General features: G+C 34.6%; 1 pseudogene; it reads right to left on the bottom strand.

The window, feature by feature from the left end:
- Nucleotides 1-21,798: 21,798 nt before the first annotated feature.
- On the bottom strand, nt 21,799-42,792 carry LOC141494218 (receptor expression-enhancing protein 6 pseudogene; annotated as a pseudogene).
- Nucleotides 42,793-72,089: the final 29,297 nt, after the last annotated feature.

Raw genomic sequence — 72,089 nt, 5'->3', positions numbered from 1 at the left:
CTTATATAATATTGAATAACAGAGGTGATAATGGGCATCCTTATTTTACTCCTGATCTTACTGGAATTGTTCCTAGTTCATTCCCATTCCATTTAATGCTTGCTGATGGTTTTAGATACTGGAAATTATTTTATGGTGAACTCCATTTATTCCTATGCTTTCCAGTGTTTTTAATAGGAATTGGTGCTCTATTTTGTCAAAGGCTTTTTCAGAAACTATTGAGTTAATCGTATCATTTCTATTGATTTTGTTATTGATATGGTCAATATTGAATCAGCTCTGTTATAACTCCTACCTGATCATGGTAACTTGTAATCTCTTTGTTAAAATATAATGTATAATTTTGCATCAATGTCCATTAGGGATATTGATCTTTGTCTGCTTTGGCTCTTCCTCATTTAGGTATTAGTATCATATTGGTGTCATAAAAGGAATTTGGCAGAACTCCTTCTTCACCTATTTTTTAAAAACTTTATTTAGAACTGGAATTAATTGTTCCTTAAATCTTTAGTAGAATTCACTTATAAATCCATTTGGCCCTGATTTTTTTTTTCCTTAGGGAGTTTATTGGTGGTTTCTTCAATTTCTTTTTTTCTAAAATGAAGTTAGTTATTTAAGTATTTTATTTCCTCTTCTGTTAAACCGAAGTTTACATTTTTGCATATATTCATCCATTTCACTTATTCTTCTTGTAGGAAGATTACAAAGAAGGCAAATTCAAATAACATTATTTTTATCACCTGCAGTCATGGCATTAAAAAAAACTACTGATGTCAAAGTTGTGCTAATTTCTGTAAAATAAATATCTTCATGATAATTAATTATGAATTTACTGGTTATCCCTACCTATTTGAAAAAGAAATATTTTAATTAATATTAATAGTCCTCATTTCTTGGAAAGTTATATACTTTCCTGGATTCTTTCAATATAGATAGATGGATGCCTCACTTTACTTGGAATTTTCTTCATCCATCATAGATCTTTTTTTGGCAACAGATTTTATCTTTATTGGTATTTTATTGGTAATCTAATTATAAATAAATAGAATTAATAAAATTCATTGTAATATAATTCTTTGTTTTAGTCCAATAATTGTTAATAGCTATCCAGGAAGATAAAATTAGCAAGCACTTAACCTGATCCCATTTTTCTGAATTTCTAATCGATGAATTAATAATAATAATAATAAAACAACTAGTATTTATGCAGGATTTTAAAGTTAATAATACATTTTGAAAATATTTTATCATTTTATCCCCAAATTAATACTAGGTAATATCCTCACTCCAATGTTAAGAAAATTGAGGCAGTGGGGAAGTGACTTATCCAGTGTCACATAGCTGAATTTTAACTCATCTTTCTAAAGATATCAGCTGCCTGAAACAAATGGCCACCAAAAACAGTTCCTTTAAGATAAAATAGACACCTACATGGTAAAGTGGATAGAATACAAGACCTGGAGTCAGAAAGACCTGAGTTCAAATTCATCCTTAAATGATGTGATACTGCAAAGCTTTGTGATAGCTTTGTGATACTGGCAAATTCATTTTACCTCTACTTCTCTCAGTTTCCAAAACTACAAAACAGGAATAATATCACCTATCTCCCGGGGCGGGGGGGGTTAAGAGAAAAAAATAATATTACTTTGTGAGAAAAAAATAATATATTTTACAAAATTTAAAGCACTATATATATATATATGCATATTATATTATATTTTAGTCAATGGTCACCTAGCTTCTCTAGTACTCAATTTCATCATTTGTAAAATGTGAAGTTTTAATTAGATGACCAACTCTAAACCCTTTCAACTCCAAAGTTCCCTAACCCAAATAATGGATACTTAGATTTTGTGCAGTATGGATAAGGTATAGCATTTCAAGTTTTTAAAAGATAATTTTAAAAATTAGATGTGGCAATATGTAATTAGGGGGAAAATAAAATGTTATATTAAAATTTTTTAAATCCACATGGGACCAAATGAGTTTGACTGTATGGTACATATAATTTGGTTATGGGAAGGTTAGGAAGAGGACATCAGAACTGGATTATTTGGAAACATCCAACTTTTAAACTAGTTCAGTTTAATTCAACCTTAGTATAGTAACTGACCATAGCTACAAATAATTATAAAAATAAGCTTAAAATTTAAAATAATTGTTTATTTTTGCTTTAAGAGAGATTAGTTATCAAAAATTCCCTGTCCTTTTTGATTTGATGTATTCCAATTCTGAAGATCATTCCAAAGAATCAGCTTTTCTTTTTTAAAATAATAGGTAATATTAAATATAATGACTATTGCTCATACCCTTTTCATATTATAGTCTATTCATATCCTTTGACCATTGATCAATCAGTGAATGACTTGGTTTTTTATAAATTTGCCTCTGTCTCCTATATATTTGAGAAATGAGACCTTTATCATAGAAATTTGCCTTTAATTATTTTTTCTAGTTTTTTGTTTTCCTTCTAATTTTGGCTGCACTGATTTTGTTTGTGCAAAAGATTTTTAATGTGGTAATCAAAATTATTCATTCTCCTTATGACAGGTAAGTTTTTCCATGTTCCCCTGATATACTTATGATATCAATCTTTGTGTGTATACTATTTATCAATTTTGACCTTATTTTGGTATCTACATTGTAATATTTTGATCTATAAATAGTTTCTGTGAATCTGTTTTCCAGTGTTCCCAGAAATGTTTTTTTCACATGGTAAGTTTTTTACCCAAAAGCTAGGATTTTGGGGGTTTTCAAACTGTAGATCAGGGATATCCAATGTTACTTTTTAAAGTTTTTATTGAAACAACGGACAATATATTTTGATTTATCATTTTACTGAGAATTCTGCTGCAGCTCAGCTTCATTTACTAAATGATCTATTAAACCCACAGGTGGTTCACATGCAGCCTATGGGCCACATTTTGGACAGCTCTTAGGTTATTGTAAGCATTTATCACTGTGTATTGTAGACTTTATACATTATACTGATTTATCAATTTATTTGACAGTACAAGATAGTTTTGAAGATTAAAACTTCATAATATAGTTTGTAATCCCATACTATTAGCTCTTTAAAAATATCCTTTTGTAGTTTAATTGATACGACACTTAATAAGCAGAGGAATTTAGGTAGAATTGTCATTTTTATTTGAATGTATTGTCTTTCCCTTAAGTAATTAATATTTTTCCAATTTTTTAGCTCTGTCTTCTCATAAATTGTAAGAAGAATGTTTTGAAACTATGCTTATATAGTTTCCAAGTTTCTCTTGACACACAAATTCCCTAGAATTTTATACTGTCTGCATATATTTTTTAGGCTTTTATTAAAGATTTTATTTATTTTGAGTTTTACAGTTTGTCCCCCAATCTTATTTCCTCTCCCAACCACCCCCCAGAAAGCAATTTGTTAGTCTTTACATTGTTTCCAGGTTGTGCATTGATCCAAATTGAGTATGAGAGAGAAATCATATCCTTAAGGAAGAAACAAAAAGAATAAGAGATAACAAGATCAGACAATAAGATATCAGTTTTCTTTTTTCAAAATTAAAGGGAATAGTCCTTGAACTTTGTTCAAACTCCATGGTTCTTTATCTGGATACAGATGGTATTCTCCATTGCAGACAGCCCTAAATTGTCCCTGATTGTTGTACTGATGGAATGAGCAAGTCCATAAAGGTTGATCATCACCCCCATGTTGCTGTTAGGGTATACAATGTTTTTCTGGATCTGCTCATCTTGCTCAGCATCAGTTCATGCAAATCCCTCCAGGCTTCACTGAATTCCCATCCCTCCTGGTTTCTAATAGAATAATCGTGTTCCATGACATACATATAACACAGTTTGCTTAATAAAATTTTTCTTGTCATCTCTTTCTGTTGGATTTTGTTGATAGTCTATAATAATGCTGATGATTTATATGGATTTATTTTATATTTTAAACTTTGCTTTCATTGGTACATGATTCAACAACTTTTTTAGTTGATCCTTCATTATTTTCTAAGTACACAATTATATCATATCACCTACAAAGAGTGACAGGTTTGTTTTCTCATTGACTTTTTATTCTTTTAATTTCTTTTTCTTGTTTTCATACTATAGTTGGTGTTTCTAATATAGTATTAAATAATAGTGGTGATAATGGGCTTCTTTCATCCCTGATCTTACGGGGAATGCTTTAAGTTTATCCCCATTATAGATAATAATTGCTCTTTGTCTAAGATTGAAAGTGAAAAATACTCATTGACATAATAATTATTTAAAAAGTAAAACCTTGAAGTGGTTTATGGAAGGAAAAAAGCAATAAAAAGATAAACCATTGGTCAATTTGATTCCAAAAAATAAAGAAAAAAAAGTTACCAGTATCAAAAATGTAAAGGATGATCATACAACCGATGAAGTTGAAATTAATGTAATTATTAGGAGCTATTTTTTAAGATTATAATTTGTCTTAACAATGGCTTAATATTTACAAAAATGTAAATTTCCCAGACTAAAAGAAGAAACAGAATACTTAAATAACATTATTTTAGAAAAAAGAAATTGAACAATTCATAAATAAGTTCTCAAAGAAAAAGATCCCTAGAATTAGATGGATTCACAAGTGAACTTTACCAAACATTTAAGGAAAAAGTAAACTATTTGGGAAAAAATTGGTTAAACTAAAGGATTTCTACCACATTCCTTTATGACACAAATATCATTTTGATACCTAAATCATTTAGAACAAAAACAAAGAAAACTATAGACTAATTTTCTTACTGGTTATTGATGCAAAAAAATTAAAATATTAGGAATAGATTCAAGCAATACATTGCAAAGAACATACTTGGACCAGGTGGGATTTTTACCAGGAATAAAGGACTGACTCATTATGAGGAAAACTATCAGCATATTAGACCATATCAATAATAAAAAGAATATGATATAGATACAGAAACTTTTTTTGAAAAAAATAGAATACTCATTCCTATTAGAAACACTAGAAAACATAGTAATCAATGGAACTAGTTTCAATTAATTTTTAATCTATGCTTCCATTGCTCTTTATTAAATATAATTTTGTTACATTATGATATGAAAAGATGGTATTTAGTATTTAATATTCCTGTTTTTGATATTAGTATTTAGTATTTAGTATTCCTGTTTTTGTTAAGTTTTGTAGGGAGGCAGGATATATCATAATACATGGTCAATTTTTGTAAAGGTACCAGGTACAGCGAAGAAAAAGGTATATACTCTTTTCTGTGCCCATTCAATTTTCCCCCAGAGGTTTATCATATCTAACTTTTCTTAGATTCTATTAAACTTCCTTAATTTCTTTCTTACTTTTTGGTTAGATTAGATCTGAGAAGGGAAAATCAAGGTCCCCCCACTAATATAGTTTTAATGTCTATTTCTTCCTGCAATTAATTTAAATTTTCCTTTAAGAATTGCATGCTATGCCATTTGATCTCTATATGCTTAGCATTTAGATTGCTTCATTGTCTGAAGCCTTTTATCAAAATGTAGTTTTTCTGCTTATCTCTTAAGTGTGTTTTGTTTTTGATTGTTCCACCTGCCTTTTTTCCTTCAGATAAAGATAATAATTTCTGCCCCAATCTCCTTGTAATTCAGTATATATTTCTCTATTTCAATTTTGTTTCTTATGCACAATATATTGTTGGAGCCTGCTTTCTAATTCATTATCCACTTACATTTTATGAGTGAGTTCATTCCATTGATGTTCATAGTTTTGATTGCTAATTGTGTATTTCTCTTCATCCTTTTTTCGTCTGCTAATCTTTCTCTCTCTTTTAAAACTGAAGTTCCTCTAAAGTATGTTTTCCTTCTGAAAGCATTGCCTTTCTTTATCCGAGCATCCTTTTATCATTCCCCCTCCCTTTTCTTATGTCCTTTCCCTCCTACTTCCCATTGGGGTAAGATATATTCTTATAAGCAATTAAATGTGTGTATGTGTTTGTATTATGTATTGCCTCTGTGAATTAATTTAGAAGAGAGTAAGGGGGCGGCTAGGTGGTGTAGTGGATAAAGCACCTGCCCTGGAGTCAGGAGTACCTGGGTTCAAATCCGGTCTCAGACACTTAATAATTACCTAGCTGTGTGGCCTTGGGCAAGCCACTTAACCCCATTTTCCTTGCAAAAAAAAATAAGAGAGTAAGGTTCAAGCATTGTCTGCCCCTGCATATTTCTCTTCACAGTAAGAGTTCTTCCTTTCACATCTCTTTTATGTGAGATAATTTCCCCTTTGTTGCTTTCTCCTTCTCCTAGGGCATTCTTTCTCATCCAACCAGTTTTTAACATAATCTCAATCTAATCAATTTACTTTTATTCCCTCTGCTTATGTAGAATGCTTCAAATTACTCTAATTTTGTTAAAGTTCTTAGAAGTTACATATAACAGATTCCCATATAATACTGTGAACACTTTAAGATTATTGAGTCCTGGGGTGGCTAGGTGGTACAGTGGATAGAGCACCTGCCCTGGAGTCAGGAGTACCTGAGTTCAAATCTGACCTAGATACTTAATAATTACCTAGCTGTGTGGCCTTGGGCAAGCCACTTAACCCCATTGCCTTGGGAAAAAAAAACCTAAAAAAAAGATAATTGAGTCCCCTATGATTTTTGCTTTCATAATTACCTTCTTATCATTTCCTGAGTCTTATAATTGAAAGTCATATTTTCTATTCAACTCTGATCTATTCCATAGGAATATATGAAAATCCTTTATTTCATGAAAAATTCACTTTTTATATCCCTGAAGGTTTCTCTGGATAGGTTATTTTTTCTTATATTCCTAGGTCTTTTGCCTTCCTGAAATACTGTAATACAAGTAATACACTCTTTTAATTTTTAAGTTTCTAAATCTTGTGTGATTCCAATTGTGGCTCCACAATATTTGAATGATTTCTTTCTGATCATTTGAAATATTTTCTCTTTAAACTGGGAACTGTGGATTTGGCTATAATATGACTAGAAGCTTTCATTTTGGGATCTCTTTCATTGGTAGATTGGTAGATTATTTTCTTCTCTTTTTATATATAGGCAAATTATTTTGATTTCTATTTTACCATCTTATTCTAGGACAATATCATGTTTTTCTTGATAATATCTTGAAATATACTCTCTAGACTCTTTTAATGCCTTTCAGGCAGTTTAATAATTCTTAAATTATCTCACTCAATCTATTTTCTACATCAGTTTTTGTACTGATAATATATTTCACATTTTTTTCTATTTTTATTCTTTAGATATTGTTGTATTGTTTTTAATGTCTCATGAAATCACTAAATTTCACTTACTTGATTATAATTTTTAAGTGATTATTTTCTTCAGTGAACTTTTGTATCTCTTTTTTCCATTTAGCCAATTCTAGTTTTTTAAGGTGTTATTCTCTTCAGTATTTTTTGGGACTTGTTTACCAAACTATTAATAGCCTTTCCATAGTTTTCTCTGCTCACTTTCATTTTTTAACCTAATTTCCCCTCTATTACTGTTGTATGATATTAGAAATAATTTTTAGCTCCTACATCAGGAATTTTTGTTGGTCTTGTGTCCAATCCATATTTTTTCTTTGAAGCTTTGCTTGTAACTATTTTGACTTTATTATCTTATTCTGAGTTTGTGTTTTGCTCTTCATTGTCTCTACAGTAGCTTCATTTTGTATTTTTACCCATTTTTCTAGCTTTTTTCTTGACTTTAAATTTATATTAAAGTTGGAATCTGTTCCTGGAATGAGGGACAGGTGTAGATTATTGTCCTGGACTTCAACACTTTTTTGAATCACTATTATTAAAGTTAATAATGGAATTTTGGAAGTTTTCAATGTTTCCAAGCTGATATGCTATGGGTTAGGCTATAGTCACTGCCTTCCTTGTCTGTACTTTGATCCTTACCTATGGATGGCCCTTGATCTCTTGGGATTGTGAAACCATTTCTCAGAATTCCTGCTCCCTCTTGCCTGAAGGTGCTCCTCTCCACCCTTGAATTCTGACAGAATAGATTATACAGTTACTGAATAATTTCAAGTTCTGTGTCCATTGCTAAGACAAAGGTCCATTGTAATCTCCTTTTGACCATTTACTAGGTCTCCTTACCTCTTCTGGATTGAGAATTTCCAAAGCTACTGTTGTTTCTATTGCCACAGTCAATCACTGGTGCTGCGACCATGTGTCCAACCTTCACTCCTATGTCACAGACCTCTCCATTTAATTCCTAAGATGTCTCAGGCTGGAAGAATGACTCATCTTAAAAAAAAATTTTTTCAACTACTGGAGCAGAGTCAAAATGGCAACATGAAACCTCTACATAGTAAATTAAAGTTACAGATACTACCCCCCCCCAAAAAAAAAGACAAAATTAAAATGCTTTCAAATGTAGACATTGTGGAGGATCTTCTATGAAAGTCTGTCTCTTTGGGGGGAAAAAGGAGAAATAAAGCCTAGCTAGATGGGTATGGAAGGGGGGGGACTTTTAACCACAATGCAATCCAGGTCCCAACAGTTTGAAAATAACATAGGTACTAGCAGCTATATAGCAAGGGAGGTCCCAATCCCAAACAAAGTCTAAACCATGGATATGGGGGTGGGGGTGGGGGTAAAACACAGGACTAGATTGGGAACAATCCACTGCATTGGCAGAACCTGGACCTAAAGGAGGAAACAAAAGCAATACTTAGGTTGCAAAGGATCAGACCCCAGCCCCAGCATAAAAAGTTTCTTTTTTCCATTTTTCTTTTTTTCTCTCTTCTGTGGTTTTTGAATTCTTTTTAAAGCTCCTCTTTGAGTTTCTGGATTTGAATCTAATTCATAGACTTTTATTGAGACTTCCCATGCTGGTAATTTTTCACTACTTCTTCTGGGAAAAAAGGAATGAGATCCATGGAGGAAAATTATGAAAAATTGATTAAAAAATCAATTCTTTTAAAAGTAAAAATAAACAGCTGAAAAAGAATGTAACTCTTCAAAAAATTAAAATTAACCAGCTGGAAAAGAAATGCAATTCATCTAAAACTCAAATTGACCAACTGGAGAGGGAGTGTAATTCAGCAAAAACAAAATTAACCAGCTAGAAAAGGAAACACAAAAGCTAATTGAAGAAAATAAAACCCTAAAACTTAGAATTGGACAAATAGAAACCAATGTATCAATGAGACAACAAGATTCCATCAAACAAAGTAAAAAGGCTGAAAAATTTGAAGAAAATGTAAAGTACCTTTTAGAAAAAACAAACAACCTGGAAAATAGATCCAGGAGAGCTAATTTATGAATTGTGGGGCTACCAGAAACCCAAAATTAAAAAAAAAGAATCTACAGTGCATAGAGCACCGGCCCTGGAGTCAGGAGTGCCTGAATTCAAATCCGTCCTCAGACACATAATAATTACCTAGCTGTGTGGCCTTGGGCAAGCCACTAAACCCCATTGCCTTGCAAAAAAACTAAAAAAAAGAATATGAAAAATGCCTTTCAGGAAATTATCAAGGGAACCTGTCCAAATCTGTTGATCAAAAAGACAAAATAGTCATTAAAAGAATACAGAGAACTCTTCCAGAAAGATACCCCAGGATAAAAACTCCAAGGACTATCATATTCAAATTACAGAATTCTTAAATAAAGGAGAAAATACTGCAAGTGGCAAAAAAGAAGCAATTTAATAAAAAGGAAACACAATCAGACTTAGACAGGACTTATCAACTTCAAAACTGATGGATCAGAGGACCTGGAATACCATATTTTGGAGGACAAAGAACCTTGGATTACAGCCAAGAATCTACTACCCTGCAAAATTCAGCAAAATTCAGAGAATTCAGTCTCCAATACAAGACTCAAGAGATACATAAAAAGGTAAACAGAAAGCAGGGGTGGGGGACTCATGTTAGTCAAGAACATTAAATTGTATTCAAGCCTGCAAGGGAAGATATAACACTTGTAACTCTTGAGAATTGTATTTCTCTTAGGATAGTTAAAAGGTTGAATATAGTTGAAGAGATTAGATTTAGAGGACATAATCCACCCATAGGTATGGTTGGTTCATATCTTTCCATTGAAGAGGACCAAGATGACATTACTATGTTTGAGACAAATAGCACAGGTGAAAAGCTGGGGTGTTTATTCTGAACCTATGTGCCTCAGTTCCCTTTGACCTACTTTAATTCTATCTTGCTCATGGAGTTTTAACACTTTCTCTGATGAGGGCATCCTATGCTGGGTGGTCCTGACCCAGTGTCTCCCATACCTTATAATTAATGGTAAAGTTTTTAAGAGAGACCTTCGGTGTCCCAGAACTTGGAGTACTTAGAGACACTATAGATAATTAAATCAGAAGAAACATTACTTTGCTAGATACTTAGAGGTTTATAGTTCCATAGGGGCAGAGGGTGAGGGTTGGACATAAAGAGATTAGGAAATGATCTTAATCCAAATTTTAGTTAATAAGGATTTAAATATGATGGCTGTGGAGTTAAAGGGGGGCAGTGAGAAGAAAGTATGCTTGGGAGGGGTTGTACAAATGGTTTATGAAATGATTTGGCTTTTTATAATGCCTTGATTCATAATGACTGTGTGTCCAATGGAGGGTACTTGAAAAGGGGGTAAGGTAATAAAGTGATTATAATTTGATGTGATTCATGACTCTTGATAAATGTATTCCTAATGAGATAGAAGAGGGGAGGGTACTTAGTGACTATAAGACACTTTTGGTTTGGGAAATAGAGGTAAATCCTAGCATTTTCAAATGCATTCATAGAAGACTGTTAACATGCGCAAGGGTTCGTTTTCTTTTCACTTATTTACTTTCTGAGAAGATATTCAGTGAATTAAGGGTGAAGAAGATAGGTTCCTGAGAAAACAGGGTTTGGTCCATATTCTCATACTTATTGCTGATGTCACCAGTTAATCTTTCCAAAGCTTAGTTTCTTCATCTGTCAAATGTGATTGAGACCTTTCCATTCCATTGACCTCAAAGCATCAAGATAAAGGTGCAAGAAGGTAATATATAACATATATATATATATATATATATATATGTATATATGTATGTATGTATGTATGTATGTATAAAGACCTTTGGAAATCTTAATATAAAGGTCTATAAAACCATCAGAGGAAATGCCTCATAAGTCATTGGGTTAATAAATGCAACACTTAGTAAAATCACATAATTTCAGATTGAGAGAAATGTATATTATACCATTTTATTAGTGACTAGGTATTATTTTCTTGATCCATCCTTTCTTTTACATTGTTCTTTATTCTCAAAGAGTATCAATGGCATCAGGAAAAGGATGTCTTGGATGGCAAAGGAATTGGATTCAAGTGAGATAGGGCTATGCAAACTGAGCAGTCTCACTCTCTGTTCAAGAGCCATCTGGGTCCAATCTCAGGGCATAGATCCTGATGAATGGAAATTTCTGCAGATGCAGTGAGATACCTTGGACTGTTTAAACTAAGGTTTATTTTCCCAGGTCTCCCTTTCTGTAAGGCAACACCCATTCAGTGATTTCAGGTTAAGAAAAACACCGTGACAAAAGATGGCCTACTTTGCTTACTCAAAAGAATAGGAGGGGAAGACCTTCAGGATTCTTGTCAGAACACAAACAATACCCATTTACACTCATTTTAAGCCATCAAAAAACCCAAAGACTAAGCAAGGAAATCTTGGACTAGGGACTGTTAATAGTCAATCACTGAGGACCATTAGGATCCAAAAGATTTTTATCAAAGTCTATTTTTTTCAGACTTTTTAGTTTAAAGCAGTCATAAATGAAAATTATTTCCCAGTTGAAGAAAAAGGATAGGTTAAATAGGGCAAAAAAGAAAATCTAGCCCCCAAAGTCCAAGATATCTTATAAGGTTTAAATGATCAAAACAGATATTCCTTTGGAAATAGCACCCTCATATAAAAGTCATTCCTATTGTGAGCAAAGGAAGAAGAGGAATATGGAGGAATATGGATAGGGAAAGAGAAAGGAATGAATCTGTCTAAAGACTTCTATTTCCCAAGTATCTATGTACATATCACATTTGAAAATCCACTGAGCTATGAACAGAAAGGACAATGATCAATGTTGGAAGGGTTGTAAGAAATTTGGGATGCTAATACATTGTGGTTGGAGCTGTGAACTCATCCAACCTTTCTGGAGAGCAATTTGGAATTAGGCCCAAAGGGCAATAAAAATGTTCATACCCTTTGAGATCATGAAAAAGGGTAAAAACATCACTTATACAAAAATATTCATAGCTCTGTTTGTGGTGGCAAAGAATTGGAAAATGAGTGAATGTCCATCAATTAGCGAATGGCTGAACAAATTGTGGTATATGTATGTGATAGAACACTATTGTTCTCTTATAAACCAGGAGGGATTGGAATTCAGAGAAGTCTAGAGGGATTTGCATGAACTGATGCTGAGGGAGATGAGAGCAGAACCAGGAGAACATTGTACAACATAGCAGCAACATGGGATTGATGATCAATCTTAATGGACTTGCTCATTCCATCAGTGCAACACTCAGGGACAGTTTTGGGTATCTGTGATGGAGAATACCATATGTATCCAGAGAAAGAATTGTGGAGTTTAAACAAAGACCAAAGACTATTACCCTTAATTTAAAAAAAAAAAACTTTATCTTAATATATACTTTTGCTGTCTTTTACATTTTATTTTTTCCTTAAGGATATGATTTCTCTCTCAATACATTTAATTTAGATCAATGTAGATTTAGAAACAATGTAAAGACTATCAGACTGCCAAGATTAGAGGAAACATTGGAAACATTGTAAAATTCAAAAATAAATAAATAAACAATGAATTTAAAAAATCTATTGAACTAAATCTATGGCTTCATAGCATCACCCCTTATAGACACAGAAGAACTCTGAGCTTGGAAAAAACCCTGTCCATTACAACCTGGAGCCACTAGACTTGTGAACTTCAGGATTCCAGGCCCAGGGAATTCACACTTTTGGGGGAGACATAGAGGGGGCAGGGTTGCTTCCCATATAAGCAAAGAATCCTCCTGCTCAGAAGCACTGCCTTGGGTAGAACTCAAGTCTCTTCATCTCAGTTGCTGCAGAAAAGAAGCAATTGGAGAGAAGAATGGCTGCTGCTAGGGAGAACCTGCAGGAAATACAGAGAGAGAGATTACCGGTAGCATTTGTGGGAACTATTTCCCTCAGCCAGTCACCATTGGGTGTGGTCACAGATATTGCCAAGAATATCTCTCCCTAAGTTGGAGAGTGGAAATAACAGCTTTCTTTTGTCCTGAATGTGGGCAAGTGGGCCAGGTCAGAGAATTCCCTGAAGATAATGAGCACCTAGACCAGCTGACTGATCTGGGCAAAGAGCTCAGCTGCCAGTTTTTGCAGAGAACTGAATGTTAGAACCAGTGTCACAAGGAAGTGCTCAAGTTCTTTTGTGAAGATGACCAAACTCTGCTCTGTGTGAGATATTGCCAAAACCTGGACTATGGGACTCTCATACTATCTACAGAAGAGACTGCTCACAATTGCAGGGAGAAGTTCCAGCATATTAAGAATGACCTAGGGGTGGCTAGGTGGTGCAATGGATTAAGCACCAGCCCTGGAGTCAGGAGTACCTGGTTTCAAATCTGGTCTCAGACACTTAATAATTACCTAGCTGTGTGGTCTTGGGCAAGCCACTTAAACTAAACACAAAAACTAAAAAAAAAAAAAAAAAAAAAAAACAAAACTGGGGAAACATTTTGAAGAAACTGAGAAAGCTCCTGCTCAGGAGGAGATCCCTGTTGGGGACTGGGAATCCAAGATCACAGGAGAATGTAGTAATATGTACAACTTTCTGCCAGAGGATGAGGAATCACAGTCTTGAAAGGATGGAGCAAGAGCCCAGAGGGCAAACCACGACAGACACCCACTGTAGGGTGGCCCTACAAGAAGTCAAGGAGTTGGGAATGAGAAGTCAATCAGTGCATTTGCCTCACATCTGCAGCCCTAGGGGCAGAATGACTTGTGGGCCTCAGGCACCAAGGGAAGGGGGACATCAGATACCTTCCTCAGTTCCTGAGGTGGAAGCAAGAGGAGGAGGAGGAGGCAGCCTTTCTCCTGCAGTACCCACAATTAGAGGAACAGGAGGAAGAAGGAGAGCAGATAGGGGGCCTAGAAAAGCAGCTGCAGACTTCAGACACCCCCCCCCAGGACAGGGTTCACTTTCCCTTTCTCCCAGAGAGTTGCCAGCCCCTGAAGGAGAAAAGCCCCAAAAGAAATATCAGGAGAAGTTCCTGAAGTATGACAAGTATATGGGGAAAGTGATCACTAAAATATCCCACTACCAAAGGATCCCCACTGATCTACAAGGACTTGCCCTGGCTTATGAATCATCCTTTCCAGTGTCAGGCCCCCTCTTTTTCCTTGTATCCCTGACATAAAGCCCTGACACAATGTCCTGTGCAAGAATAATGACATTGTTGCTTTGGGAATAAAATGATCCAGAAACTGTTTGGGGCTGGAGAGAAAGAAAAAAACAAACAAACAAACAAAAAAAAACCCATCAATAACTCCTCCCCCCCTACACAATTAAAAAAGTATTGTCTTTTCTTGTGGAGGTTGATGAGAGGTGTTAATGAATCTGCTATCATTAGAATCTTTGTCAAAGGGAAGGGTGGGCGTTAAAGTATGGGGCCAATAGGATGAATTGAGATTTTCCTCAGACAAGATTCTCAGTTACAGAAAAATTATATTGCTAAATCCTCAATCTGTGATTGGAAAGACTGAAGACGTTTTCTGAGGATCTGAAGAGTGTGAAGGTTACAGAGGGCTGGCAGGGGGTAGCCTATATCCTGTGGGCTCTGCTAGCCATCATGTCTTTGCTGAGCAGACCTTCAGCTCAGATAGCAACTGGTACTAAGAAGTGGCTGTGACTCAGCTCCCTTAGTGGACAATTGGAATCCATACCACACATTTAATGAAAAGAGGAGGACCCCTGTACCGTGTATTCCTGCTGGGCTAGGTCAAGAAGGAAGAGGATGACTATTTCTAAAGTTCTCCCAGATCCCTGGGATCCAGTGAAAAAACCTATGCCCAGGGTTGGTGTATGCCTGAAATATAATCTGGGGACTATTATCAATTTCACTGTGCTCCAGTTGTCTCCTTTATAAGTCTTTTATTTGTTCTAATTGATGTTCTTCATCAAGTCCATCACCCCCCATCTTTTTTTTCCTGGACCCCTCTTCTAAGAACAAATCCTGGCCCCATGTCACCCTGCCCAGTCAACTCTCACCTTTGTACTTGCTACTACTTAGCTCCCTGAGCATTTCTGCAGGGAGGAATTCTCAACCCACCATCAGTTTCCCTGCTCATGCCCCTCCAATGGCCAGTCTGCCCCTTCAACAGCATGAACATCATCTACTACATGATTAACCCAAAAGACATGGTAACTAACTTGACAGTTGCCTTCCAACTTTCAAGCTGAGTTGATCCCCTTCCCCTTGTACTTTCAGGAAACCCTACTTTGTACCAAATTTAATATTAAATGTAATCAATATTATTTTTTCCTGCTTATGCATATTTCTTGAATTTTTCATTTCTTTCAGTCCTGCTCAAATATCCATGACACCATTTGGCCTTTTCTTAGCAAAAATATGATGAACAGTTTGCCATTGTCTTGGATGAGGAAACTGAGGCAAACAAGGTTTAATATCTTTTCCATGGTCACAACTACTACTAAGACTAGATGTAAAGACAGGAAAATAAGGCTTCTTGACTCTGGGCTGGGTAGATGATTCATTTGCTCCAGCTAGCTACCTGTTAATGTGAATCAGAAAGAAAATACATTTATTTCATATGCATAATAAAATTGGCTAGCAAATAAACCATTGTCCTTTGTTAAACTTTTCCTCTTGAGTTTATTCATAACCAAAACTGGAAATCTCAGATATGTTCATGGGCTGCATATATATAAACAAATAAACAAACATACATCCATATATTTGTATGTATGTATGTATGTATGTATATATTGCATAGCTAACATATATGGATATAGGGAAGACCATTTGAGGAGAATTAACTCTTGATTGCTTGTCTCTTCAAGATATAGTAAGAGTCTGGGTAGCCTGTGAAGACAGCACCAGCTGATTTATAGCTCACTATTGTGTTCTATCCTATTTCTTCATCTAGCCCATGGCACCCATCATTTTTCCTGGTCCCCCATTTCCAGAAAGAGAGCCCGGTGCCATGACTCTCTATCCAGTTGACACTGGACTCTCATCTTTGTGTTTACTACTACTCAGGTTCCTCAGCCTTTTTCCAGGGAGGAATTCTCAACCCACCACCCAGATCTCTACCTGTATCCCTTCAATTGCCAACCTGCCCCTGCAATCCTATGAATATCACAAAGAAAGTTTTTCATTGCTATTAAATTGGATTGAGCTTCTACTCTCACTTTTTACTTTTTTCTCTGATGAGTCTTGTTAAAGGAGAATTTTGATTTTCATATTTATCATATCACATAGGTAACGGAATTACTAAAACTAAAGTAGTTCTGTAGATCCATTTTTCCAGGGAACTTTGGCTTGGAAGTCAGAAAGAACAAAGCAGCATAAAGTCATCCCTTAACCATGACTATCCTGTACCCCTTCCCTGATCAATACTTATTTAGTAAAGTGAATCAGAAAGCTGTAGTACATATTCTATCCTGAGGTAAAATAACAAAATGTCCTTCAACTATTGCTACAAGACAGTAGCACACCTGAATTGACTTGCACTAGTGGAGTTAACTTGAGAAAATAACTCAAGCTCCCAAAGTGATAGTCTTGTTATTCACCTCCCCTTTCCCTTCCTCTATGAATCAGGTGTCCATTCTCTGCATTCTATCACAGCAGTGTAGAACAATATCCATTTGAAAATCTGTTCCTTGCAATTGAAATAATTAATTAAACCATTACTTGATGCCTGACTCTCAGACCTGCTCCGTTTTACCCAGTTTTGAGACTGGCTCAGTAAAATTCTGTTAACAGATTTGGAAAGATGATATAGTATGACTATGGCATTACACCTGCTACAATGCTTACTCCTCTTCTACCATTTGGGTTCCAGTTCAAATGCAATAGGTGAAAACTCCTAAATGGTGGGAGGAAAACCAACCCTTGTTTTCTGTGAGCAGAATCTCTGGGGCTCTGGCAGGAATTTTTTGAAACCTTGAGTTTCCTGATGAATATGCTGCTGCTGCTTTTGTTACTGTCTCTGTACCTTCTGCTACTTAATGAGGATGAGAATGAAGATGAAGATAAATCCAAGGGAATTATTAGCTACTTCCTGGGCAAAATAGTTGATAGGGTAGGAAAGTCATTATTTCCCAGTTTTCCATTGGGGAGTTATTCCTGTATGTTCTAAAATCTGTTGGGAATAGATATAACTTAGTGGAACTTATGGGACAGAGCCAAGATGGTTGCATGAACTTAGCATGCTCCCAGAGTTTTTCCTAGTACAACATTATATGAAGCCTTTACATAAACATTAAAGTTACAGATCTCTCTCACACACACACATGCACACACACACACACACACACACACACACACACACAAACAAAAGATCAAAATAAGTTCTCAGCTCTAGACATCATGGAGGATCTTCAGTGAAGGTCTGTCTCTTTGGGAGAAAAGAGGAAGTAAAGCCCAGCTCATTGGGAGGGTAGAAAAGCCAAGGGGAAGTTTCTAACCACAGCACAGACCAGATATCAGCAGCTAGGCCACAGTCCAGGTGCCAGTAGAGTAGCCCAGGTCCTGGCTCAGGTAAATTGTAGGCCAGCAAGGAAAATCCTAATCCCAGACAAAATCTGAACCCTGGGAACACTGGGACAATAGAGTTTTCTGGGCTGGGAATAAACCTCTGCATAGGCAGAGTTGGGACATAAAGGGAGAAACAAACCTGCAAAGGCAATACCTTAACAAGTGATAAACCAGGGACAAGACCCTAGCCCCACTACAAAAGGCTCAACACTATGCTTCCTTATACCCTAGGAGCAGAGCTCAACTATGCAAATGAGGGGAAAAAAACAAAGAAGAACACTAGCCATAAAAAGCTATTATTTAGATAGAGATGATAAAAAATGTCATCTCAGAAGAAAATAGTGACATATTACCTGTAAGGGAAGTCTCAAAGGAGTTAATGAATTGAACTCAAATCCAAAAAATCTTCCTCATGGAAGACCAAAAGAAATAGATTTTAAAAACCAAAGAAGAGAGGTGGAAGAAAAATGGAAAAAAATGAGAGTCATGAATTATAAAAAATTGACAAAGAAATAAATTACTTTAAAAGTCAAAATAACCAACTGGAAAAAAATTATAACTCATCAAAACTTAAAATAAACCAACTGAAAAGGGAATGCAACTCTTCATAAAGTAAAATTAAGTAACTGGAAAAAGAAAATAATTCATATAAAAGTAAAATCAACCAACTGGAAACACAAAAGCTAATTGAAGAAAATAAAACCCTAAAAATTAAAATTGGACAAATAGAAACTGATGACTCTATGAGGCAACAAGTTATCATCAAATAAAATCAGAAGGCATAAAAAATAAAAAGGAAATGTAAAGTACGTTTTAGAAAAAAACAAACAACCTGCTAAATAGATGCAGAAAAGATAATTTACAAATTATTGATCTACTGGAAAGCCTAGATTAAAAAAAAGAGCCTGGAAAATATCTTTTCAGTAAATTATCATGGAAAACTCTCCTAATATATCTAAAGGACAAAACAGTCCTTGAAAGAACACATAGGGATTTCTGAGGCATATTGAAGATGAGGTCATAAAGCTTGCTCCCAAAGCTTTTCCCTACACAACATTAAATGAGGCCTCTTCAGACATTGCAATTACAGATCCCACCAAGAAAAGAAAAAAGAAAAAAATAATATTGAAATGTTTTCAACTGTAGACTGGTACAGGATCTTCAGTGAATGTATGTCTCTTCAGGGGGAAAAAGGGGAAGTACAGTCTAACTATCAAGATCAGGAAAGCTAGCCAAAATGCAGCCCAGATGTCAGAAGCTAACCAGTAGCCCAGGTCCCAGCAGCTAAATAGCAGTCAGGCAAGTAGAGTCCCAACCCTAGACAAAATCTGAACCCTAGGAATACTGGGACAAAAGACAGTCCTAGGTTGGGAACAAACCACAGCATAGACAGAGGACATAAAGAAGAAAACAAACCTCTGCATAAGTAATGACTAGGCTGCATAGATAACATCTTGGCTAGCAATAAGCCAGGGATCAGACCCCAGCACAAAAAGTTTGGGACTATACTCCCTGTATCTGAGGAGTATAATTTCAACAATCAAAATGAGCAAAAAAAACCCCCCCTAAAACAGCACCAATCATTAATAGTTATTATGCAGAGAGATGATAAAAATGCCATCTCAGAAGAAGAAAGCAGTGACAAATTACCTACATGGGTCTTAAAAGATTTTATAAATTGGACTCAAATTCAATATCTCAAAGAAGAGCATAAAAAGATTTTAAAAACCAAAGAAGAGAAGAAGAAAATTGGGGGGAAATGCAGGAAAATGATGAGAAATTATCTCCTTTAAAAGTATAACCAACCGGAAAAAGAATGTAGCTCATCAAAAAATAAAATTGACCAACTGGAAAAGAAATACAACTCATCTAAAAGTCAAATTGGCTAACTAGAAAAGGAATACATTTTATCTAAAAGTCAAATCAAACAACTGGAAATGGAATGCAATTCAACAAAAAGGTAAAATTACAAATTGGAAAAAGAAAAAGAAAAGTTAACTGAAGAAAATAAAACCCTAAAAAAGTGAATTGGAGAAATAGAAACTAATGAATCTCCGGGTCACCATGAATCCATCAAACAAAACCAAAAGGTTAAAAGAATTAAGGAAAATATAAAGTATCTTTTAGGAAAAACAAATGGCTTGAAAAATAGATCCAGGAGAAATAATTTTCAAATTATTAATCTGCCCTAAAGTATAGATCAAAAAACAATCTGGAAATTATCTTTCAGGAAATTATTATGGAAAACTCTTTTAATATAGTAGAACAAGAAGAAAAAATAGTCCTTGAAAGAATAAACAGGAGACCTCAGAAGAAAAATTCAAAGGAATATCAAATTTCAGAACTCTCAACTAAAGGAGAAAATAACGTTGGAATATGATGTCTCAGAGGACAATTGGATCATAACCAAAAATTCATTACCCTGGAAAATCAGCATATTCTGTCAGAGTAAAAGATTAACTTTCAATGAAATAGAGGACAACCAAAATTTTCTGGTAGAAAAACCAGAACTGAATAGAAAATTTGATCTCCAAATACAAGACTCAAAATGGTAAATGGAAAGGGGTAAAAATGCTAGTCCACAATATTAAGCAGTATACATCCCTACAAGAGAAAAATAACGTGTCTAAAGAAAATTGTATTTTTCTTAGGTTAGTTTAAGGGTTGAATGTACTTGAAAGTAGTGTACTTGGAGGATATGGATGTAAACTAGACATGAATGCAATGTTGATAATGAGGGTGGTATTTTAAAGAGGGAGAGAGTACTTAGAAGCTCTATACATAATTATGTCACAAAATGACTTTAAGAGGTGTCTTATTTAAGAAGGGTTGTAGTGCAATAGGGGCAGAGGGTGGGAGCATACTTCAAAAGATTGACCATAAATAAGTTAGGAAGTTAACTTGCCTTTAATAAAGTACCAGGGTTAGGGGCACTAAAGGGATAGAGGAAAAGAGTGTATAAAATACTTTGGTTGGGGAGAGTTGGAGGTCTGTGGTTGGAATACTATAGAGACAGAGGGAGAGAGTATACTTAGAGGGTCTGGACATGAAAAGATCTTCAATTGAAAGGAGTACTTTTTGGGGGGGAGAAGGTATAAATGGTTCATGAAATAATTTGACTTTGCATGATGCTCATGGGGATTGTATGTCCATGAAGAGTCCTTTAAAAGAAAGTCTGGTATAAATCAATTATAATTTGATGTGTTCTATGACTCTTATATTTTGTTTGTTTGTTTGTTTGTTTGTTTTTTGGTAAGGCAATGAGATTAAGTGACTTGTCCAAGGTCACAAAGATAAGTAATTATTAAGTTGGAGGCTGGATTTGAATTCAGGTCCTCCTGATTCCAGGGCTGGTGTTCTATCCATGGCACCAACTAGCTGCCCCTCTATGACTCTTGAGAAGTATATTGCTAATGGGACAAAAGAAGTACTTAGTGAATATGGGGCAATGTTGCTTACCAGTCAATCAACCTTTGAGAATGGTATTTCTATCAGAACAAATAAAAAGAATATATTTTGACAAAGGCATTGTAGGGACAAAATGGGATTAAAACAATAAAGACATAAAAAGAAGTATTATACTAGGAGAAAGCTAGACATAAAAACTCTAGGTGAAAGGCACAAAGACTAATTGTAGTAGACAGAAGGAACGATGTGAATACTGAGTAATTCTAGTTTTTTTTTTTTTTGCCTGTGTAGGAATTTTTTTAATACATAGGCAGCTGGAATAGCCAGGACACATCTAGCAACCTATGGGGAGACCAGTGGTGAGTCTAGGGGGCCAAAGGCAGATAGATAGTCAATGGTATACTTAAGAGAATTCTGAGCACCAACAGGGCCCTTGGTAGAGGCTGATAGAACCTAGATGGACAGAGGTCCCTCCCCTCCCCCACCAGTCCAGAGACTTCTCTAATGCCCTAAAGTCCAAGAAGGTGGAGTTGATTGAGGGAGATATAGCTGGGAGGGATCAGCTGCTTAAGACATGGGCCAGCATTGGGGCCCATGGTCCCTGGTGGAGGGTGTCCAGTTATTTGAAGCCTCTGGCTCAGAGATGATCTCGTCACTTATTCTTCAGTGGATGAATCATTTCTGCATTGGTTGCTTCGCCGGTCAAATTGGCTGCTGTGTCCAGGGCTGGTCCACTCAGGTCATTCACCAGGCTGTCCACGGAAGCTTGATGTCTTAGGAAGATGGGGCGGATCAGGCGTTGATCCAAGATCTGGGAGCCATTACAGACCACTGGAAGCATGCACTACAGCAAGAAGACACCCTTCCCTACATAGTAGAAGGGGAACCAGAAAAGGAAGAGGTCAGAGAAAAACTCAGCCAGGCCAAATATGCTGTATGCCACCCAGTAGGTTAGCCAAGTGGTATCGTCATCTTTGTTGGGGCTTTCAATGGCCTTGATGGAGGCATATGCTGGGTAGATGAATCTGATGAGACTGCAGATCAGGGAGGCACCATAGCCAAAGATGAGATAAAGGCCCAGGAAGGCAATGAAACCTGTAGCCAGGTAATAGTTTTTGATGCCGGAGAGTTCCTCCAGCTTCCCCAGGAAGTCGGTGATAATGTTTTTCTGCTCCGGGAACCTCTGGAAGCGCTGCTTCAGGCTGGCCGTGGCTGCTGGGATCGGGAGTGGGGGGAAGGGACGGAGGACGGCCGGACCCGGGTCGGAGGGGCGAGCTTCTCCGCTGCTCTGCAGCGGTGCCGGCCGAGTCTCCCTCGCCAGGCTCCCAGTACCTCGGCCCCGAGACCCCTCCCCTCCCCTTCCCCTAATTCTAGTTTCAATAAATTGGCCCAGAGAGGCAATAACCTACGTTCCCAATTGGGTTTAAAAATCTCTCCTACCCTACAGAGAAAAAGGGAGGAAGGGGGAAGGGACTGATAAAAGGCAAGGTAAAATTAAAAGTAAAAGTAGACAACGTTAAAATTTAAACAAGATTGATAGGAGAAACGGAGCAAAGAACTGATGAGGAGAAATAAGAGAAAGGGAAGGGAAAAGTATAAATCGGGAAAGTTAGCATGGAGGGAAATACAGAATTAGTGATCTTAACTGTCAATGTGAATGAGATAAACTCATAAAATTGAATAGCAAAATGGATTAAAAAAAGAAATGTACAGTATGATGTTTACAAGACAGACAACTGAGGCAGAAAGATACACACAGGGTAAAGATAAAAGACTGGAGAAAAATATATTTTGCTTCAGTGGAAGTTAAAAAAAAATCAAGTGTAGCCATCCTGATCTCAGAAAAAGCAAAAGCAAAAATTGATCTCATTAAAAGGAATAAGGTAGGAAACTACATTTTCTTAAAAGGTACTATAGGAAATGAAGTTATATCATTATTTAACATATGTGTGTGTGTATATATATATATTATATATATATGTATATATATCTTTTTCTCTGTAGTACATGGCACCTAAACTGCAATTGATCATGTATTGGGCACAAAACCTTGCAAATTAGGTACAGAAACACAGTAATAATAAATGTATATTTTCAGATCATGTTGCAATAAAAGGCCATGGAAGGATAAACCAAAAATTAATTGGAAGCTAAATAATTTAATTTTAAAGAACAAACAAGAAATCATAAAAATAATCATTTTATTTTAAAAAATGATAACAATAAAACATCACACCAAAATTTATGGGATGTAGCCAAAGAAGATTTTAGGGGAAATATTATATCTCTAAATGCTTATATGAGTAAATTAGAGAAAGAGGAGATGAATGAATTGGTTATGCAACCTAAAAGAGCTCGAAAAAGAACAAATTAAAGATCCTCAATTAAATACTAAATTACAAATTCTGAAAATCAAGGGGGAGATTAATAAAATTGAAAGCAAGAACACATTGACCTAATAAATAAAACTAAGAGTTGGCTTCATGGAAAAAACCCAACAAAATAGATAAGCCTTTGGTTGATTAAAAATGAAAGAAAGAAGAAAACTAAATTACCAGTATCAAAAATGAAAAAGACAAACCCCCAATGAGGATGAAAATAAAGAAATAATTTGGAGCTATTTTGCTGAACAGAATGCCAATAAATTGAGTAAAATGAATGATTATTTACTAAAATACAAATTTCCCAGATTAGCAGAAGAGGAAATAAAATAAATAACTCCATTTCAGAAAAAAATTGAAGAAATCATCAATAAATTCCCCCCAAAGTCTCCAGATCAGATGGATTTATAAGTGAATTCTTCCAAACATTTAAGGAAAAAGTAGTTCCAATTCTACATAAACCATTTTTAAAAATAGGAAAAGTTCTGTCAAATTTCTTTTATGAAACAAATATGGTACTGATGCCTAAACCAGGAAGAACCAAAACAAAGAAAATTATGACCAATCTCCCTAAATAAACATTGATGCAAAAATCTTAGATAAAATTTTTTGCAAAGAGATTACGCAAGTTATTACTAGTATAATATACCATGATTAGATAGGATATCAGGTAGGCAGGGATGGTTCAATAGTAGAAAAAGACAACATAAGTAAACATATCAATAAAAAAATAACAGAAATCATATGACTATCTCAAAAGATGCTAAAAAAGTCTTTGACAAAATATAATATTCATTCCTACTGAAAACTAAAGCACATAGGAATAAATGGACTTTTCCTTAAAATAATAAGCAGTATCTATCTAAAATCATTATCAAATATTATATGTAAAGGGGACAAACTGGAAGCATTTACAGTATGTTCAGGGGTGAAACAAGGATACCATTATGACCATTACTATTCAACATAGTTTTACAAATGTTAGCTTTATCCATAAGAGAAGAAAAAGAAATTGAAGGAATCAGAATTGGCAATAAAGAAGCAAAGCTTTCACTCTTTGCAGATGCTATGATGGTATACATAGAGAACATGAGAAAATCATATTAAAAACTACTGGAAACAATGAACAAATTCAGCAAAGTAGCAGGATATAAAATAGACCCAGATAATTCATCATCATCATTTCTATATATAAACATCAAAGTAAGAGACAGAAAGAGAAATTCCATTTAAAGAAACTGCAGACAACATTAAATACTTGGGAATCTGCCTCCCAAGACAAACTCAGAAACTGTATGAGAACAATTATAAAACACTTGTCACAAATAAAGTCGTATCTAAATCATTGGGAAAAAATGTCAATTGCTCATGATTAGATTGAGATAATATAATAAAAATTACAATTCTATCCAAATTAAATTACTTATTCAGTGTCATACCAATAAAATTACCCAATAACTATTTTACTGTTAGAAAAATAGCAACAAAATTCATATGGAGCAACAAAAGATCAAGAATATCAAGGGAATTAATGGGAAAAAAATTTAAAGGAAGGTGGTCTAGCTCTACAATATCTAAAACTGTACTATAAATCAGCAATCATCAGAACTGCCTGGTACTGGTTAAGAAATAAAGTAATGAATCAGTGGATTATGATAGGCTCAAAAAGAACATTAGTAAATGACTACAGTAATCTATCATTTGACAAACCAAAAGACATTAGCTTCTGAGATTAGAACTCATTATTTGACAAAAATTATTGGAAACACTGAAAAACAGTATCATAAAAACTAGGCATAGACCTGTATCTTACATCCTATACCAGAATAAGTTCAAAATTGGTATAGGATTTAAACATAAAGTGAGATACTACAGACCAATTAATGGAGCAAGAAATAATCTTATCTGTCAGATCTTTGGAAAGGGGAGAAATTTATGACCAAGCAAGAAATAGAGAATATTATAAATTGCAAAATGGATGATTTTGACTATATTAAATTAATATATTTTTGCACTAATAAGACTAATACTTCCAAAATTAGAGGGAAAATAAAAAGTTAGGTAACAATTCCCAAAGCTAGGACTTCTGATAAAGATCTCATTTCTTTTGTTTTTAGGTTTTTACAAGGCAAGTGGGGGTAAATGGCTTGCCCAAGGCTGCACAGCTAGGTAATTATTAAGTGTCTGAGGCCAGATTTGAACTCAGGTACTCCTGACTCCAGGGCCGGTGCTCTATCCACTGCACCACCTAGCCACCCCTTAAAGATCTCATTTCTAAAATCCATAGAGAATTGCATCCAATTTATAAGGTTACAAGTCATTCCCCAATTGATAAATGGTTAAGGGATATGAAAAGACAGGTTTCAAATGAAAAAATTAAAGCTATATAAAAACATATGAAAAAAATACTCCAAGTCTTTACTGATTAGCGGAATGTAAATTAAAACAACTATGAAGTTCCATCTCACACCACAGATTGGCTAAGATGAAAACAGGGGAAAAGGATCAATGTCGGAGAGGTTATGGGACCATTGGGAATTTAATGAATTGGTGGAGTTATGAACTGATCTAACCATTCTGGAGAGCAATATGGAACCATGTCCAAAGAGTAATAAAATTGATCATACCCTTTGGTCTAGGAACACCAAACTAGGCCTCTATCCAGAAGAAATCATGTAAAGTGGGGAAAGTCCCACATTCCAGAATATTGATAGTAGTTCTTTTGAGGGAAATAGCATCAACTGAGGGAAATTTAGGGGCTACATATCAATTGAGAAATAGCTGAAAAAGTTATGGCATATGAATGTTATAGAGTATTATTGTTCTATAAGAAACCATAAATGGCTGGACTCAGAGAAGCATGGAATGAATTAAAGGAATTGATGCTGAGTGTAGAACCTAGAGAACATTGTACATATCAACAACAATAGTGTGAATTGATCAGCCTTGATAGATACAGCTCCTTTCAGAAGTTCAGAGAGCTAGGATAACCCTAGAAGGTCTGCTATGGGCAATGCTATCCGAATCCAGAAGAAGAAAACAATTAAAATCATACACACACACAAAAACCCCAACAGAATCAGAATAAACACTACATTTATTTTTTAAAAAATTTCTCTTATGTCTTTCTTTCCTATCTCATAGTTTTCTCTCTTTTCCCCTACTCCTAATACCTCATACAGAAGGACTACTCTATAAACATGCTAAACAGAAATGTGTATGTACAGTAGTCACCAAACTATTCATCACTGAGGGGAGGGGGAATAGGAAGGGAGGGTGGAAGGAAATTACGTTACTTTAAAAATATGCATATGCACGAGAATGAATGTTAAAAAAACTTACATAATATGTAAGTAATTGGAAAAATAAAATATCAAGTGGAAAAAATTTTTGGCTCTGTCATTCTAGATTTTGATTAAAGGGGTTAGTTTTTATGAAAACAATTTTGGGACCATCTTGACTCTGAGTTTAAAGGGAACAAAAATATCATCAGTTGATTTTTTTTAGCATTTGTTCTAGAATTGATTAAAAAAAGAACTAAGAAAAAATGCACTTAAATTTTTACATGATTTGAATTAGGCCAAAGAAAGCACTTCTTGACTATGAATCCACAAAAATGGCCTTCTGAAAACCAAGGTAACAGGACTGTAAATCATTACTTTTGATAATTATATCTTAAGCTAATTTCTAATTCTGTGGTTCTCTTATTTATATTGTTTCGGGAATCCACTTTAGACAAAATAGTGTAACTACACTCTGTAGACTTACAACTTATTTGGAAATATTTCAGTTTCTTCCTCTCACTTCTCTACTCAACTCCTCCTACAACTCCTCCATATAACAAAAATACTCATAAATAAATTTCAAGCAGAGAACTCTTCCTTGAGCCAATGTATCCCCTCCTAATCCTTAACTATAGAAGGAAAGAAGACTAAATATTTGGAAATGCTTTCCTATATATTATAGGAAAAGTCAATAGAATTAGAAATGCCTGCTTCCATCCTACCTCTTACATTTTTGCTTAAGCCATCTCCAATGCCTAGAATCAGTTCTCCTTGACCCTATATTTCTGCTTACTGAATTCCTTACTTTCTTCCAAATTTATACTCTGGTACTCTTACTTTAGTTCTGATTTCTCCACTGATAACTGACTTTTCCCACCTCAGAATTCTCATAGTACTTTTGTGGCAAATTCTCCATCATAGTTATCCATTTTTTGTTTTGCATTGTGATTATTTTTATACATAATTTTTCCTTCTTCCTTAGTTTGAAAGCTTCTTTGGGATAGATGAAATCATGACTTCATTCATTTTTATATCCCTAGAACATACAGTAGCAACCAATAAAACTAATATTCATTCATTCAACTAGATGGCAAAGTACATGAGTGCTGGATCTAAAGTCAGGAAGATTTGAGTTCAAATCTGGACCCAAACATTTATCTGGGCAAGTCACTTAACTTCTGCCTCAAGTTCACCATAGCACCTACTTATCGGGTCACTGTGCCGATCAAACGTGATAATATTTATAAAGCAATTAGCAGAGTACCTAATACATAATAGATGCTTGTCCTTTACCTTTCCCCCTCATTCATTCACTCCATTCATTCATTCATTCATTCACTGAATTTGGACCTGGGAAAGATCTTAGTTTAAAAAAGTCAGTTTCCCACTGCATCCGAGGCCATCCAATGGACCCTAATGAAAATGATACAGGTTTACATAAACAAAAGAAAAACCTACATACAAGAATATCATATTTTGTTGCTTAATCCTGACATGGAAAAACTTGGAGCTTTATAGAATTATAGATTTACAAAATTAATGATTTAACTGTTATCAAGAAATCAGAATTGAGTAGATTCTTTGAAAACACAGAAGCAACAAGAGAAATCTGTAAACATTCATTTGAAAGGGTCAAATGATGATCAAATGCTTATATCCTGAAAGACTATTATTTCTCCTTCTAAAGACTATTATCTCTCTACACTAACTTTAAGGGTCAAAGAGCAAGATTCTCAGAGAGGAAGAGAAGAAATAAGGAAGGCAACTTAAGGATAGAAGAAGAAGATAGATGAATTTATTACGTTTTGTAATTAATGAAAAACAGGAGAAGAATAAGTTGAGGTGAAGGAATAAGGAATTTCATGAACCTCAATCATATATGAACTGTGAAAGGGAAGATAGGGGATAGTGATGAAAAGGAAGAAAGTAGTAGTATAAAGAAAATACTAGAGTAGGGTAAGGGAAGTAATATAAAGAAACAAATCTTCAAGTGCAGAGAAGAAAAGAGGGAGAAATAGAGAAAGAGACAGACAGAGAGAGGAAGAGATGAGAAGGGGGTGAGAGAGAGAATATTGAGAGAAGAGGGAAATTCAATAAGCATTTATAAGTACCTACTGAGTTCTAGAATGAAATAAATACAATACAATAAAATAAAAAATGATCCTATCTCTTAAGGAGTTTACAATCTAATGGGGGAAGACAACACACAAAAGAAAGCAGTCCAAAAAGTTTGACTTCTTAGCTTCAAAAAAGAAATAAACTACATGATAATGCTGACAGTAAATTGAGAGTTCCAGTCCCAAGCACCAGTAAAGAAAGACTTTGGAAGGAGTTCAGTGCTCATCAGTTTGGAAGAGAGAGGAAAGTGAGGGAACCGAGAAATTATGGAGTATCAAAAACTGAATGAATCAATCTGGTGATGAGATTTCAGATGATCAGTTATCTTAGATAAAGCAAGATATGGACAGGCAGAGAATTGGAAGGCATCAAATTATTCCAAAGAAAAATAGATAGTTCTAATTTGATTCCTTTTTTCCTTTTGTTTTCCCTGTAAAGAGGAAGTGAAGCAAAAAAAGGATATTATAATGAGATATGATGGATGGAAAAACAAATCTAAAAATTATAACTTTGATTTTAAATAGTTAGTTGTCCTTTGTGTGTAAAGGACCAAAATGACATCATTATGTTGGGGATAAGGTACCCTACTGTGGCTGATGAGACCAATATAAACTATGATTGTAAAAAGGATTAGTATGTATTTATGTTTGTATATATGTGTGTATATATGTGTATATATATGCTTTATGTATATAATTATATATAATATATACATGTTTGCTGTAATAGAAGTATATATTAGATATGAATATTATATATATATATATATATATAGGCTATATCAGAAACTCAGAGATGTACGATTTGATTTTTTTGCTAAGAAACAAACCAAAATCACAAAAAATCATATTTATTTAAAATGTTAATGGAATGGAATCAATCATATCTCTTAGAATTCAACAAAACAGGGATGGCAAGAATGATTTTAAAGCAATATCAAAAAAGGCTAAAAATGACAAATGAGAAAACAACATTTTGCTTAAGGGCACTAAGATAATTAAGCAGTCTATACCATGACATCTGATTTCATTAATGTTGAGCAGTCCAGATTAGAAATCCCCTCACTGACACAGATAAGCAAATAATTTGTTACTGCTTAGAGAGTTGCTTGGACCCCCAAAGATTAAGTGACTTGTCCACATGGCCAGATTGCTTCACTGGAAGTGATGGTTAAAGCCCATCCTCCTGACTCAAAGGCACATCTTGTTTCTACTATCACAGCAACAACATTAATTAAATATGCAGTGACTTGTCCTTCTTTCCCAGAAGTGTCCCTCTAACCTTCTCTTCTTCATTTCATATATGCTCCATCTTTTCTATTAAAACTCTGTTACTATGTGTTACTCATATCTGAGGAGACACTTCATAACCATAGTCAAGCAAATTATCTGCCTCTTCTGGTAGAAGATATTTTGCTTGTCTTTTCACTCAGGTCTCTGTTAATACTTAGTACTCTCCTTTAAAATAGAAGATACTCAATAAAGAGTATTTGAAAGTATTTTATGACTATTTGTTATTTTTATAACTAGGTGTCATTTTGAATGATTTAATGTGTGTATACATATATGTGTATGTATGTATGTATAAAATTTTCCTTGCTAAGGCAGTTAAATTGCCATTTACAGACTACATTAATTTTGAAAAGTCCATATTTTTAAAACCCAAATGAAGGCAAGTGCAGACAAATCTAGAGATATGCTTTGTTTTGTGATCTCACACACAAAGTTTGAGAGAACATTCTGAGAACATAGTTTCAAAATGATGGAGTGATTTTTTTTTGACCAAATATCCTGCTGGTTAGCAACTTGAAAGGAGTCCTAGATTCAAAATAGTATTAAGCAAGTGTTTCTTCAATATGAGATCATTATGTTTCTCTTCTGAATCCAAATACTAATTGCAACCTTGCTGTGAGCCCACAATATTAAGGCTATCATAGCCATGGCAACAGAATTCAACATTAAGTAGAATTTGTATCATCTGCACAGGAATTCTAGTTACTTGGGTGGTAGATGAGCACTTAACAGCATCTACAATCCACAACTCAAAAGAGAGAACTTTCATTGTCATTGCATACCTTTAGGTAATTTTGCTACACATACTCTGTTATCTTTTAACATTTTGCATATCTCTATAATTAATTTCCATATAGGATGATTTGTTAATCCACAGACACAAATAAAAGCACAAATTAAAATTTCAACAGGCACTTTACAATGGCCCATTTACATTTCAAAATTAAACCCATAATAAAAACTTTTGTGTGCTTATAATTGGACTGATTTTTAACATCCAATGATAAACATCTATGTAAATAGCCTCCCAAAGATTTTACACTTAAGAAAGAAGCACTTCAAATGAGTTGCTTAAAGTCACCTTCTCTGCTTTGCATGATAATTGTAATGCAAAATAATAAACAGCACAGGGCACCAAGTACAACACTTTTCTGGATTATAGGGTGCCATTTGTATGAGGATAATTAGGCATTTAAAGTCGACCAATACCAATTTTAAAACCTACCAATTAAAAAAAAACCCAGTGTGCTTACAGTAAGCTCATTGAAATAATTTTCCATTTGCCTTCCCTAGGCTTTTGGAGGAAATCTGTCCACAGCAACTGTTTATGTTGAACCAAGGACTTTGTTTATATGCAGGAAGTGAGGTGTAACTAAAAGTTCATTACCTGAACATAAAATCTTTGTATCAAAACAAAGGGTATTTTGTAGAGATGTAGTATGCTTTGAACATTCTCATTTCTTAAAAAAGAAGGAAAACCATCACAATGGTGAAATGACTTGTTGCTATTAGAGACACTGAAGAGTTAATAGAACAGGTTTACTTCATCACAATATTAAGATGGAAGGAATAACAAAGGTTGTCCTCCACATAGACACAAAACAAAACAATAATGTGACTTTTTCTCATGTCTAGTGAAAATCAATATTATACCTTTACAGTAATTGCTATGTAAAAGGATTCTTGAGCTTCATAGGCAATATTAATATATATATATGTGTGTGTGTGTGTGTGTGTGTGTGTGTGTGTGTGTTATTAATTAAACTCATTAAAAAATCCATGAGTTTAATAAGTCCAATTCTAAACCTTAGTATTTGGAAAGACAGAGAGACAAAGTCATACAGTTCACCTTGATTCCTGTCCTTTCCTCATCAAGGATGGATACATTTACATACATATATACATAATACAAACATATATAATCTTATTTGGACAAAATGAATGCCCAGCAGGGAAACTAAGAGATCGTAGTATTTTAATGATAAGACCAAACTCTAATCTCTTTATACTGGCCCTGGTGAGGTGAAGTGAAGGAATTTATTTATCAGTTGAGATATAGCAAAATGGGACAGGATTTAAGTGTAGAAGGTTTTGTAATGGTGTGATTAATGTCAAAATTATTTTTGGTGGGCCTACTGTGTGTTTCCCCCATGCTAGGTACTATGAAAAATAAAAGAAATTTGTGGTATAGTCTCTGTCCTCAAGGATTTGAAAGTCCCCAATGGAATAAAAAGTTAAGATACAAGAACAATAGATGTAGATAGAAAAAATAAAATAGCTATTATGTCACTAAGTGCTAAATTGTGAATTATAGCAATTTTGCGAATGACAATTGAAAATTGAGTGAAAATGGAATACTTCCTTGATGGAGAAAGCCACTGCTTGAAGGATGGGTAAGATTTACAGAGGTGGAATGGACTATACTCATTCTTCCAGGATGGACTATACTCATTCTTCCAGGAAGAAGAATGCTATGAAGGAAGGTACAGAGATAGCTATGACTTTGGGACAATAAGGTGATCAGTCTAATGACAAGTATGCATGGGAATAGTGGGAAATAAATTTGAACAGATAGAGTGAAGTCAGATTATAGAAGGCTTTGAAAGCTAGACAAAGACAGATTTTATGTACTATGTTACAAAGGTGTAAGAGAAGCTTTATGAATAAAGTAGTGACGTGCAAGTGAGTGCTTAAGATAAATAAGTCTGGCAACAATGTTCAAACTAGATTAAAGGAGAAGCCTATAATCAGTAAGATTAACTGTTGCAGCAATGAAAGTCTGAGAGAGGGACAACTAAAATGTTTTCAGTAAGAGTGAAGGGAAAAATGGTTGTATGAATCCAATTTTAAAAGTAGAATTAGTGGAACATTATTTTGATACAAAGCAATGATATATATTAGAAAAAAATCATAGGTACGACTAAATAACAAATTACAAAGCAGTCACCTAAAAGCCTTTTACTATATACAGACTTTGTGCTAAGTATTGAGATCTCAGGCAGAATGAAGGGCTAATCTGTCTTTTCTAACTGCAGAAAAGCTAAAAAGTAAAAATAAGAAAATTAATTTGAAGTATATAAAGGACCAGCTTCAGGAGGTTGAAGGATGAAGAATGTGACACATAGGAGAAAGCTACGCACTGAAAAAAAAAAATAGCTGAATAACAGTTTTACTTCTGATAAATTGAGAAACCAGCAATAATGAGGTGGAGAGAAATCATTTATTATGCAGATGAATAACTGTTTGTAATTCAGCAGGAATATTATATATCTGTCTCTTCCAGCAGCATGTGTCTTGTATTACTTATAAAATGGTTAATACTTACTCAGAGTTGTTCTTCTTGTCCTTCATTTTTGAGAACCGTGACTTGTATTTAAGTGAGGGAGCACTGTGAAAACCCACCAGCCTCACTTTCTCTTCCAGAGCCATCTGCATCATCTTTTTCTTCTTGGCTACAAGCAAGAAATTTTTATGCCATTTGTTTTTATTTTGAACTGGAACCTTGAGAACAATGGAAAAGGGAAAGAGCCTGTAATATACAAAAATATTGATAGCATTCTTTCCGTGATGTCAAAAAATTAGAAATTGAGGGGATCTTCATTAATTGTGGAATAGCCAAACAAGTTGTGGCTTATGATTGTAATAGAATACAATTGTTCTATAAGAAATGATAAGTAGGGGCCGGCTAGGTGGTACAGTGGATAAAGCAATAGCCCTGGAGTCAGGAGTACCTGGGTTCAAATCCAGTCTCAGACACTTAATAATTACCTAGCTGTGTGGCCTTGGGCAAGCCACTTAACCCCATTGCCTAGCAAAAACCTAAAAAAAAAAGAAAAGAAATGATAAGTAGGATGATTTCAGAAAAACCTGAACTGATGCAAAGTGGGTTCTATTTTTAAATGTTTTTTCCAATTGCATGCAAAGATAGCTTCCAACATTCTCTTGCAAGTTTTGGAGTTCCATATTTTTCTACCTCTTCCTTTCCCTTCAACTTCCCCCTGGCAGTGAATTATCTGATATAGGTTATACATGTACAATTTTGCTTAATGTTTTTCCATAGCAGTCATGTTATGAAAGAAGAATTAGAACTAAGGGGTGGAGGAAGAACCCATGAGAAGAAAGAAGAAACAAAAGAAGTTTTAAAAAGTTTCTGCATTCAAACTTCATAATTTTTTTTCTGGATATGAATGGCATTTTCCATAACAGGTCTCTCAACATTGTCCTTGATCATTGAACTGCTGAGAGGAATTGTATTCATAATAGTTGATCATCTCATGATGTTACTGCTACTATGTACAATGTTCTCCTAGTTATGTTCACTTATTCAATATTAATTCATGCAAGTCTTTCTATGCTTCTCTACATTCTGAACACTTATGATTTCTTAGAGAACTATAGTTCTCCATCCATTAATATAACAACATTTATTCAACCATTCCCCAATGATGGGCATCCCTTCAATTTCCAATTCTTTACCACTACAGACAGAACTGCTATAGATATTTGTATACATGTGGGTCTTTCCCCCTTTTTATACTCTCTTCAGAATAGAGATCTAGTAGAGAAATTGCTGGATCAAAAAGTATGCATTTAGTATCCTTTGGACATAGTTCCAAATTGTTCTCCAGGATGTTTAGATCAGATTACAACTCCACCAAGCCTGCATTAACCTTCCAGTCTTCTCACATTCACATTGATTATTTTTGCTTTTTTTGTCATTTTAGCCAATATGATAGGTATAAGATGATACCTCAGTTGTTTTAATTTGCATTTCTCTCCAATAATCATTTGGAGCACTTTTTTTATTTGACTATAGATAATTTCTTTATCTGAAAACTCTTTGTTCATATTCTTTGACCATTTATTAATTGGGGAATGACTTGTGTTTTCATAAAATTTGACTAAGTACTCTATATATTTTTAGAAAGGAGTCCTTTATCAGAAACACTAGCTGTGAAAATTAATTTCCAGCTTTCTGTATTCCTTCTGATCTTGGTTGCATTGGTTTTATTTGGGCAAATATTATTTAATTTAATGTAGTTGATATTATCCATTTTGCAATTTATAATGTTCTCTATCTTTAGTTTGGTATCTTTTGGTTTAGTTTATGTCTAAATCCAGTACCCATTTCAACCTTATCTTTCTATATAGGGTGTGAGATGTTGATCTATGCTGAGTTTTTAACCATACTATTTTCTAGTTTTCCCAACTTGTCAAATGGGAGTTCTTATCCCAGAAATTGGAGTTTGGAGGTTTATCAAACAATAGATCACTATAATCATTTACTCCTTTTCTTTTGTACTTAATCTATTCCACTGATCCACCTCTCTATTTCTTAGTCAGTACCAGACACTTGAAAATTATAGCTTTAGATCTGGTATGGCTAGACCACATTTCTTTGTATTTTTTCACTAATTCCTTGATTTTCTTGATCTTTTGTGGCTCAAAAACTAATTTTGCTACTGTTTTTTTCCTAGTTCTGTAAAATAATTTTTGGTGGCTTAGTTGGCCCAGCACTGAATAAATAATTTGATCTAGATAGAATTGTCATTTTTATTATATTGACTTACCCATTTGACATTTTTTAATTGTGTAGCAGTAACATTATTTCTGTGAAACTTGTTTTGTGATTGTTTCTGGGTTTGTCTTTCTCATTGGTGGTGAGTTAACCCTTTTCATTTTTGACACTGGTAATTTGGTTATCTTCTTTTAACCTATTTTATTGTTATTTTTCACAAAACAAGCTCATATTTATTTATTAGTTCAATAGTTTTCTTACTTTCAATTTTATTAATTTCTCCTTTGATTTTCAGAATTTCTAATAATTTATAATTGGGATATTTTAATTCATTCTTTTCTAGCTTTTTTAGTTTCTTGCCTAGTTCATTGATCACTTCTTTCTCTATTTTATTCATGTTAATATTCAGAGATATAAAATTTCCCCTAAAAACTGCTTTGACTGTATGATGTTTTATCACTGTCAATGATAGTACGAAATTGTTGATTATTTCTATGGTTTGTTGTTTGATCTACTCATTCTTTAGAATTAGGGTTTTTTTAGGGGCAGCTAGGTAGCATAGTGATTAGAGCACTGGCACTGGAGTCATGAGGACCTGAGTTCAAATTTGAACTCAGACACTAAGTAACTACCTAGCTATGTGACTCTGGGTCACTTAGCTCCACTGGCTTGCAACTAATATCCACCCATGAAGAGTTAGGTTAGTTTCCAATTAATTTTAGGTTTATCTCTCCATGACCATTTATCAAATGTAATTTTTATTGTATCAATCTGAAAAGAATGCATTTAAGATTTCTGCTTGTCTGCATTTGATTGTGAGGTCTTTATGCCCTAATACATGGTCAATTTTGTGCAGTGCCATGTACCACAGAGAAAAAGATTTATTCTTTCTATCCCTACTGAATTTGCTCCAGAGGTCTATCATATCTAACTTTTCCAATATTCCATTCACCTTCTTAACTTCTTTCTTGTCTATTTTGTGATTAGATTTACATAATTCTGTGAGAGGGAGATTGAGGTCCACTACTAATATAATTTTTCTTTCTCTGCCTTCCTGTAACTCTTTGCCTTCTCCTCCAAGAATTTGGATGCTATACTTCTTGTAGCATATATGTTTAATATTGATATTCATTCATGCCTATGATTCCTTTTAGGAAGATGTAGTTCCCTTCCTTATCCCTCTTAATTAGATCTATCTTTGCCTTTTGCTTTCCCTGAGATAAGGATTGCTAACCTTGCTTTTTTCACTTCAGCTGAAGCATAATACATTCTACTCTAGCCTTTTACCTTTACACTTATGTCTGTATCTTTGCTTCAAATGTGATCCTTGTAAACAACATATTATTTTTAATCAACTCTGCTATCCACTTCTGTTTTATGGGAGAAATCATCCCATTCACATTTACAGTTATGATTACTAAGTCTGTATTACTACCCTTTTATATTCCCCCATTTGTACTTTTCTCTTCATCAATGTTTTCCTTCTGACTGCTATCTCTTTCAAACTGCCCTCCCTTCTAAACAGCTCCCTTCTCTTTGCTTCTCACTTTCCACTTTTTACATTTTTTAAAAAATTTTCCCTTTTACTTTACTTTTACTTTACCCCTACTTTTATCAATTACTCCTTCTCCTTTCTCCACCTAATTCCCTGTAGGGTGGAAGAAATGTCTAAACTCAATTGGAAATGTATGTTATTCCTTCTTTGAGTCAAATCATTTGAGAGCAAGATTTACCCAGTGCTCACACCTCCCTTCCTTCCCTCTGCTATAATAGGTCCTTTGTGCCTCTTCATGTGCTATATTTATTCTCTTATGCCTTTTCCAGTTAGTTAAAATTACTTTTAGATGAGTTATTTTTTATTTCTAGTTAGCCAATTTTATTTTTAAAGGAGTTGATTTATTTTTCCATTTGGACAATTTTACTTTTAGAAATACTGTTTTCTTTAATCATTTTTTTTCTTAATTCTGCTGCATGACTCATTTCTTTTCTCAATTTTTCTTTTTCCTCTCTTCTTAAGTTTTAAAAATCCCTTTTGAGCTCTTCCAAGGTATATTTTTAGATTTGATCCCAATTCATAAACTACTTTGTCTTCACATCTAGGTAGTTTGACCCTGCTTTCCTCTTCAGAGACAAATGCTTCCTTATGGCAGAGTAGTTTTCTATGGCTAGTTTTTGTTCAATTTTTATGCTCACTTTTGATAGCTGAGTTCTGGGGTACGGAATATATAGTCCCAAGTTTATTGTCTTGGAGTCCAGGTTCTGATCTCTGGCTTTCTGCTCTGGTGTCTCAGGGACAAGCAGTTTGTTCCCTGCATTATGGTAGCCTAACCTAGTCCTGCCTGTTGCACTAATGTTCCTGGGCTCAAACTCTTCCTTTCACACTGGAGTTGGGACCCTCACTGCTGGTCAGTTGTACCACTGGCCTGCTGAGGCAAGACCAGAGCTACACTGTGGCTAAGAACCCTCTACTGGCTTCCCAGCTCTCCTGCCTATTCTAAACTAAACTTCCTCTTGACCCACATGAAGCAGACCTTTTCTGAAGTTCCTTCCAGAAATCTTGAGTTGAGAAGTTGTTTCACTCTGTGTTTTGGTGTCTTCTGTCAATTCAGAATATGCTGACAGTTTCATTTAAAGTTGCTTCAGGAAAAGCTCCAGGAACTTCCTAGCTTTGCACCATCATCTTAAGTCTGCCCAGGAAGTCCCCCTTGTGTTACTTTTGCAACATGGTTAATATGAAAATAAATTTATGATGATTTCACATTTAAAATCTATATCAAATTGCTTATCTTCTCAAGGAAGGGAGAAGGAAAAGAGGCAAGAGGAAATTTGAAACTAAAAATTTCAAAAAAATGTATATATATATATATATATATTAGCATAAAATTGAGAAATATATAATAAAAAACAAAAAATAAAATACACCAGGAAAAAATTCATAGTCAAATCCAGAGGACAATAACAATAATCATAATCTGGCATTTTAAAGTTTTCAAAGAACTTTGCATATATTTTTCTATTTGATACTCTTAATAAGTTGAAAACATAAATGTAGATATATATATATATATATATATATATATATACAGTTGAGGAAATTGGGGTTCAGAAGTGAAGAAATGTTTCTATGCCATTATTCTAAAGACAAGTAAAGGGACTTAAAGCAGTTAAACAAGACAACTAAAGGTTCAATGCAAAGAACCTGGAATCAGGAAGAACTGCATTTAATCTTGGCTTCAGATACTTCCTAGCTGTGTTTCTCTGGGCAAGTCATTTAATTTCTTTTTCAGTTTCTCATTTTCCTCAACTGTAAAATGCATATTACAATTACACCTACATCACAGGATTATTATAATGATGCAATGTGATGATATTCATAGAAGTGCTTAGCATAGTACTTGACACACAGTAAGCACTATTTAAATGTTTTTTTTAATTTCCTTCCCTTATAAGGAAGGATCCAACTGACCATTAATGCATTTTTGAAATTTAAGACATTTGATAAATTTACCTTCCTAATATAAAAGTAATACTAATGAGACTCACTACTCCTTGATATTTAATTTCCCCAATTCAAATCTTCTAGAACCTTGGGTAAATTCTAGATAAAATTTATTGAATTCTAGGCAGAGGGTATATGTATACTGAATTACATTCAGATCACCTTGGGATACTTTGATTTGTCTGGAATCACACTAAATTCTCCAAATTTTACTATTTTGTTACTATTTCAAATAAATAAAAGTATCAACATTAACCTGTAACCTGTGATGTTCTGATTTCATTTTACCTCTAAAAGAGGGTAACTTCTCTATAGTTTCTAAACTTTGCCTATTTCAATCTTTAATTCATAATCCCTAAAATTAGTGTTTATACATGGTCTTTGGTTCTAGGCATTTTCATTGGGCTCAGTTATGGAGATGTAGAAATCTTATATTAGTTTATTATAGTATATTGGTTCTCCATTATGCTCAGACATTAGGAAGGGACCAGTCATTTAAAAATTAGTTTCTTTATTTTTCTGCCCCAAATACATTCTGCATCATTTTAAAGACTTCATTCATAGTATGAGGGCTGCTACACACAGCAAAGAAGAGAGCTCAATCAATTCCCTTTTATGTACATTGACATAACTTGCTCAAGATCTTCAAAGGCATCTGTTCTCAACTGTGTCATTTTTTTGCATATATATATATATATATATATATATATATATATATATATATATCCAGATAATTTAAGGGAAAGGTGAGTTTTCTGAAATTCTTTTTCAACTGAGAGATTAAATTTTTGGAGAGAAGAAAAAAATGACCCAGAAAAGATTTTTTTATAATTTATTATTTTATCTCACAGTTTTTCTTTCCAATTTTTAAGAAACTAAGAAAATATGTAGTGTAGATTCTGAAAAACACCCCCAAAATTATCTTACTTCTCATTTTATTATCTATAAATGAAACCTTATAAATAGCTAAATTTCAAAATGAATAGAGCACTGAATCTGATATTAGGAAAATCTCAATTCAAGTTCAATCTCAGATACTTGCTAGTTGTATGGTCCCTGGGAAAGATAATTTACTCTCTTTTTGTATGTTTCCTTAACTTCAAAATGAAAATAAAAATAGCACCTGTTCCAGAGGAATGTGAAGATCAAAAAAGATAATATTTGTAAAGTGCTTCTGCATATAGTAGGTGCTTGTAATTGCTTATTGCTGTTAATGAAAATGAGTGATTTCATTCAGGGAACATAATGCTTTATGCCGAATTTTGTTCAACATTTCATTTGGACACAACTTCAATCATGAAAAACTCCAAATATCTTGCATATTATGCCTGATTCTAGTTTTTCTGAAAATTGTAGATATGGTTCATGTTCTCTTTTCTGTGGATGTTTAACCTAGGGAGTGAGGAATTACTATAAATTCACAAGTGACATTTCTAATATAGTAAAAGCAAATGAATGCTTCAAAAATCATAAAGATGATAAAATTTATAAAGAAGAAAAATATGGTTATCTGTTTCTTGGCAAAATGCTGATCATATATTTCTCTGTGAGGGAAAAGCACTTGATTTCAGTTGACAACTAGAGTATACCTTGAAGAATAGGAGAAAGGACCCTTAATGCTTTTTCTAACACAGAGCCTTAAAACATTTTTTCTTATTTTATCTTACTTGGACCTCTTAAAGTTCAGTCTCAATTTAATATCCAACAGAACTAAGAAATAAGGAAATCTCTTGCATTCTTTTTTTTGAGGGGGTGGGGCAAGTGTAGTTAAGGATTTGCCCAGAGTCACACAGTATCTGAGAGTGAATTTAACCTCAGGTTGTCCTGACTCAAGAACTGGTGCTGCCCTTCTTTTACAATCTTATTTAAGAGTTCATATTTTCTTGCCACATCATTCCTATATTTCAGGCATAGACATTTTTCCTTTATTTCCTTATTAGATCTGTTTTCATATTATTGAAAGAGGTTTAATGGAAATTTGTCTTAGAGTCTGTTGTTAGTTTTGTCATGAAGGAGACATCTTGGATTTCCTCCTAAAACAAAGAACATAAAAGTATTGGGAAAACCCTCATTGCAAATATGTATCTCTTCTGGGAAAAAAATCACAACTGTACTCCTCCTTCCAAGGACATAAGGTCTTTCCCATTCTTTTAGGTAAATGGGAATCCATTCAACTAAGTTTTCCCCTACTCTAGAAATTATAAGTATATCTAACTTAAAGGAAATTTGATTTTACAGAAACAATGAATTACTTAAATAATTGTTTTCATGGAATTTGTTATGTAAAAAGTCCATTTGCAAAACAAAAAAGCAATTTGACAATCATTCCAAACAGAAGAACTGTTCCATTAGCAATATTAACCCATAGTGTTAAATAAATCAACAATTTAGAGTTATTGAGACTGGTAATATGATAAATTCCTCCAAAGGAACAGAATAAGTCTCTTTAGAGTAGTAATTCAGAGCTGTATACATGCATAAATGAACCATGTTGTAGTGGTTAGAGCTGGGCTCACAGTTAATAAAGATCCGTCTCTGATACCTACTCCTAGAAAGTCCCTTAACCTCTCACTGCCCTAGACAGCTTTATAAGACAATAATTTGATGAGCAATTATGAAATTGAATTGGTGGAAAATATTCTCAGTACCAGTAAATCACAGGTATGTACAAAAAAATTAGAAATAAAAAAGAAACTGACTTGAAATAAACAAAGATCATAAGATTTAGGACTAAACAGAATCTGAGACATCTTATAGTTCAACTCGCTTATGTTACATTTAACCCTTGGGTGGCATGGAGAACCACTACCTTGGACCTGTTTACCAGAAAGATGAGTTATTGGGCAGTCAGTCACACACTCACCTTTATAGTTGTACCAGTCAGAAGTGCTGAGAAAGTGCTGAGCTCTCTGTGGTTCTTAGAAAGTGGATGACCTTCTATCCTTCAGCTCTGCCTCTCACTGCAGGACATCACTTACCAGCTATCTAGGGGGTATAGATTATTGTGGATTAACCCAGGCAGATTCAGCTCTCAAGCCATCACCTGATAGCTAACTCCTTTACCCCCTTCTCTGAACTTGCTTTAATTCATGTAGCCTAATTATATGACTAGCAAAAGACAGTTGACTCAAACATGCAATATTTACTCAGTATTAGACAAATAAAAGTGATAAACAATGCCTGATAAAATTTTTCACTTAGCTTTCACAACTTTCACAACCTTCACAACTTCTCCTGGACCCAGTCAATTTCCAGATGCCTCTTGGAATACCTCTGAAATTAATCCTATGAGATGCTCAATTATAGCTTGTTTAACATCTATGGCCTCTCCTCTTGAAAATAGATTAAAAGATAGTAGACTTCAGTTCCTAAAAGATGGACTCACCCATCAAGTAGGACTGGTGATGAAGGAATCAAGAATATGGGACATGGGGTCCCATATTCACAGAGAAGGTAACTCTCAAGGTTTGTTTTTTCTTGTGTAGAATGATCTGTCATGCTCATGGACATCCAACTGATCTTTGCCACCATTAACTCATTACATATGAGCTTAAGAGTCTGTAGGCAGGACCAGGCTAGGTAAAGGAAAAAAACAATTCTATTTTGTTCTGATCACTTTATTATCTTGGTTATCATTCCTCTTGAATCTCATTTTTTTTAAAAAAAACATTTCTGTGCCCTTAGAAACTCTGGATCTTTCTATTTATGTCATAGGTGATTTTTTTAAATGCTTTTTTTCTCTTTCAATTAGAGTATGAGTTCCCAAAAGCAAGAATGCTCCCTCTTTTTTGCAAAACTAGAACACAAAATAGTACTTGTTTAGCATATGTTTTTTTTCTTTTATTCATTAATAAAATGCATAATTTTACCATATTAAATGTCCCTGATAGTCACACAGATCTTCCCTGGTTACTACCAGACAACCATAGGAGCTAGTTCAACATTTCAGTGCTTTCAGATTGATCAACAACCTGGCTGCTTCCAGACGACCATGTGACTCAGCACTGAAGGATTCATGTGCTTTGTAGATGACAAAACCATCTTCTCATTGACCATTGAACTTGAAAGGCCAATGTCTCAGTGGACCCTTAAAAAGGGAGTTTCTCTACCTCTAGTTTTTGTCTTCCTTGTACCTGTTAACTTTGAGATTTCCTGTGGTGGGGGCAGGGTGTATGAGAAGAGGATAAGCATATGGCAGCCAAAGCACATGACTTACCTGGGCTAGCCTGACAATCTCAGAGCACTGGTTTCCTTCTCTATCTTTCTTCCCTTCTAGAGTATAAGGTGACTGATTGTGAGCATTTTGATCATTCTTTCCAGACTTGTAAACAATCTTGTGAGTTCAAGAGACTTGGAAGTCCTGGATCCTTTGAGTTAATCCTACTGATCAGTTGGCAGTAGGAAATGTCTAGATCAGAGAAGCTGATCATTAGCAAAAAAATTCTAAGCCCTGACCTTGCTGCTCAAAGGACATGGTCTTTCAGGGAAATGATGAAGAACTGAGGTGAAATGCAATGTCTACTTAAAAAAGAAACAAATTGCTTTATGTTATGATGAAGATTAATTAGCAGCCTCTCATTAGTATATAATAGTTAGAAGTGAAGTTATTAAATGCTGTTTTAAATCTTTGTCACTACTTATTTGTATCTTGTTTCAGCAATCCTTTTGCATGTAAGAAATAAATACTTGTCTCATACCTAGTATTATACAGAGCACACCTTTTTAATAATCCCTTTGGGGAGACCCTAGATATGAACCAAAACTTAAGAATGAAGCAGGGGTTTTTTTTGTTTTTCCCCCATAGGATGTTGGGATGGAAGACAGGATTATTGATTGGAAAAAATATGGGAAAAAATGAGTCTGATGCGTCTAGGTGGTCAGGCCCCTCAAATCCAATCTGAACCAAATGTGGTTTCAGATGAGGTTTACTTTATTGGAAAGGGCAAAGGAACAGCTCTTGGTCTCAACTGCAGTTCCCAATTGTTAAATTTGAACATAACTTATTGAAGGAATATCTTTAAAGTAGTATTTGGTTCTATTAAATCAAATGTAATTATCAATGGTCAACCAATTGCAAAAAGAGAAGACTAAGGTATAATACTTTTTGGTCCTTTTATAGCTGTTTTAGAGTTTTCTTTTTCTTATATTGATGTGTTTTATTTATATTAAATTTACTGATTATACCTATTTCATGAGAGTTCTCTTCTATGAAATTAAAGCAATTAATTAAAATTAATAGCATAGTAATACCAACAAAAAGTTAATCAATATTTCACATCTGTAGTCCTCCCCACATTTTTTTTAACTATCAGAAATCTATTTAATTTCTTTCCATCCATTTCACTGACCACTGGGGGGAAAAGGAAGTTTCTTGTTACAAATGTGTATAGCTAAATAAAACATTTTCCCAATGGTTGTATACAAATAAACACATATGTATAAGCATATGTGTGTATGTGTATGTATGTGTGTGGATAAATAGAGATATAGAAAGATATGTCATCCTCTTTTGTACCCTTGATCTATCTCCTCTTTATAATGGATAGCATATTTCATTATTGTTCTTCTGGAATCATGAATGGTCACTGAATTGATCATAGCTTAAAGCTTCTGAAATTGTTTTTATAGTGTTGTTATCATATAAATTGTTCTGGTTTTACTCATTCAATTCTTTCCATCAGATTATAGAAGTCAGAATTGTTTGACTTTATATTCATTATAGTATAAACTGTTCTTCTGTTTGAGCTAATTTCACTCTCTATCAGTTCTTATGTCTTTTTGAATTTTTTTGAAATCATCTACTTCCTCAATTCCTACAGTACAATAGTATAAACATTCATATACCAAAACTCTACTAACCATTCTGCAATTATTGCACATCCTCTCAATTATTGTTACCATAAATAGAACTACTATAATACTTTTCTTCTTAGTTTTTTTTGTATTTAGACTAGAAGTATACCTGAATCAAAGTGCATCTTATTATTTAGTCATTTTTAAGATAATTCTAAATTGCTTTTCTGAATTTTTGTACCCATTTATATACCCACAAACAGTGAATAAATATATCTGGTTTTCCATAGTCTCTCCAATATTTACCATTCTAGATTTTTTTTGCCACTCTGGTAGATGTCATGTGAAATGTCAAAATTGTTTTAATTTACATGTTTCTAATTAGTAGTGATTTATAATATATTTTGTCAAATATCTATAAATAACTTGGATTTCTTCCTTCCAAACCTATCTATTCCTATTTTTGGACAATTTAACATTTTAAAAAAGTTTCTTATATATCTTGAAAATGAAATCATGGGAGACACCTGCTTCAAAGAGTTTTTCCCCAGTTAATTGTTTCCCTTTAAATGTAACTGACAAAAGTCCATTTGGTATTCTCATCAAATATCCATATCAATGATGTCCTCAGTGAATGTGTATATTATTCTCAGACATTTGAGACATTAGTTAAAGATGTTCTCATAACATCCATTCCTCCCCCCACACCTACCCTGCACATACCTTTAGTGTCTCTCTATTACTCAGATACTTTGATAGTCAACCCATTGATGCTCTCAAAATTATATTGCTTTTAGCAAGGCTCACTCTATATTCACTGGAGCCAGCTCAGTTGGTTCCCCATCTTTTAGCTTTTAAGTTGCATTTCTTCTTACTCTAAAACAATATCTGGGAGGTTTGAATTCAAGTATTATGACGTCATTGTCCTTAAAAGTGGAGAAAAAATGTTAAAATTTTTGCTGAATTTTTCATTTTTCTTTCTTTTGCTATCTTTCTTCCAGTTTCATCCACATGTGTCCCTAGTTGAGAATCTTTCACAGCTTTCTTTACCCATCCTCTACTTTTCACTGATTTATATTGCTTATAATATTCCATTGTCTTTCTTTGTAAGATTTTACAAATACTTCTATTGCTAAATACATTTTTCTTGACTGTCATATTTCTCTATATTGTACATAAATTAAATTTGAGTTGCTAATGATTTTGGGGGGCTCCACTGGACTCTGTTATGATAATTGATTTATATAGCTTAAACATCTTATCAAGTTTATTGTTTTAATCAACACGAATATAGCTTTCTTCATTTGTTTCAAAAGTTGGCATTAATTGCTCATTCAAGTAGATCACATTGGAGTTGTTGCATGCCATATAGTTTTCTTGTTTTTATTCTTGCTTCTATCTTAGTGTTATGCCAGTAGTGTGAATGTCAACAGAGGATGCAGGAATGACTTTGTTACCATTTTTATAGTTTCCTGTCTATTTCTTGTGCCTTAAATAGTTGCTTAATAAATATTTGTTGAATTGAATTAGATTAACAAAATCCACACAGCAAAAGAAATGAAAACTGTACTCACAATTCTGTTTCCTACAGATCAGTTTCCAACAAGTACAGCTTATACAACACAATCAATTCTATTTTAAAGTATTTTGAGTAATCTTCCATTATTTTAGTAGAATTTATTGTTTCTTTTTAACTTGTGACTTTTCAAAAGTTGTATGTATCAAATGTGAATTTAGCATATTTTTAGACCAAAGACTTTTTTCTGTTGAAATAGGTCTTAATTTTCATATGAAAATTAATAAAGGGGAAGCTAAGTGGCACAGTGAATAGAGCACCAGCTCTGGAGTCAGGAAGACCTGAGTTCAAATCCAGCCTCAGAGACTTAATAATTACCTAACTGTGTGACCTTGGGCAAGCCACTTAATCCCATTTGCCTTGCAAAGACCTAAAACAAAAAAGAAAATTAATAAAGAAATGAAATTCAGTTTACCAAAATTCATTTTTCAATAAGTTCTTTTGTTATATATCTTTCTCATAAAGTATGATATACCATATTCTCTAATTGCTATGATTATTTATATCAGCAATATACTTTTGGGCAATTTTTTCATCACTAAATATTTTGAATGTGTGGACCAAGAGTAGATCTTTTTGGAAGAAGACTCAAAAAGATTTTTTCAAAGCATTCTAGCAATTTTATAAATGTGAAATAACAGCTAGTTCAAGTGCTTACAAAAATATTTGTGCAGTCAGGACCATTCAGATATTTTCAGGAACATATGTTTGGCTGAAATAAAGTATCCAGTGCAAATATTTTGCAAATGTTTTGGCTATAGCTTCTCTGGTGTTTGCCTATGTATATGTGACTTCAGTTTCATGAGATCATTTGTTTCTTATGACTGAACATTTATTACATATGTGCTTGTGCTATGTATTTCATAGAATTTCAGACTAGACACTGATTCCATGTATGGTGTGTTCCAAATCTGAATTTGAATGAGTGAAGATTTCTAGTGAAAGTCTGAGTTTGATGTAATAAGAATCAGAAGAGAATTATGGTAAGGTAATCTATAATATGTAAAGGGTACCACATTTTAGTGTGAATTAATAGCACTAAACTGGTTTGCTTCTTCCCCTTCCCAACTATGGCATCCTCCCAGGTGACAGTAACCTCATTCTAGTGCTCCCTTTCTTCCTCATTGACTCTTCCCTTCCCCACTACTCAGTTTCTGCTTTTTCCTGCAACATCAAAGCCTTCAGTATCACAATAACTTCTTTGAGGTGTCAAAGACACATACTTTCTCCCAGTAGCTACATAACAATTAAGTGCTTCTTTCCTTACCTCATACAAAAAACTGCCTAATTGCAGTTCTGTGGATGAGAGGGTTAAAAAGATAATTACATATGCTCATAGACTGAGAGATTAAAGGGACATTAGAAATCATCTAGTCTAACTGTTTTGTTTTACTAATAAACAAACTGAAACTCAAAGAGAAGTGATTTGACCAATGTTATATAGTTAGTAAATCATAGAATGGCAAAACTGGGATTTGACCCCCAAGTCTTCTGACTTCAACATACTTCTACACAAAGCTGGGATTATGGATACTATAATTAATGATTTACTGTGACACCTTCACAACCTCTCACCAAAAACAATTTCTTTTTTCTACTTTCTGTTAATTCAATGAGTGAACCACAACTGGTAATAAAATCAATAAAATTGGTAAAAAATTTTTTTAATTTGGAAATACCATAAAATAACTAAGATAATCTTTTTCATTTTAATGATGAGGAAACAGAGCCAAAGCAGCTATGTGAGTTGCCTGATGACACATAATTGGTATTAGAAAATCAGAGCTTCTTTCCCCCAGACCAGTTTTATTCCAAAGACACCACATTGTTTTTCATAACCCATGAATCTGAATTCGTTATCCCTGTTTTAGAAAATCAATCTCTTCATCCAATAGAATATACCAATGTTCTGCTTACTTTGAATCTCTTTTCAAAAAGTTGACCCTAGAATAATTTATGCTGAAACCCTACTAAAAATGAGATGAATAAATAGAGGTGTATTATAAATTGCAATTGGTATTGAGTTTGAGTCTGATACTGAGAGTACCAGCTTTTTAATTAATAGTAGGTATGTCACTAAATCTCTTAGAGTCATAGCTTTCTTGCAAGAATGGGAATGATATTATTAATATTTCTTTCTTATAGTGTTGTTTAGTAAAAGGCATTTGGTAAATTATAAAGAACACAAATATGAACAGCTATTATTTTATTGTTATCTTTGTTTACATATATATCAGTAGTTGGTTGATTCATTTTTGTCCTTCATTATCTAAGAAGACCAAAATGACATCACCATGTGGTGAGACAAAATATAATATGTCCAATTGTGGCTGACCATACCAATATGAATTAGGAACACTTTACCACAGGTCAGGCACAAATAGTCCATGTGAACACTTGGGGTACCCACTCCAAACTTACATTATGTCACATTTCCTTTGAGCTGCTTCACTACAGCCTTCCTCATAGAGTACAGCACCCTCGCTGATGAGAGAACACCATGCTGGGTGGTCCTGTGACAGAATCTCCCATATTGTACACAATCAGTTCTAAAGTTCTTAAAAGAGACCTTCAGGGTGTCCAGGTATCACTTCTTCTGACCCCACTGTGAGTGCTTGTCCTGTGCGAGTTCTCCATAAAATAGTCTCTTTGGCAAGTATACTTCTGACATTCTAACAAGCTGTTCAGTCCATTGTAGTTGCACTCTCTGTGGTAATGTTGGAATGCTAGGCAGTTTAGCTCAAGAAAGGACCTCAGAGTCTGGTATCTTCTCCTGCCAGGCAATCTTCAGAATCTTCCTAAAACAATTTAAATGAAAGCAATTCAGTTTTCTAACATGGCACTGGTAGTTTGTCCAGGTTTCACAGACATATAGCAATGAGGTCAGCACAATGGCTCTGTAGACCTTCAATTTAGTAGTTACTTTAATACCTCTTCACTCCCACACTTTCAGGATCTTTCAAATACTAATCAGTGCATGTGTCAACCTCATTGTCAATGTGTACTTCCTTGGAAAGGACACTGCCAGGGTAAGTGAACTTTTCCATAAAACTCAAAATTTCTCCATTTGCTGTAATCTATTGTTTCACATATGAATGGTGTGGTGCTGGCTGATGAAGCACCTGTGTTTTCTTGCAGTTCATTGTTAAACCAAAATTAGCACATGGAACATAGAATTGATCCAGACTTTGTTGCATCTCAGCTTCAGAGGCTGCATTGATTGCACAATCATCTGCAAATAGAAGATCATGCACATATACACCCTCCATTTTGGTCTTGGGTTGTAGCCTTTTCAAGTTGAATTTACCATCAATGTGGTAGCTCACCTTGATGTTGTGCTCATCCTCAGTGAAGTCATTTGATAACATGACTGAAAATATCATGCTAAAAAGCATGAGAATAAGGACACATCCTTGTTTCACTCCATTTGTCACTGGGAAATTTTGAGAGCATCATTCACTATCCAAAACCTGGGCAAGCACATCATCATGAAATTAACATACAATACTGATGGACTTCTTCAGTCAACCAAAGCTTTGCATAATTTTCCATAAAGCCTCATGACTGATGGCATCAAAAGCCTTGATCAAATCCACAAATGTATACAAGCACTCTGTTCTGTTTCTGGCATTTTCCTGGAGTTGTTGGGAAGCAAATACCATATTGATTATTCCTTGATCCTTTCTGAAGTCACAATGGTTCTCAGGGAGGTGACTATCTTCCAAGTGAAGGATCAACTTATTGAGAAGGACTCTGCAAGCAATGACTAAAAAAGAAATACCCCTGTGATTGTCACAGAACAATTTATTCCTTTTACATTTATAGAGATGGATGATGGAGGCATCCTTGAACTCTTAGGGTATAACCTGTTCAAGCTATATAACCTGGAGAATTTCAGGCAGCTTTTGGATGAGCTATGGATCACCCACCTTGTAGATCTCAGCTGGAATAGAATCAGCACCTGGTGCTTTGTCACTTGAAAGGAGCCTAATGGCATTCAAAACCTCTTCTTCAGTTGGAGCTTCAGCTAGGGACTAATTGACTTCAATATGAGGTAAATGGTCATGAATTCTGCATTGATTGATGATGGTCTGTTAAGAACACTATGGAAGTGTTAAGTCCTTCTCTCTAGGTTCTTGTGCCTATTGTTGATCAACATGGATCCATCAACACTGACAGTTGAGATGTACCATAGGTCTTTGACCCAAAATAGCCTTCAGGGAATCATAAAAGCACTTTAGTTTGTTACGATCTTCACAAAACTGAATTTCATCTTTCTTATTACTGATCCGGGAGTCCTGGATCACTCTAAGCTTCACTTGTACTTTACTTTTGATGGATTTAAATTCTGTATTCTTAGAAATGGATAAACTATCCTACTGGTAAACTCTGTGGAGTTGTTTTACATTTACAAGTGTCTGTATTTCCCCATCATTCTCTTTGAACCAGTCTTGATGTTTGCCAGTGTTCTGGTCCAGGTCAGCAAATGTAGTACTGTACACCAGATCATTGTAAGCTACCCACTCTTCTTCTGCTCTATTGTTGTCAACTGTATGTTGGCCGTTTTCCCTCCAAGTTAGCAACAAATTATTCCTGCTCAGAGAGACACTGTAGTGTTAAATTCTTCTAGTAGTCATTTTGCCTAGGGATCACCCCTTTGGTTGAATGTGAATATTTAGCTGGGAGAGGACGCATCTGTGATCAGTCCAGCACTCTCCATTATATATTGTCTTTGTCACTCTCACATCCTGTCTCTGTCTTCTCTTTACAATCACATAGACTATTAGATGCCAATTTATCTATGTGAGTGCATCCAGGAAGATGTATTGTATTTAGGTAAATGTAATGTTTCTGATGAACAGGTCATGATATGCACAAGTCTTCAGTAGTAGGTGACCATTACTGGTCCCATCTCTGTTCTTCCCAAGGACTACCTGCCATGTCTGGTAATCTGAGCCTACTCTAGCAATGAAGACACCCAGAATTATGAACTTGGCATATAGCCAGTAAGGATCTCCAGGTCTTCATAAAATTTTTCTTTGATTTTGTTAGGGTTTGTCATGGTGGAACCAAAGAAACTACTGATGGTGGCACAGCATTTTCCTGGAAGTGTTGTCAAGAACCTGTCATTCACTCCTTTGGGTAGACGTTCAAAATTCCTGAGTAGATTAACTTTTTTTAAAGAAAGACTTTATTTATTTTGAGTTTTACAAATTTTCCCCAGTTCTTGCTTCCCTCCCCCCACCCCTCCACAGAAGGCATTCTGTTAGTTTTTTTTATTTTTTTTTTCTTAGGTTTTTGCAAGCCAATGGGGTTAAGTGGTTTGCCCAAGGCCACATAGCTAGGTAATTACTAAGTGTCTGAGGTTGGATCTGAACTCAGGTACTCCTGATTTCAGGGCCAGTGCTCTAAAAACTGTGCCACCTAGTTGCCCCTCTATTAGTCTTTACATTGGTTCCATTGATCTCACTTGATTGTGATGACAAAGAAATCATATCCTTAAGGAAGAAAAATAAAGTATGAGATAGTAAAATTACATAATAATATTACATTTTTTTCTAATTTGACAGTAATAGTCTTTGGTCTATGATCAAAGTCCATAATTCTTTTTCTGGATACAGATGGTATTCTCCATTGCAGATAGTACAAAATTGTTCCTGGTTGTTGCACTGAAGGGATGAGCAAGTCCATCAAGGTTGATCATCACCCCCATGTTGCTGTTAGGGTGTACAATGTTTTCTGGTTCTGCTCATCTTGCTCAGCATCAGTTCATGCAAATCCTTCCAGGCTTCCCTAAATCCCCATCCCTCCTGATTTCTAACAGAATAATAGTATATATGTACCACAGTTTGTTAAGCCGTTCTCCAGTTGAAGGACATTCACTTAATTTCCAATTCTTTGCCATCACAAACAGGGCTCCTATAAATATTTTTGTACAAATGATGTTTTTACCCTTTTTCATAATCTCTTCAGGGTATAGACCCAGTAGTGGTATTGCTGGATCAAAGGGTATGCACATTTTTGTTGCCCTTTGGGCATAATTCCAAATTGCTCTCCAGAAAGGTGAGATGAGTTCACAGCTCCAACAACAATGTATTAGTGTTCCAGATTTCCCACATCCCTTCCAACATTGATCATTGTCCTTTCTGGTCATATTGGCCAGTCTGGGAGGTGTGAGGTGGTATCTCAGAAATGCTTTAATTTGCATTTCTCCAATAAGTAATGATTTGGAGCAATTTTTCATATGACTATGGATTACTTTGATTTCCTTAGCTGAAAATTGCTTTTGCATATCCTTTGACCATTTGTCAATTGGGAAATGGCTTGTTATTTTGAAAATTTGATTCAGTTCTCTGGATATTTTGGAAATGAGTCCTCTGTAAGAAATACTAGTTGCAAAAATTGTTTCCCAATTTACTACATTTCTTTTGATCTTGGTTACAGTGGTTTTGTCTGTGCAAAAGCTTTTTAATTTAATGTAATCAAAATTATCTAGTTTGTTTTGAATGATGTGTGCCATCTCATCCTTGGTGATAAACTGTTTCCCTTTCCACAGATCTGACAGGTAAACTACTCCTTGATCTTCTAGTTTGCATATAATATTGTTTTTAATGTCTAAATCCTGTATCTATTTGGATCTTATCTTGGTATATGGTGTGAGGTGTTTCTTCCATACTAACTTCCAATTTTCCCAACAATTTTTATCAAAGAGAGAGTTTTTGTCCCAATAGCTGGAATCTTTGGGTTTTTCAAACAGCAGATTACTATAATCATTACCTGCTATTGCACCTAGTCTATTCCACTGATCCATGCCTCTATTTCTTAGCCAATACCAGACAGTTCTGAGGACTGATGCTTTATAATATAATTTTAGATCTGCCTTCTCTTACACTTTTTTTTCATTGAATCCCTGAAAATAATTGACTTTTTATTTCTCCATATAAATTTACTTACAACTTTTTCTAACTCATTAAAGTAATTTTTTGTAATTTTGATTGGTAGGGCGCTAAATGAGTAGTTTAGTTTTGGTAGAATTGTTATTTTTATTATATTAGATTGGCCTATCCATGAATAGTTGATGTTTGCCCAGGTATTTAAATATCTGGTTTTATTTGCATGATAAGAGTTTTGTAATTATTTTCAAAAAGTTTTTGAGTCTGCCTTGGCAGGTAGACTCACAGGTATTTTATTTTTTCTGAGCTTACTTTGAATGGGATTTCTCTTTCTAGTTCTTTATTCTGTATCTTTCTAGTCATATATAGAAATGTTGAAGATTTATGAGGGTTTATTTTATTTCCTGCTACTTTGTTAAAGTTGCTAATTATTTCTAGTAGTAGTTTATAGATGACTTTTTGGGATTCTCTAGCTATACCATCATGTCATCTGCAAAGAGCAAGAGTTTTGTCTCCTTCTTCCCTATTCTAATTCCTTCAACTTCTTTTTCTTCTCTTATTTCTGAGGCTAACATTGCTAATATGATATTGAATAGTAGTGGTGATAATGGGCATCCTTGTTTCACCCCTGATTTTATTGTGAATGCCTCAAGCCTATCCCCATTGCATATAATGCTTGTTGATGGTTTCAGATAGATACTGCATATTATCTTAAGGAACAAATAATTTATTCCTATACTCTCTAGTGTTTTTATTAGGAATGGATGCTTTTTCAGTATCTATTGATATTATTACATGATTTCTGATAGGTATGTTATTGATATAATTAATTATACTAACAGTTTTCCTAATATTGAACCAATCCTGCATTCCTAGGATACATCCTACTTGATCATAATGTATTATCCTAGTGAAAACTTGTTGTAATCATTTTACTAAGATTTTAAGATTTTTGCATCTATGTTCATTAGGGAGATAGGTCTATAATTTTTTCTTTCTCTTTTTTTAAACTCTTCCTGGTTTAGGTATCAGAACCATATTGGTGTCATAGAAAGAGTTAAGCAGAGTTCCATCTTCACCTATTTTTCCAAAGAGTTTATATAGAATTGGAACCCATTGTTCCTTAAATGTTCGATAAAATTCACTTGTGAATCCATCTGGCCCTGGAGATTTTTTTCTTAGAGAGCTCAATAATGGTTTGTTGAATTTCTTTTTCTGAGATAAGATTATTTCAGTTTTTAATTGCCTCTTCATTTAATTTGGGCAACTTATATATTTGTAAATATTCATCCATTTCACTTAGATTGTCAAATTTACTGGCATAGAGTTGGACAAAATAATTCTGAACTATTACTTTAATTTCTTCCTCATTGGTGATGAGTTCACCTTTTTCATTTATGATACTAGCAATTCTTTCTATTTTTTAATCAAATTGACCCCAGGTTTATCAATGTTATTGTTTTTTTTCATAAAACCAGATCTTGGTTTTATTTAATAGTTCAATAGTATTCTTGCTTTCGATTTTATTAATTTTTACCTTAATTTTTAGAATTTCTAAATTGGTATTTAATTGAGGGCTTTTTAATTTGTTCTTTTTCTCATTTTTAGTTGCATATTTAGTTCATTGATTTCTTCTTTCCCAAATTTCTTCCTGTAAGCATTTAAAGATATAATATACCCCTGACAGTCACCTTGAGTGTATCCCATAGGTTTTGCTATGTTGTATCATTATTGTCATTATCTATGATGAAATAATTAATTCTTTCTATAATTTGTTTCTTGATCCACTCATTCTTAAAAATGAGATTATTTAGTTTCCAGTTAGTTCTGGGTCTATATCAACCTGGCCCAGTATTGCATATGATTTTTGTTGCATTATGATATGAGAAAGATGTATTCACTGTTTCTGCCTTTCTGCAGTTGATCATTAGGTTTTCATGCCCTAGTACATGCTCAATTTTTGTGTAAGTGCCCTGTACTGCAGAAAAAAAAGTATATTCCTTTCTATCCCCATTCAATTTCCTCCATAGGTCTATCATATCGAGGTTTTCTAACAATCTGTTTACCTCCTTAACTTCCTTCTTGTTTATTTTTTGATTCAAGTTACCTAAATCTGAGATAGGGAAGTTGAGATCTCCAACTGTCTTTGTCTTTCTGTAGTTCTTTCAACTTCTCCTTTAAGAATTTGGATGCTGTCCCATTGGGTGTGTACTATTGAAAGAACTTTATTGTCTACGGTACTTTTTAGGAGGATATAGTTTCCTTCATTATCTCTTTTAACTATTTTAAACTATTTTTTAACTATCTATTTTTTGCAGCTGCTTTGTCTGAGATAGGAATTGCTACTCCTGCTTTTTTCACTTCAACTGAAGCAAAACATATTTTACTCGAATCTTTTACCTTTACTCTTTATGCATCTTTCTGCTTCAAACGAGCTTCTTATAAGCAGCATATTGTAGAATTCTGTTTTTTAATCCAGTCTGCTATTAGCTTACCTTTTAAGGGAGAGTTCATTCCATTCACATTCAAAGTTATAATAACTAACTCTTTATTGTCCTCCATGCTATCTTCCTTCTGTTTGTATTTTTTCCCTTTTTTCCCTTTATCCATATTCCCCAGTGTTTTGCTTCTGAAAACTGCCATCTTCAATGTGTTTGCCCTCTTATATCAACCCTCCATCCCCTTTTTTCCCTTTTCTCTTTTCCCCTTCTTCCCTTCCTTCTGTTAGTTCCCCTTTCTCTCCCCCTCCCCATCCTCCCCCTTTCCCCCTTTTAATGCTTGAAAGGTAAAATAAGTTTCTTAAATTGATTGTGTTTCTAAGTTAACTTTAAACCAAGTCTGATGAGATGAAGATTCAGGTGGTTCTTCCCTCCTCCCTTCTTCCCTTCAATTACAATAGTTTTTTGTACCTCTTTACCCCATTCAGTCTCCTTCCAACCTCCCTTCTTCTTACTGGCTGCCTTTTTAAAGAGGTATTGTTTTTAAATCATTCTGAGTCACAGAAAAGTTAGGAGTGTCCATCACTTCTGGCTATATATATTCTTACTAATAGAGTTACAATTCTCAAGAGTTATAAAAATCTTTCTCCTAAGTGGGTATATAGCCAGTTTCATCTTATTGTATAGCAAGTTTTTTTTAATCTTTTCATGTGTCTCTTGAGCTTCCTGTTTGATGTCCAAATTTTCTATTTATCTCTGGTCTTTTCATCATGAAATCTTGGAAGTCTCCCATTTCATTAAATTTCCATCTTTTTCCCTGGAAAAGAAGACTGAGCTTTGCCGGGTAGTGGATTCTTGGCTGCGTTCAAAGCTCCCTTGCTCTTCAGAGTATCTCATTCCAGGCCCTTAAAGTTGCTGTGGCCAGGTCCTGTGTAATCCTTACTGTGGCTCCTGGGTATTTAATTTTTTTTCTTTCTGGCTGCTTGTGGGATTTTTTCTTTTATCTGATAGTCCTGGAATTTGGCCACAACATTCCTTGGTGTTTTCATTTTAGGATCTCTTTCTGGAGGGCATCTATGTAGTCTTTCAACAAGTATTTTGCCCTCTGGTTCCATGATATCAGAGCAATTTTCCATCACTAAACCCTGTAATATTAAGTCCAGGACTTTTTTTCTCTTCAATGTTTTCAGGAAGGCCAATAATTCTAAGATTCTCCATTCTTGACCTGTTCTTGAGGTATTTTACATTTTTTTCTATTTTTTCAATCTTTTGGTTTTGTTTAACACAATCTTGTTGTCTCATGAAGTCACTAGTTTCCATCTATTCCATTCATTTTTTTAGAAAAGATTTTTCTTCATTTATCTTTTGCAACTCCTTTTCCAGTTGGTCCATTCTATTTTTGAAGGATTTTTCTATTTACCCAAATGTAGTTTTGAGGGAATCATTTCCTTTTTGCATTTGCCCAATTGAGGATTTGAGAGAGTTATTCTCATTTTATATTTGTCCAATTGTATTTTCCAAGGATTGGTTTTCTTGTATGATATTAATTTTCTCTGGAATTTCTTTTCCCAATTTTTCCAATTGATTTTTAAACTCCTTCCTGATTTCTTCAAGGAAGTCTTTCTGGGCTGGAGACCAATTCATATTCTCCTCAGCAGTGCTAGTTCTCTCTGGGTTAGAATCTGTCTCTTCTGAGTATTTCTCCATGGGCCTCCCTTTTCTCTGGCCTTTTTTCATCTTGTGTTGGTAGGGCAGGGAGCTGCCTTTCAGAGTTTTGCTTTTGAATAGCTAGAGGCTTTGTTCACTTGGTTTAGTAATTCCTAGGACCAGCCAGTAGGGGATGCTGGTTGCTTTCTCTGTAGTGAGGTCCTCAGCAGCAGGGTCCGAATTGACCTTGAACACTGGGCTGTGCCCTGGGGGAGGGAGTTAATCTCTTTCTGTTGAGTGAACTCTGTTGCCCTGAGGGGCTAGTGGTGGTGGTGGGGGGGATTGTTTGTTCTGGGCAAAGGGCTCTGCTGAAAGTGTGGAGCTCAGGTCTGAGGCCCAGTTGGTTGTTCTCCAGGCATGCTCTGAGACCCTGTGCTGGAACTCATTCTCCCTCAGCATCTCCACCCCCCAAAGACTCCACAGTTAATGTTGGGTCTTGCACCCGCCACTCACCACAGTGTCTATGACTGGCCCTCTGGCTTCCCCAAGCTGCCATCCCTGCACTGATCCTCTGCTCTCATCTCCCAGTTCACCCATGGTCCCCTGAAACAGACCTTCTTGGTAGGTGTTCTTTTTACAGATTTTTTTTGTATCTCACTCACATTGTGGAGTCCCCAACTGCTGCAGTAAATAGGCCATGGTTAGGTAAGCAGATAATTTTAGGGCACTTTTTCTAGCCCCTTCCTCAAAACAGAATCCTTAAAAGGGTTGCTGAGTCACTGAGGGGGTCTGCCAAATCTCACTGCCGCTTTCATTGGGAAAAACAGCCTTATGGCCTTGGTAGACTGTGAGCCCCAAGGTTGTGACTGTAGGCCCAGTGTAACTGCACTTGCTGCTTTGTCACTTGCCTGTTGCCACAGGACTTAAATGCAAGATAAAGTATGGATTTAAGTGAGGTAAAGTTGCATGAAATCATCTGCTTCACTCTCTCCTCCAAAGTCATCATGATCAACCAGACAAATCTGCTGTATTGCTTTATTAGTAATATGTTAATATTATAATTACTATATTAGTAATATAGTGATGATAATTATAATAGTAGTATTATCATTAATAACCTACTGCATTTATTATATTTATAATACTATATTAGTTATTATATATTTATTAGTATTATAATTACTATATTAGTCATAGTAATATTATTGGTATTAGTAATCTACTCTATTAGCAATATGATATGTGCTATAATTACTTTATCAGATATGAGTAATAACAAACAATAGCAATGATAGTTAGCCCTTATATCTTTATTACAAATATGACCTCATTTGATCCTCACAATAACCCTGAAAAGTATATACTACTACAAGTGAAAAAACAATTTGCCCAAAATTGCATGGCTAGTAAATTTTTGGAGGTTGGATTTGCATTCAGATTGTACCGGGTCCTGTACTCCATCCACTGAACCATCTTATATCCTCTAGCAAATCATTTCTTCAGTGCTTAGTTGCTTTGTGATAGTGACTGGATTTTAAAAGGCTATATTAAAAGAGTTGAGCTTTGGTTGGTCTTGCTGAATGACTTTGAGTATGGTTGGGTCTGATGACATTTAGTGTCTAAGTATTCTGAGGTGGTCTGAAGATCAGCCTAACTAAGTTTAAAATAACTGTCAGTAAAAGGTTCATCCCATGAAGAATATTTTGACAATAGCAATGCAGGAAATATCACCCAGCTTAGGACTCATAGATAAGGGTCATTTTGTATCTAGATATACAATATCCTCTCTGACAAAATCATTTAGTTTTCCAAGGAACAAAGTAAAACATTGTGACTATATCTATATATATTTTTATCTTCATATATGTATATATATGTGTGTGTGTGTGTGTGTGTGCATCTAGCTACACGTATATAGATATTTATATCTATGTGTGTGTATATATATGTATATATACATATACATATATATATATATATATATATATATATATATATTCTGGATAATTGACATATGGGTAAAGCAAGAAAGTTCCCAGGACTTTCCTTAGGGTTACTCACTCTTCATTTTTTCAACTTCCTCCTAGTCTAGCTTTGCTTTAGTCTGAAAGATATTAATATAATACCTGAAGGGGTAGTTAGTAATATGAATGAATTCCTCCTGTATAACATCTGCATAAATCATGTTACTTTCTTTTAAAGAAACATCTAAAACATCTGTCCATTTGGTATTTGAAGTCACTCTGACAACCCTGTGTGTGTGTGTGTGTGTGTGTGTGTGTGTGAAATTCAAATATTTTAGGAATCACAGAATATTTCATGTACTATTGCACTTTTTAAAAATGTGGAAATATAATAAAAAAGCTATGAAGGCTGCTTGATAACTTTTTTACTGTTGTAAAACAGTGGGGGGAAAGGACTGAATTGTCAGATTTCTGTTTAATCTTTTGGATCTTCAAAGCTAATGAGCACCATTAAAGTATACATTTCAGGTATTTCCAATTCTTTTCTCTCTGTATGTCTACAAAGTTATCCAAACAAACATAAGTATCTATATTTCAGTTGGATTGAACTAGTGACTAGAAAATGTCAAAGGAAGATCATAATTGGTTTGAAAGGAACAAATCAGATATATCAAGAAAGCCTCCTTCTAAGTTTTAGTTCATGAGTCAGATTGTAGAAGCTTGGAAGAAAGTCTTTGACTAAGGACAAAATGAAATAAAAACTGAAGTGATATCATTGTGGCAGTGCACAATAAATTTCTTTGTCAAATAGAGGATATTATTTACACATTACAGATTACCAGAAATATAGAGAAAGAAGATATAGTAGAGATAAAAGACTATAACAATATCTTATGGAAAACTTCATTCTACTATTAATGAAGTATTGACTGAAATTTGTCTACTTCCAGAGAAAGAAAATATTAATTGGGAAAATTTAAACAAAAAACATATTTAAATAAAGAAATCATGTCCTCCTAGGATGTTTAATAATAGATAATTAAAAACTGTTAGTATTTATAATGTATTTAAAGGTTTGCAAAACCCTTTAGAGCAACCTGGAATTAAGTATTATTATTATTATTATCTCCATTTTATAGATAAGAAAACTTGAGGCCCAGAGAAGTCTTTTTGACTTCAGATCCAGCACTAACTATTGCACTATAAGCTGGGCTTGGTCAAAATATATTACTCCAGGCTTCACTTCTCACTATCTGCTTTCCAACACAGACTCCTGTTGCCAAATTTCTCACTCTCCCAATATTTTGAATCTCACAAGCTCATAGCTCTCTCCAGTATCCTTCACTAGAATTAGGGAATAAGTATAATATGCAGAGACAAAAGCCTATATTCATGGACTTCATGTAGGTTTCAGATAGAACCCTGAAACTTTGCCCCATCTAAACATTTATAGATGTGCCTATTCTAAAGAGGAAGAGGGGGAAAAGCAGCATGACTTCTTTTAGCAAAATTATTCTGACAGTTCAGTGTAGAATAGATAAGAAGAGAAACTGGAAACAAGGAAACTAACACATATTCCAAGTAATAAATGATGAGAACCTGAAATGGGTGATGGACATATTAGTTGAGAAATGGTAAGAGATGTGAGAAATTGTATTGTGATACAGTCAACACAACTTATTAACCAATTGATAATGAGACAGGAAGGGAATTGAAGGAGAGAAAATAATCAAGGACACCTCTTAAGAGGAATACCTCTTTAGAATCCAGGTGGCTGGATTCCTTCCAGCCTCCATAGGAAAGTATGGAGAAGGAAAAGCATGGTAGGGGTTAAGACAAAGATGGGAATAGAGATAAGATATAGTTCCATTTTTGACATAATGAGCTGACAAAATACCACAGGAAATCCAGATACAATTCTTTAGCAAACTGTTATTGATTATAGGACTATAGTTTAGTAAAAATATTACAGCTGTATTCATAGGATACACAGGACATATTTCTCTCCAGGTAAGAAAATTTATTTGGGTCTTGGTCTTCTCATCTGTGGAGCTTGTTATATTTAATTTCATTTGAAGTACTTAAATTCTATGACCTTTAGGAACTTTGACTATCTAATTTACAAAACTGAAAAAATAAAACAATATATATGAGAGCACTTAGTAAATTGTAAAGTGTTTTACAAGAAACCCTGGGTTTTGAATCAGAGGATCTGGGTTTGATTCTAGCTTTTCTACTAATTGTGTGAACTTGGGCAGGGGAGGAGGAATCAATTCACATCCTCCTGGGCAAAATGAGGAAGTCAACCTTGATGGCTTTTAGATTCTTTCAGTTTTATTACTTTTATCTTAAGGTAGCACTGTAGACCATATAACATGGTATAACTCATGTGGAAATCCCTGAAGGACTGTTTTCAGGATCCTGGAGAGCATAATCTTGCACAAGTTTTGTTTGCTCTGGCCTACCACATAGTTGGGAGCATCCTTTCTCTATTATCTATGTAACTGAAACTGCTGTTGTCTTAAAACAGTCTAACTCGGGAACACTTATGGTTTTTGTTACATTCAGATCTAAAGGTAAAAGTGATTCTTTTGCTTATATCATATAGTAAGGAAGAGGGGGACCTGAGTACCCCTCCTGGCCCAGGTAGATAGAGAAACAGGATGAAGTCTTTGGTTTTTTAAATTTTTTTCTTATCTGGGCATAAGAAGTGGAGTCACTGATCTGGGCTGAGACCACAAGACACATGGATTCAGAAAGCCAAGCATCAAAACTGGATATTGTTGTCAGTCCAATAGAAGCTGGTAATAAGTCTGTCTTTGAAAATGAATTTATTGAGGCAAATACTATGATCTGAGCTAAATTTGAAATATTCCCAAACCATTCCCATATATAATGTTGGGGGAATTATGCCTGTAAGATATAGGGAGAAATAATGTTCACACTTATTCTTGATATATATTTTTAAAATGAATATCTCTTTGTAATACCTTGTCTAATGATATATGTTTAAATTGAACTCAGGTGTTAGTCACTGGGTCCCAAAATGGGGGTGACTCTGGGGGCTTACACTAACACCCCTCTTAGGGTATTTGAAAACCCAACTCTGGGAGAGCTGGGTCATCCAGGTTACAGTACAGATAACCTCATCCCCAGAGTTACTAAGAAATATAAATTGATATTATACAGGAAGGTTTAAGAGGTTCTGGCAACCCTATCAGCTTATGAAGGGATTGACTTTCCTTTCCTGTATGACTTAAAATTTTCTCCTTTCAAGTTAGGGAAGTACAAAGTAGATGTAGTATCCAAAAAGGCTGCATGTTTTGCATATATTAGGAGAAAAGGAAAGTTCCTGGTAACTTCCTTTGTCCTTTTCTCACATCACAAATAAATAGTTGTCAACATGTAAGACATAGAGATTGGTCCTGAAAGTATAAAATTTGGAATCAATAGCTTTCAGGGAAGGAGAAAGCCTCAAGTTTTGAAGAAGTAGAAAGACTGGTTATAGGAAAAGCAAAGGTAAATAGCTTTTTCTGGTCCCAGTAATTCTGGTCCCAAAATAATGGGATGAATAGGCAGAAACCTCAAGGGTAAGTCAAGAGTGAGTAGATGACTAGAGGGAGACTTGCTAAACTTGGTCAAATTTACAAATTTGTCTAAGCATATATACTTGCAAATACTTGCATAGAAGTATAACAATTATCAGACCAGTTTGCCAAAAGTGTGTTTGAGAAAGGGCTTGTTTTTACTGGCACGGGATGCAATTATGAACATAACTTCATTTTCCAGCAGTTTATTAAGAGTTCTGTTTCAGGAAGGAAATCATTTCTCAGCCAGCATTACTTAGGGGGATGTGTATAGAGGCAGAGAGGGATAGAGAAAGAGCAAGGAGATGATAGGAAGGGAAAAAAGGAAGAAGAGGAAAAGTTTGATGAAATTAGTTTTAATACTAGAAGAAATCTTAAAGATTATTTAGACCTTCTTTTAGAATGGATGGAATTTTCACCTAGAGTAGTTAAATAATTTAAAAGTTCAACAGATAGTAAGTGACAGAGACAATCTAAACCCAGAAGGCAATAGGATGAGGGAAAAAAAGAGAGGTAGATGAGAGAAAAGGCAATGAATAGGGGGAAAAGGAAAAGAGATGTGGAAAGAAAAGGGAGGGAAGGAAGAGAGATAAGGAGAATAGATATGAAATGTCAAGGGGAAAAGGTAAGGAAAGAGCAAGAGTGAGCAGGAAAAGGAGAAAAAGGAAGAGAGGGAGGAAGATGATCAGTATCACTAAAAAGAGAAGGGAAGATCTGCAGTTGAAACTTTGAGAGAGAGAGAAAAAGGAAAGGGGGGAGAGAGGGAAAGAGAGAGAGAGAGAGAGAGAGAGAGAGAGAGAGAGAGAGAGAGAAACTAAGAAAGAAAAATTAAAAATCCTTTGTGCAACCTCTCTCTATTTTGTCCACTGATTCTGATCTACTTAAGTCATATGTACTTAGTTCTCTTTTGCTAGAATTTACATAGATGCTCCATTTCTTCCCTTAGAATGGAAGGCAATGTTGTACCCTCTTCATTCTTGTTATATTCTGAAATGTGAGTTACTAGGGATGATGCCTCTTTTTCTGAAGCCAGTTCAATCCCAAGAACTTACTCTAGTAACAGAAAAGACTCCTCTATAAATCAGTCACATGTCCCATTATTTCCCCCTTTTCTAAACCCCCTTTTCTTCCTGATGTGGAGGTAGAAGAATATGAATGCATTATTGTTTTTCCATTCCAAAATGTAATGAAGTGTCGATTGATAATTTTGCTGTTAGGAATCTCTTAACAAAGCTCTTGATTTTTTTGCAGAGGAAATGTGAATGTATGCATATGAGGACAGTTTTCCAAAATACAGTGAAGCTGCTCCATTTGCCAGATTTTTTCTATGCCATCTTTAAGACAGCATAGAGAAAGATAGCGGGTACCAGATATAGGCCAATGACAACTTTCAAACAAAGTTTGAATTTGTGAGAGAATTTGTGAAATCTATGAAGGAAAATATAGCTCTTGAGCTAAAGGGACCCTTAAAGATTATTTAGTTTTCTCTACTTTACAGATGAGTATACTAAGAGAGAGAATACAGAAAGATTATATGACTTTCCAAATCAAAAAGGTTTTAACAAACAGAAAAGCCAGAATTGAAAACACAGACTTCCTGATTTCATATCCAGAAGTCAGAAGGAAGAACAGGTTTGCCAGAAAAGATAATGAGTTCAGTGTTGGACACATTGAGTTTGAAGTGTTGATGAAACATCCAGGTGGTGATGTCCTACTGGCAGCTGGAGATGCTGGATCAGAGTTGCAAATAAAGATTTGAAAATCTTCTGCATTGTAGTGATACTTGAAGCCCCATGAGTGAATGATATTGCCAGGGGACATAATGAAAGAAAAGAGAAGAGAAGAGGACTGAGGACAAAATTTTGAGGAACTGCCTACCTTAAGAAGTTGAATAAAGGAGAGCCAGTGAAGCTATGCCTTATAATCCTTGCACCTTGAGCAAATTTATTTGTGGGAGAATGGATGTTTTAGTAGACAAGACATGCTTACAAATTGAGATGAAGCATCTCATTTCCAGGGAGTCTTTTTTGCCTTTCCACTTCATCTCCAAAATACAATATAATACAGTTCCTAGCCCTAGAGCTTCCAAGGAAAGATAGAGCAACATGTTGATAGACAAAGGAGAATGCAGGTCTGGAGCACCCTAACAATGGACATCTGGTAGTGGTGGCCAGAGACTGAACTAAGTAGATGGGTTAGAATGGACTCTCCTGGTCCCCTGTTAGTGTACTGGTACAAACATCAAAAAACTCTACCTTAGTTATAACTCTGGTAGTTAGAGGAAGAGAGAAAGGAGCTTCTGGGTATTTAGGAGAATCAGTCTCTGAAGTCAAGAGAGAAGATAATAAGAGTGTTAAACCCTTTGGAGTTTGTGGCAATCTAACATCTTCCTGTGCTGATAGAGCATCTTCTGTAGCGAAAATGGCTTACAGGGGCAGTTTTAAAACCCAGGAAGCTGGAGTAGAAATAGATAATACATGCAACTGAAGAAAGGATTTGAGGCACTAAATAGTACTAATGTTTCCTTTTTCCATCATATTTTGCAGACATGAAGGATACTTGTGGTATTTTTACACTGAGTGTGAAAAATTTGATTAACCATAGAGCTTTCACTCTGCTATTAGAATCATTACAGTCTTTGTACTGAATGCCAATCACAGAGGAACTGTCCTTGGTAATACTATTGGAGTTGTATGATCTCAGCCTTGGGGCTAAGATGTTACTGGAAAAAGAAAGCAAGTCTTTCATCCTTTTTAATTCCAAAGGCTATTGCAACCACTTCCATCCATTTTCTTCTAGTCAAAAATGTTTTAACAAGTTGCCTACTCAACATACAATACCAACTCTAAAAATGTTCTCAATGATAATTTTTGCACATCTCCTATCAGTTGAAAATTACCATATACTGAAGAGATATCCAGAGCAAGGCAGGTTTTCACATTTTTTTCCAGTCATGTAAGTCCAGCATGATTTATCATCTTCTTAAAAATAAAAAGCAACTAAAAAAATCACCATTCCCAACCTCATCACAGTGGTAAATATTTATTGCAAACATTCTATCATTTTTTTCAGACTCCATTTGCTTCTGACCCCTAAACTTCTCAGCTTGAACTTAGCTGAAATACATGCATAGACAATATGAAAAGGATCCAAAGCCCAAGCTCCAAGTAGCATTTGGAATTCCAGCCTGCTGAGAAATATTTACACTTAGTTCACTTGGCTTGAAAACCACTGAAGGGAACTTACTTTGAACAGTAACTGTATGCCTTGTAAAAGCTATCAAAAGTTGCACACAGATGCATTTTACAAAGACCCAGAGAGATGTTCACACTTCTTGGCAGGTGTGTAAGCCCCTGGCTCTGTCTATCTAGAGACAAGGGTGACAAAGGTGGATCAGGTGGTATTGAATATGTCTTTATTACATGAATTTAAACATTATCTCCACATCTGTATGGCTTGGCAGCAAACTGTAAATGTGTTTCTATCATTTTAGCTCTCCAAGTGCTGCTATCTTTCCATAAGCCATAATGAATCTCACAGTCAAACATTGCATGGGGTGCAATCTTCTGAACACCTGCACTCTTCAAATCCTGCCTTTGACTTAAGGGATAGTGTGTTCTCATTTCATTGGCATTGAATTATAAGGTCTGTGCTAAATTGTGACCTGGAAAGATTCAATAGAGAAAAAATCCAAAAGAATAAAAAGCATAAAGAAACTTCAGTCTGTTAATTTCTGTACCACTAAATTTATCAGAATGATAATGATTTGAGGAAGTCATTCTAAAGCAGAAAAAAATAAGGATCACATTTGGACACTGATTTCTGCTGGAAAACATTTTCATGATTTGAATGTCTCTGGTAACTATTATTATAACCTTGAGTTTATTCCAGTAACAAATCAATTGCAATAAAAATGAACAATGGGCTCTAGGTAGAACTCTTTGCCTATAAAATGTTCTTGTCAAAACAATCAAATCACAGAGTCACCACACTGCCAACGTCAAATAATAAAGAACTTAAAAACTTGTGTCACCCAGAAGTCTCTGTAAGAGGTTGTATATATTAGAAATCAAATGTTAAGATACTATTCAGTCCAGCTGAGTGGTTTGAAGGCTTATTGTTTCTGATACCTTCAAATACCAGAATCTCAGGATTATAAGAACCCAGAAGTCATCTACTGTATGTATACATGATGAGTACTCATATAAGTTTTGAATAGAGATCATTAGCAAGGGAGATCCTACTATCTCCTAGGCAGTTCCCACATTTGGGGATAGCACTCATTGTCAGGAAAATTTTCTTAACTTAAATTAAAACTGCCCCTTTAAAGCTTCCATTTCTTATTCCTACCTTGATCCTTGGAAGTCAAATAGAACCAATCCATTTCTTCTTTTTTTTTGTATCAGTCCTTCAACTAACTATTATATCTTCACTAGGTCTATTTTTAAATTTTTTTCACATTACTATAATAGTTTTGTTGTAAAAGTAAACATAATCCCCCTCACACAAAGAAAGAGAAACCTCAAGAAAAATGAAGTGAGAGAAAAAATGTGTGCTACAGTCTGTATTCAGATACCATTAGCTCTGTGTTTAGGATAGATGGTATTCTTTAGCAGTTCATCAGAGAAATAGTTTCAATATTTTTCCCAACAGTTGCTATTGCTAGCTGAATTTCCCTTCATCCTTTCCCTATTTATTCTATTTTCTCTCTCCTTTCAAAGAGCCCTCCTCAAAATTGTGTTATATCTGATTACCCTCTCCCACAATCTTCTCTCTCTTCTATCACCTATGCCTTCCCTCCCCTCCCTCTATCCCCTTTCTTCCATCCCTTTCCTCTACTATTTTCCTCCAGGAAAATAGATTTCTATACCCAATTGAGTGGGTATGTTATTTCCTCTCTGAGCCACTTCTGATGAGAGTGAAGGCTCTCTCATTCCCCCTCCATTTTCCCCCCTTCCACTCCACTGCAAAACCTTTTTCTTGCCTCTTTTATGTGAAATACCAGCCCATTCCAACTCTCCTATCCCTTTCTCCCAGTTCATTGCATTCTCACCCATTAACTTCATCTTTATAATGTGGTTCCCTCCCATGCCTTGTCTATTCTATATATGCTTCTTCTAACTGCCCTAATAAATGAGAAGTTCATATGAGTTATCAGTATTATTTTCCCATGCAGGAATACAAGTAGTCTAACAACATCATTAAATCCCTCATAATTACCCTTCCCATCGAACCTCTCCTAAGCTTTCACCTGAGATCTGTAGGTGAAGATCAAATTTTCTGTTCAGTTCTGATCATTTCAACAGGAAAGATTGAAAGTCCTCTATTTTTTTTGAATACCCATCTTTTCCCCTGGAAGAGTATATTCAGTTTCCTTGGGTAGTTGATTCTTGGTACATCCAGTTGAAATTCAGCTGTCAGGTAGTAAAGCGAAATTGGGATTCAGGAGAGAGATTAGAACTAGATATATAAATGTTTGAATCATCTGCATATATAAAATAAAATAAAATTGTGGGAATTTACAAGATGAGAGAGAGAGAGAGAATGAACATTTAGGTCAAAGTCTTTGGAGAGAGAGTGGGTGGGAATAAGAAATAGTGGATGGGAGGAAGAAGATAATTTATTGTAGGAGACAGGACTTATTTCTGTTTTCTCATTGATCACCTGAATGGGTAATATTCAGAAGAAAGAGTAGACTTTGCTTCCCCATTCAGATGGAAGTACAGAATGGTCATTTAGTTCTATTGAACTTGACATGCATGTCTTGCCTAAATTTATTTTTGTCTGATTATTTCAAAGTTACAATCCATTTAATTTTTTTACTTGTCTGAACACTTGGAAATCACTAATTCTTTTAAAAGTTAATCTTTTTTTCTATGGGACAGTGCCCAACTTTGTGAGATTTTATTCTTGTTATATTTTCTTTCCTTTGTTTTTTTAAAATCAAATTCAATCTCAGCTGTCCTTTCTAAATGTAGTCACACATTTCTATGTGATTCTACTTGAAATTCCTTGGTACATAATTTGTCTTTTCCTGATTGTTCATAATATTTTCTTTTTGACATAGGGACCCTACTTGATAAACATATAACCACTTTAGTTAAACTTGACATTATCTCTAGCAATAATCTGAGTAGTCTATCAATCTGTACTTTGTCATCTGGATTTAACACTTTTATGAAGCTTACTTTTAAATTTTCCCAAAATTTATAATGTTTTTTATTGTTTTTCTAGGAAGTTGATAGTTTTTATATTATCTACCAGAGACATGCTTACCAAGATATCATCTTTTGCTTTGTTTTTGGAAGTAGATCTCATGAGTTGTCATCTTATTGTCTTTTGACTTTGCTCTAACATTTCTTGTTGTATCATTGCATTTTTGAGTTTAATTATTCTGTTATTTTTGATGTGGTATCCTCTGCTTTAAAAGTGAAATTTCTCTAGTTTAATTAGCAACTGTAAATTTTCCTTTCAAGTTTTTTTTAAATTAACAGCTTTAATAGAGTTTCTTATCTCATTAGTTCTTACTTTCATTCTCAGGATTGCTGTAACCTTTTACTTATCTTAATAGGTTTTAATTATGGTTTGTCAGCTTATTTTTTCCTGCTAGAGTTTTAGTCCACAATTCTCTAAACCCACAAGTTTTTCTTCAATATATGAGTACTTTTATTCTCTGTTCTATTTTTCTTCATTGATTTTCTTGAATCATCGTCCCACCACCACAGCTATTTTAGCTATTGCTGGTGGTGGTATTGTAATTTTGTTTTATTTAGTGTCTTTTTCCATATCTAGTTATTCTGGAGTGCTAACACAGCCTTCTTACTAGAAGTCTCTCCCCTCTTCTTCTAGATAGTTTGGGAACAGATCCAGTATATATGGGCCCTTCCTTTATCTAAGACCATCTGCCCTTTCCATCCAGACAATTGGGGCTAACAAATTCACAAACTTCTACCATCTGAATAATGGATGATTCTGACTGAATCACTGCCAAGGGGAGACTCAAAGAGAAAATGGCAGATACTACCATGACCACATGGAACTTGGAGCCCAGAGCCTGGACCAGGGAGAAATGAGCTCCTAGAGTACAGGCTACAATTATAGGTTGGTAAGCCAGTAACATTTTCTTTTGTTGTTCGAATTTTATTTTGTCCCTTGTCAGAACTACCTTATAGGTATTTTTCTTTTTTCTTTTAAAAATTTATTTTATGTACTTCTTGACATTTTTGAGATGAGATGAAAGAGCCATTCAGACTTATATGAAACAAGTTGCCATAAATCAGTAGTCAAATGTCAGCAGAAGTCACATTTCTGCTGATTTAGGGGAGGATTATTAACAGAGGAAGTCTGAAAGAAAGTTACAAACCATATATTCTGGATACAGAAAGAGTAAACCCAAAAGAGGTGTAGTCATTCCTCTGAAGTCTTAATGAATGAGTGAATTTTCCTGACTCAGTGATCAATCCTCACTGATGGAGCCCCTTCCCAAGCCATACATGAGGAAGGGTACTAAGGGACCACTTAGGTTTAGTTACTTCATCCCAAAAATATAAAATTCTTCACAGAACACATGTCACCTGGAAGAAGTAACATGAGGTATTACAGATTACAGAGCATGAGAGCTTCATCTGTTATTATATATTATACAGGAATTTATCATATATTTTGAACATTTATTGAATACCTATCATGTGTCTAATATCATAAAAAGTTAGAATAAAGACACATGATATGTAGTTAAAAGCAAAAAAAACCCATTGCATCAATGCAAATACATAAGTGAATAATTTTCATGAGTATGAATCAACTGATATTTACTCTAAAACTTTTCCTTTTCTTACATTTATGTAGACTGTCTTTGCAAGATTGTCTTTTCTGACTAAATTTAGAACTTGTCATGTGCAAATCTTGTGAAAATTATAAGACCAGTCAAAGCTATAATTAACCTCAAAAGATTGTGACCAATAAGAATAAAAATAAAATGTCTATGGAAATAAAAAAAAATTCCCCTAAGCAAGCCAGGAGTGGACAAAACATGATTCTTAAATTTCAACCTCCTTGACCTTGTGATCAGTTGTCCCAAAAAATGTGAAGTGGATGCAAATCTCCCACTGAGTTCAAATGCTGCTAAAAGCAAATAGCTATATAGAAATGAAGAGAGTTCAGTACACTGAGTTCTGAATATGAGAAAATGTCCAGTGGGAGCAAGAAAAAGAGAATCAAGAAAGAGGAAGCATAAGTGAGATAATGTTCTGACTAGGAATTCTGGAAAGAAAATAATGTGAAATATTATCCTTACATTTCATCAATAATCTCTTACCCCCCCTTTAGTCTTTCAGGAAGAAGAGAGACACCAGTATCTTCTAGCCTAGTATGCAATACTCTGAAGTCATTTTCATATTTCTAGTATAATTTACACCACCCTCTTTCATCACAGCCAAATGAGCAAAACTCCTTTCAAGAATTTGTTTAGAGAGTCAGGTGGGTTGGACAAGGGGGAATTCTGGCCTATTTGTCATTTATCAAGTCTTCTATCTGCATCCAAAAGTGATGGTACTGGTTCCCATAGGGATCATTACATAAACATGATGTCTCATTACTTTAGCTAATGAATTCTGTTGAGATCATAGCCTATTAGGGTGTGGTTAGAGTAGGCCCAGGGTGTGAAGGTTTGAGGAAAGAAAATTCAGGAAGCAGTGTTGATGACTCAATGAATTACACTTCTCCTTTTGATTCAATACTATGCCCATGTTTCAGAGCAAAGGAAAAGCAATGTACAGTTAGAAGGGTAATGATTTAGCTAAGATAAATTGTCATGTCTGGCTTATCAAAAATGATAAAATGTTATTTCTTTCTTATTTCTATCATTTTATTTAAGAAGTGATTGAAATTGTGTTATTCTACCTACTGTTACATGCTACTCTACAACCATT

This window comes from Macrotis lagotis, chromosome 7 (assembly GCF_037893015.1).
Source record: "Macrotis lagotis isolate mMagLag1 chromosome 7, bilby.v1.9.chrom.fasta, whole genome shotgun sequence".
NCBI lineage: Eukaryota > Metazoa > Chordata > Mammalia > Peramelemorphia > Peramelidae > Macrotis > Macrotis lagotis.
The sequence above is the reverse complement of the archived record's forward strand: the minus strand, read 5'-3'. Positions and strand labels throughout refer to the sequence as shown.